Source organism: Apteryx mantelli, unplaced genomic scaffold (genome assembly GCF_036417845.1).
Source record: "Apteryx mantelli isolate bAptMan1 unplaced genomic scaffold, bAptMan1.hap1 HAP1_SCAFFOLD_72, whole genome shotgun sequence".
Taxonomy (NCBI): domain Eukaryota; kingdom Metazoa; phylum Chordata; class Aves; order Apterygiformes; family Apterygidae; genus Apteryx; species Apteryx mantelli.
The window spans coordinates 818,029-890,117 of record NW_027118798.1 but is presented as its reverse complement, the minus strand read 5'-3'; the positions used below and the strand labels follow the sequence as shown (position 1 = coordinate 890,117).

Here is a 72,089-nt window from a genome sequence, read left to right as displayed (position 1 = left end):
TGTGATGTTGAACTGAGTAATTCCTGCTGTCCCATATCTGAGGGTGGAGTCAGAAGTTCCATTTTGATTCAGAGATACAGTAGGTTTCCTGGAAAGTTGCTCTGGTGATTGACTCCCTAGAAAAAATTAATCTATACAGTGTAGAACTATCTTGCTTTGACTCCTTGTCTGCACTTCTAGCTGCTGTTCAGAAGCTAAATTTTGAAGGCAGAGGACTATTGTAACCTGTATTGCTGCTGTACACACAGGTGTTCAGAACTTTAACCCAGAAACACTCTGTGTAGTACCTGATGCAGATGTTCAGTGTGAATAGCCAGAGGATTGCTGGAATTTATAATTGACACCCCATGAAAGCAAAGTGCGTGAAGTGACATGTCAGATCAATTGGTATATGATTCTCAACTGGTATGATCCAAGCCTTCTCAGTGCTGGTTCAGCATCTGATGCCTTGGACCATTTTGCCTGAGTAGAATCTCTTGCCCTTCCCTCTCCAGGATAAGCTACAAGCTTGCGTGGAGCATCTGGGCAGAAAAGCAGAGGATTTGAAGGAACATTTATCCATGGAGGAGAAAAAGCCCAAGGAGCTGAGAGTAAGTGGAAGAAGGGGCAGAGCTGGGAGGAGTGGGGTAGGGGCCTTCTCTTTAGGCCCACCCAGCTGGAGTGAACTGGAGTGGTGTGGTGAGCTCAGAAGAGTTGACAAGAGGGGCTCTTCCCTTCCCTGGGGGTGTTGCCTCAGGTCAGTCCCCAGCTGGGAGATGCTCTCTAATCTCCTGGTGACTTCTCTGTCCCACAGGAGTTAGTGTGGAACTGTCATAAGCGCATTACCTGTGACTCTGAGGAGCTGCACTCCTTCCCAGAGCAAGAGGAGGACCAGCAGTTGCATTGCCTGAGAGCAGAAGAGATTGAGATGCTGGGGGGGCTGAAGACCACCACAGCACACCTCTCGGAGCAGTGCTGCTCTCTCAACACCCTCATGGTGGACATGGAAAGATGCCTGGAGTCCAGAGCAGGGGTGCTCAAGGTTTGTATGCTGGGGCTTTTCCTGCCACCAATGTGTGGATCACAGCCTTTCAAAGAAGCTCTTGTGGCAGTCCCTTTCTCTGGGGCAGGGGTGAAGCTCTGCCTTGCATTTTTAGAGGTCACTATTAATCTGTATGGCCCTCTGCAACCAGGAGCCCTGGATCTCCCTGTTTAATCTCTTCCATGTGGTCTAGCTGATAGCAACGTGACTTTGATCTTTCTTGGTGAGGTGAGGAAAAGGCTGAGCTTTAAACTTAGTCATGGTAGGTCTCCACCTTTGGAAAGCAAGACTTTATACTCAAAGGATAAAAATGGGGTGTGACTCATCCAGATGTCATGAGCCAGACCTTACAAGTGCTGCCTTTCTTTCCATTTCCCCCAAATAATTAGCAGAATTAATAACACCTGGGTTAGATAAAGCCCAGCACTAACAGGCAAAAGGATTGCTGGGCATGCAGACACACCCTACAATATTTATGCTGATGGGGGTGTTTTTGGTGGGATCTGACTTACTGTCTTCCCTCTTCTTTTCTAGGACATGCAGAGTGTCCTGCAGAGGTGATGTACCCTATTCCTCTTCCTATTTGGGGGGAGGGGAGGGAGGGGATAGGGAAGGAGCCGTTAGTAGTTGAAGATGCAATTGCTTGGTAGGAGTGCTCCTTTCCTCTGGGATTAATGCCATGCCAGTGTTTCAGTGCAGTGCTAGGAGACTGGCTGCATTGCACTGTAATAGAATGATCCCCCTGGAAGATAAAACCTGATATATTGGTGGTCAGTTCCATCCTTTGCCTTTTCTCAGACCAGGATAGTTATACTGACTCTGGGCCAAATCCCAACATATATGAACTGTCAGCTTCTTCCCCTTCATTTTTTCCTGTCATGGTTTCTAAGTGGGAATATAGACTTTTGGTAAGCTTCCAGCATTTCAACCTTAGCATAGCAATAATTCCTAGAAACAGCTGCTGTGTTTTGTACTAGGGAATGGCATCTTCTAGACACTGTGATTGATTTGATTGCTAGATGAGGTCACTTCTTTCCTTAGGCATGAAACACTTAAGAACCTGGAGCTACCTTCTGTCCCTCTTGAGCTGAAGAAGGCAATGGCCTGTTTCCCTAGGCCGTTATTTCAGCTTAAGAAGATGCTGAAGAAGTACACTGGCAGTCAAGCTATATAGAGACCTAGGTCTGGGACTTGAGTCCAGTCCTTGGCTCTGAAAAGTGTCTTCTGTTTGGCATTCTGAATTCACCTGTATGTCTAGGCCTGGTTTAAAATGCTGAAGTGACTAGACTTGACTCTTCTCATTTAAATGGTTATCTTGTTGGTGAACCCAATGAACGGGCTTGAGGGCTCATTTGTGGGCCCCTTTGTGGAGAAAGCCCATTATATCAGTGCATGTGCTCAACAGCACCCCTGTCACTCTGCCAAAGTGCAGAAGTGACCCCTGGTCCCAGTATTGTTGGTGCCTGCCTGAATAAGGGGTCTAGAGTGGGGCGCTTGAGAGATGAAACAGATGATAGTGCAGACTATCAGAGGAAGGTAAGCAACTTCAGGAGAAAGGTGGCATAGCATAGAGCTAAGACAGTTTGAGGTAGGGACTCAGAGAAGGCAATTCAAGCGTGCGGTATGGTGAGGAGATGGGGCGTGGAGGGTTGACAGATGCCCAGCTGCCTTGTGGTCAATGGGCAAATGGCTGTGTAATTGCTCTTCTCTAGCTGATTCTTCTGGGGTGAGGTGTGTGAATCCATTGCTCCCTCCCCCTTGGTTTTCCCTGCTTTCTCATAGTCTCTGCTCTGCCAAAGGAGATGTGTCTCTGGACCCTCAGACAGCTCATGCCAGTGTGGTGCTCTTGGAGAATCTCAAGAGTGTTTATTTCACTGACATCCCCCAGGAGCTGCCACACAGCTCTCAGCGTTTCACCGCTTACCCCTGTGTGCTGGGATCATCTGCCTATTCATCAGGCTGCCACTGCTGGGAGGCTGAAGTAGGAGACAAAACCCACTGGGCCCTGGGTGTCTGTTATGTGTCTGCCAGCTGCCATGCAGAGGACCCCAAGCAGGAGATGGGCTACTGGAGGGTGCGTCGATGGAATGAAAAATACGTGGCCATGACCACCCCCTTCACCCCACTGCTGCTTGGTGTCTGTGAGTGTCTCTTAGAACTGAGTCCCACCCTTACTGTCGGTCAGGACACTGAACTCTGTGGGAGGCTCTGTAGCATCATGGTTTTGATATGGAAGAACCATTGCTTTCCTGGAGAAAGTCTTATGTAGGCTGTTTGAACAGTGGTCACCAGCTGACTTGTGGAACGGTCACCTGCCAGACTTTTCTGCTGTGACAGCTTAGTACACTATTGTTCAGACTCGTGGGAAGAGCAAAATAGTCTTTTGAATTTGTCCCTAATGGCACAAACTGTTGGTAAGTACAGACATGGTCCCTTCAACAGCGGGGATGTAATATCTCTGAATATTGATTTCAGTCTTCTTTCTCTATATTGTCAGGAGGCAGACACCTGTGGTGCAGGATGAGCACAGGAATAGTGTGCCCCTCTCTACAATCAACTTAGATGTTGCAGATGAAGTTGAATGGGTATGATGTACAAGGCAGCAGCTGAAGCACTTCCTTGAAGCCATCAAGTTAAATTTGACAAAATTTAGGCTCTTGCTTAAAATGCAATCTGTTTCAAGTGTGAAGAGAAATACTTGAATGAGCAGCTGGAATGCATGGAGCTCTCCGTGGGGACAGGTGAGGGACCAGCTGAGAGCTCATGGGTCAGGACTGGGGGGCAGACCAGCATGGGTGACCATGTAATGGGTGTCTGCTGTAGACAATCTCTTCAGGAAGAAGAAACAGGTGAGGCGATGCAGTCATATCAGATACTGTAGATAATTCAACACGAAAAATTGTAATATCTATAAGCATGTCCATTTTTGAGGGGGTTAAATATTAACCCAGGGGACTAATGACAATATAACTACTGGCTCTTAATTATTTCACTTGTTGATATCAGCATGCAAGAGGAAAGACTTGTTTACTAATTTGTTGGGAGGCGTCTTGTTCTGGTGCCCCTGGAGGGTAAATGCTTTTTTTTTTTTTTTTTTTTTTTTTTTTGCGCCAAAACGTGAGAGAGAACCATCAACGGTTATTCTGTATGCGACCATTTATAACAGTTATATACGAAAGAACTGGAAGAGAAAAAAAAAACATTTCTGAATTAGCATCTTATGCTCAAACTGTTTTGTGAAGAGAAATACATTTATCAAAAGTAGCACTGAAGGAAATAATCTTGGTTAGACGTTTTTTCCCAAATTAAACAGTTTTGAAGACTAGATTCAATAGTCCCTTGCCCATGTCCCTTACACTGAAGTACAACAGAAGTGTTTAAAAATGGAAATCAAAACTGATCAATCTATTTCCCTTGTTCATACTGAATAAAATAAAATGAGTAAACAAACAGCATTTACCATGGTCAGCACAGCACTGTTTGTAGGCCCACTGCTTTTGCCAGTGATCAAGGTTTTGGTTACTTTTTAAGAGATGGAAAATAAGGGAAGAATTTTCTTAAGACTAGATGAAAATTTCAGCACTTAGTAGAACTCAGCTTGGGGTACCAAAGCCATCCTAACAACAGAAAAAACATGGAAAATGAGAGAGAGAGAGAGAGAGAAAATATGTAGGTACATTTCTGCAGAATTATCTAGGTTATAGAATCAATTTTCCTAATTTTTGAAAGGAAAGTACATTTGATTTAATTCCCGGGTTCCAAGGAGCACAGCAGGAAGACCAGGTGCAAAGTGGAAAGAATTAGGATGTCACTAGAAAGCCAAAGACACTCCAGCTTCTATTTTTTACAGAAACAAGCCTTCTGGCTTACAGGCCTAAGCAGTAGAAAAGTTGTTGCTTTCTGCGGGCATGACTTGAATACATTCATGCCCCAAGTCTGTTAACTACCGGCACTGTGGCTATTCCAAGTCTCATTCTGACTGCTCAAAGCATACTCCAGACGGCAATACTGTGCCAAATACCATCCTTCAGACAAGAAATGACAAGCTAAAGGGGAGTCTCAACCCAGCTTCCATTTTAAGCATATATGAATGATAAATTTGCTGCCGAGTCTAACTCTGACTCCATATGCACCTCCAAAGATCATCAGACCATCAAAGATCCTGCACATAATGTTTATGTTCTTTTAATAAAAATCCCTCTAAATAAACAGCAGTACTTTAATAGGCATCTGATCACAACTTTTTGCAAAACTTGTCCTCATTACTGCTTTTTCTTTCAATCCAGCTGCACTCTTTCCTTCCTATCTCAGTTAAGCAATTCCCCTTTCTTTCTGAGTATCTATGTTTGTACCAGTAGGAATTCAAAACTCCTCACTATTCAGATCAAGCACATGAAACTACAAAAATGCTAAGTTCCAAGCTGAGGGAACAAAACAAACCTTTGTCTCCAGTGCATGGTCAATGTTGCAAGACTGTAACACTCACGGCTGACCAAGAAATGCTTATTAAAGGTGGGAGAAGAACAGGCAAAGGAAGAGTGGAGAAAATGAAACAGAGTTACTGATACAATGAAGTGGGAAGGTTTTTTGGTTCAGTTAGAACTCCTGATTGCCACAGGCTTCTTATATGAACTTAGAACTATAAGACACAATCGCATTGCACTTCATGTCTCTTTCGTCAAATAGGAATAAATACCACCTTTTTTACGAGGCTTTGAAGAGATGCATCAGCTCCAATATAATGGATTGGTATCAGTGGACAGCAAGGCCTGGCTGCTCTGCAAGGGATGGAGAGCCAGGACCTGAGCGTGCTAACAAGGTAGGCAGCAGTGACCTCATCTCTAAGGAGTTCGGTGCTGAGCCAGCAAGTTCAGGTCAGGATCAGCTCTGGAGACAGTGACCAGGGTCAGTCGTAGCCCAGCAATCACCCAGCAAGTCACAGACGAGACGGGTCTGAGGTCAAGCCAGGAAGCCAAGCCAGTGAGTTCGGATCAGGGCCAGAACCAAGGAGGTAAGAGACTGGGCACAGACATAGCTGCTGCACAGCTAGGATGTAGCACAGCCGAGGGCCAGTGATAAAGCTTCAGCTTAAACAGCAGCTCACAAAAGAAAGACGGTGCAGGCCCCTGCATCTAGCTTTCTTCACAACAGCTCTTAGCAGTGAAGGAGCAGCTAGCTAAACTCCTCAACTCGGCCAACAAAACTGGAAGGGAGGAATGTGCTCAGAGCCCTGTCAGTTGGGGCCAGCTCCAACCATTACGAAAATGGCAGTCCCTCTCAGATTATTGTTTTTAAAAGTCTTAACATTAGTACACACAATTTAATGGATTTTTTCCTAAAGCTGTGGTCATCTGTTTTTCCATTTTGTATGAGACATCATGGATTATATATAAAGGATTAAACATTCATCCTGACACTTCAAATAATCTAGTTTCCCATCAGCTCAAAGAATCTAATAAACAACTAAACATCAGAATTTTATTACATTGTGCAAAAAACTTTCATGGTAAATTATAGATTCACTGTTAATGTAACTTTGCTGATGTATTCATGTTAGAGAATATTGAACTGAAGCTGTCTAGAATTAATTGCTTAGCATAACTTGCTTAGCATTAGTAGCTAAATTTGCTGAAGCCTTAGGCCTCAGGCTGTGAACTTGCTGTGAACTTTTACTTAGATAAGTAAAAGGGGGCCCCAGAGCCGGTTCAAGCTGGAGGGATAAAGAAGTTACACGGACAGCAGGAGTAGCCAACCTTGAAGATAAGCAGCGGCCTGCCTAGAGACAATAAAGGGGCCCAAGGAAGAAGGGGAAGAACCGAGACCTAACTATTACTATTGGTCCAAACTATCGCTTAAGGGGTGGGGAATTTAGATTGTAAGGGTATAATTGCCCAGGGATTTCTTTGTTCGGGGTCCCTCTTCGGAGGCACCCAGCTCGAGCTGTAATTACCACACGTATGTCATTAAATTTTATTTTTCTTCAATCTGACTTCAAACTTCTGCCTCAGCAGGAACCTAGGGTCGGACCCTGTTATGGAGGCCGGCGAGCCTGATTTTCCATAACATTCACCTATAACTGTAAGTATAATTATTCCCAAGGAACATTACTCCTCACCATTTCAAGGCTTAAAATATTATTTTATTTTGTTGGGTTTAAAAAAAAAAATTTTTTTTTACATGACAAGAAGGATGCACAGTTTCTAGTAAACCTATAGGTGTAACTACATACTGATGTATAGAATCAAATTTCTAAAGTATAGAAACATAGCTAGATGTTGACAGAGGAAAGCTCTTAACTTATGTACTTAAATTCAGAGAATTTAAGGACAGACTGAAAATAAGTCTGTGCTTAAATGCTCTACTGAATAAGAATTAAGGAAAATATCCGTTAGCCTTTCAGTTCTTCTGCTTTGAAGTTCAACTTCTGATGGTTATTGACTGTTATCTACCATGTGCAAGACTTCAGGCTTTGCCTTTACCTCTGTACTTAGGAAAGTTAGTGGGAATTTGCAAGTGATGTATTAGGAATAGAAAAGAACATACAGCTTTATTTTGGAGTGGAAGCAATTTCACATAAATTGACTTTTAATCTTTTTATTGTCAGCAAGAGTGGGGCTGCTCTACGACGGGAAGCAATCCAGGAGCCAAGGGTGACCATGCACAGAGAGGGGCAGTGACCTTGCCAACAGGGGTGCAGTCCCACAGCACCGAGGCAGGCAAGCAGAACAGGGCTGGCGACAGTGACAGGTTCTGTTGACAGTCCAGTGATCATCAGAGAAATGAGAGGTGACAAGTCAGGTCCATGGTCAGTCAGGGAAGTCCAGTCAACAACTGCGGGACAGGGCTGAGCATGGGTTCAGGGCTGCCCACAACGTAGGTGAGGACTGGGGGCACAGGCCAGAGCTTAAATAGAGCTCCCTGGTAGAGGTCCCAGACAAAGCTGCTCAGGGTAGTTAAGGCCTACTGGTGCACACAGGGCCCTGGCATTTCTTGATGGATTAACATTAGATTTCACTACTTTGATATTTTAAGAATTCACAGAAAGAAAAATAAATCTCATGTTAGATACAAGAACAAGCCTCAGGCTCTTGTGCAAACATCCTAGTCACAGGAATTTATTGCTTTTAGACAACCATTTCTATTGACATATGCGATATATATGTTTACAAAGGATCTTAGAAAGAACGTAAATTACTTAGTGAAAGGAAGAGAAGAAATGGTTAACAAACAGGAAAGAGCAATGGCTTAGTGTTCTGTCAACAATTCTTTTTCACAGATTTCAAAGTGCTTCTCAAAGAAGCTGAAGAAACTGAAACAGAGCAAATCAAGGAACTGTGACTAAGCCACCCAGTAGATCAAGATCAGAGAACACAGATCTCTTGAATTTACAGTGGATCACAATCTGAACAAGAATCAACAATATTGTGCTGTTGCCAAAAAAAAAAAAATCATATTGGTATGTCAATTTTATATCAAATATACCCCTTCTTTTTAATGAGGGGATAATCACAGAAAAACAGGGCTGTTAAGACATCTAGCAAGGTCACCTCATCCATCGCCGTAACCCAAAGTAGGATCAAATAGATCAGGTAAGTGCTCCAGATTACAGTTAACTCCGAGATGATAATTGTAGTGTGAATCAGTTTTCTCATACAGACAACCACATAGCCCCAGAAAAGCTTATGCTAGCATAAGGTGGTGTGAGAGAAAATGAGTAGCAAGGGGAAGAGGAAAGGCAGTGATGGTTTATACCAGCTGACTTATACGAGTATGAAGTGCTGAACTAGGATGCAACTTGTTCTTATTGAATATGTTCCTTGTTATTTTCTTAAACAGCATTTTTCAAAATTGTAAAGACTATTTTAAAATTTAATTCTGTTACCCTCAGCTTTGTGTCACCTACAAGATTAATAACCATATTCTCGATTCCATCATCTACATTGTTAATAAAAAATACCAACCAGAACCAGACTAAACACAAACTCTAGGAATCCAGCAATATAGTCTTCCTTTCTGAGGGTGAACTACTGCTGGCTATCCAGCCAGTTCTGTATAGCCCTTATAATAGATTTATCTAGACCATATTTCTTTAATGTTTTAATGAAAATGTCAGTTTAATTAGTTTTTTGACACTCACATGGACAACAGGTCATCTGCTTCTGTCCTTTCCCTAAATTCTCTTCTTTATTGGAGGAAAAAAATCAAGTTATCTGGCACGATTTATGACATGTCCACGCTGATTGCTCTCGTTCCCTGGTTATCACCTAGGTGCTAATAATAGTTTCTATGATTAATTGTTCCAGAATTTTTCTGGGGATTGAAGTTAATTAAATTGACCAATCTGTATTTCTCAGCTCCTGCCTCCCTCTTTAATAAGAGCAATTTACAGCTGCTTCTTCTGTTTTTCAGCATCTCATTCATCCTACTAGAGCTATTAGATATAATTGTTTATGCTTCTGATATTAATTCAGTCAATTCTTTAATTATCCTTGGATCATATTGATCAGACTCAGAAAAATCAGATGTTTTCAAATGGTCTGAGTGCTCCTAATCTGTTCTTTCCCCATTCTGGGCTAAGATTTTGGCATCACCTGTCCTAACTATCTGCTTGCAGGTGATCTTTTTATGAGGTCTGATAAAACAAAGGCAACAATTACTTAGCTTTCTTTATCATTTGTTGACAGATTTTCTTCTCTATTGAGTAGGGTATTAATCCTCTCCTCTGTCTTTCTCTTACTACTAATACAGAATAATTCTTGTTATCTTTGATGTCTCCTGACAGTTTAATCCTCTCATGACATCTTTTTAGTCTTTTAGTCTTTATACTTAGTAGTCTGACCCATCTTGATTTATATTTTCTTCTCATGCTTAATGTCAATAGTGAGCTCATGTCATGGTCAAGCTAACCTTACTATTATCCCTATTCTACTCAAAATTGGGATAAATGTGCCCTTAGAATTATTTTTCTGAGGAACTGTCCCTCTTCTTAGCTCCTTATTTCCTAAGACTTCCTTCCTATGAGATCTTAGCCATTAATTCCCTAAGTTTTTTGAAGCTTTCCTGAAGTCTAACTGGTTTTTTTTTAGCTGTCATCTTTCCTTCCTTTTCTATGGACAACAAACTCTCTCATTTGCAAATGCTCTCACACAAAACACTGCCCACTTTCACATTCTCAGCCGGTTCTTCCTCACTGGTTAGAACTGAACTAAGAGCCTTATTTCTAGTTGTTTTCTGCATTCTCTGTAACAAAACCAAACAAATTGACCAATTCGCCGTATTCTTGTGGCTAGTCCATGCTCTTTTCCCAATAGATGTCCAAGTAGTTAAAATGCCTTATTACTACTAAGTTTTTCATTTCAGCTAGTTGATCTTAAAATAACCATCCACCTTGTTATCTTGGGTTTCATGGTCTGACTGTAAGCTCACCTTGCTGTGATGTGCTTCTCTCCTTTCATTATTATCATGTATATTGTCGCAAGTCTAATTTACGACATATTCTGCACCCCAAAACAATGTATGTTTTCTTGCTATACAAAGCAAAACAAAACATCCTCCCTTTTCCTATCCTTATTTGAATAAGGATATATTAATATCCTCATATTAATATTCTAGTTTTCGGTTAAATTATACATTAATTATATGGAACTATTCATGCTAATGAAGTCATCATTTTGATCTTATTTTAAGACTTCCAATGTCTCTTATTCTCCCTGAATTAGTACACCAATATCTAAAAGAATTAGTTCCTTGTCTTGCCTATTATTCTATTATTAATAACTATTTTTTTAGTTTTTATGCCTTGTTACATAAGAATGTGCATTCATCCACAGAACAAAATCCTCTGGTTTGTTAACAAAGCATCATGCATATCAATGGTAGAGAGATTCAAAGCTCCTTTGAAGCTGAGGAAGCAGAATAGAGCTATCATACTCTAAGATTCTGAAACTTGACAATGTTTGTGTGCTTTCAAAGGAGGCCATGTTCAGTTAACTAGTGAACTTACTACATTATATTTTTAAATGTTAATATTTATTTTGGGAGACCATCAACTTGCTGACTACACACTTTAACTGAAACCCAACTGGTGTTTCTGTGTATTCAGGTAGAAATAATCCATACAGTGATAAATCCTTCTGGCAACACACTTGCTGAAATCATCTATGTCTAGAAAAGACTCTTGGTTTTAGGAAGCCTCTTATGTATCCTTATGGATACAGTGTAAGACAAGCCCTTAGCAAACTCAAAGTTTGGCTGATAGAACTAAATTCATTATTATTATAAAATCCTCTTTATACCTGTTAAGAAACATAGGCTATTTTGCCACTGCTGTTAAATTTTCACTTATTAAATTTTGAAAGAGGCTATAGCAGTCTCTTGTAGTTTCACTTTCCTGTTCTAATGGATTCCTCATTAATCCACTGGTAAGATTAAGATCTAAGCTATTCTCATCTAAATGACAATAACAAATTGAGTGATCAATAATTAAGTGGATCGGTCTTGAACATTTGAATGTGTTTCAGCTGCTTCTTATGTGCTGTGATTGTAATTTGTTTCCTTTCTTTACTTTATGATTTTGAATATTATATAAATAACATTTTTACTTTTATATATTAAATATATATTCTTTCTCCAAAGATTTATTGCAACCTTTATTGCAAAGTTTCTATATTTAACAATAGTAACAAGATCCCCCCCCCGCAAGAAATAGCACTAACACCAATAGTTCGGCAGTTCTTTTCTTTCCCTATTTCTAAAACATAACAATACTGCTCATAAAGACAAGCACAGATTATTTTCCCTCGTGGGGTCTACCAACTGGATCATCTGCTGCTCTGGACAACCTGGAACAGATCCATCTCTTTCCACTTCCTTAACCCCATACAGTAGAACAGCTACTGCTGCTAAAAGCCATGGCAGACAGACTTGTATCTTGCGTCTGTGTGTCATCTTGTCTCTCACCTTTTGCAGCCTCTGAGGTCTGCTTCTGGGAATTCTCATCTCCTGAACTCCTCTTCTGTGAGGTGAAAGTGACCTGTAACCAGAAGAGCAATACATTGTCAGGTAGTCTTACCTCAGATGCAGCAATTTCCTTAGATTGCTTTCACAAGGAAATGAGTCCTATGCACTCAGGCTCTACCAACCCTGTTCCTCATAACTGGGTATATGCAAGAGATCTAAATGTGTGAGCAAGTGAGGAAAAGGCCAGAACATGAGCACAACAATGATCTGTTTTGATGGGCTAGTGACAAGCCCATGGGTGCATTTGTATTTTTGAACTAGCCTGAGCTGGAATGCTGGTTTGGAGTAGCCAGTAGTTTCTCAAAACACACAGAAGTATGAGGTGTTGTTATCCCCTACACTGCTGAGCTACTAGACCTCTTCACTTTTGAGAGGGGTCTGGTAAGAAAACTTAAAATTTAGAAAGCCCCTGCAGACAGGAAGGAAGCTTGGAGGCAGGGGATTGTTGGGACATTCCTTAGGCTTTGAGGCCTCCGATGCTGATAACGTTTAGAGGTACAAAAAGGAATCAGGCAGGAGTTGGGGTTGTGTGGGGAGAAGTGTGGATAAGGTGGGAGTTGGGGCTGTGTGGGGAGAATCAGGGAACTGCGAATATTGAGGTAGGAGAATGTAGAATATATATCTGTAGGAAAAAATGAGTTTTGCTGCTCATAAACGTTCTTTTCCTTCAGACACGAATTTCACTTCTCATATCATCCTTGCAACATAGGCATTATTATCACCATTTGACAATTGTGACATTTTGGCAAGAAATTGGATTACTTGCCTACACGCAATAAAAATCATAGTCAGTGCTGAAATTCAAGAGTCCGTATAATATAAATGTCTCTGGAATAGAAACTGTTCCAGAAGATATATCAGTGTAGTATCAGTGTAGTTAGTGTAGACAGTCCTCAGAATATCCTTGACAACTGATAGTATAACAATAACCGGAAACATACAATAGCTATAGTCTTTGAAACATGGTCTATTTTTTCATTAAATCTATGTAAAGAAGTCTGTCTGATTTCCCCACTTGTAATAATGCAAGCTCCCAAAATAAAATGCATGCGCTTCTGATAAACTGAGCACTCTAGATTCACTGTTGCACTATAATAATTGTCACGCACAGGCTGTAATGAAACAGTAATACAAACTGTTCCCAGTACAACACGCATTATACAGTACCCTACCGAACATGAAATGACTAGTTGCACCCAGGCAATGGGCAGACTCTCTGAAGCAAAATCTATAAAGTGAGACAGCTGTCAGGGTGTATTCACTTACAGTTCTAACTACCTTGACAATATCTCTTTTATCCACTATTCTACCTACATCTCCATCTGCCTTTGTCCTTCAGATAGAAACAGAACTGCATATTTGCAGTATAATTACTTCACAAAACCATAAACCAGTCGACTCTAAGAACCAAACCTGGCCTCTGTTTGCAAAGACTCAGTTTTGCAGGTATGTGTGTAAATCACTTATGCATGCATATAAGCGGTGTCTCTACTGTACATATTGCATGACCACAATTTCCACATATAACTGACTGCATATACTTACCATGCGTGCAGGCAGGGACTAAGCTGAGGCGCCTCTGAAGTTTGCCCTTCCATGGTGTGCCGGAAGGAAGCAGACCACTGCAATTTCTTGGCTGACTAATGCTGCAATGGCACTTACAAAACTTGTTTATCAAGTTAATGCTGCTTGTTGAATCAGTTCAGCAAACAGCACTGTGATGATGAGCACCCAGCTCCACAAAAGGCAGCAGAGCCCGAGGAGCACAGAAAGAACTATTCTTGGCTCCTTTACTTCCTCTCTGCCGAGTGTAGAGGGGAGCCGGGTCGAGGGAGGACCCAGAACAACCCTCGGGTGTCTCATGGAGGCTGGTTTCGAGAGGGAGGAGGAGGAAAGGGAGGCAGCTAAGGGAGAGCAGAGGAAGGAGAAAAGAAGAGAGAAAGGCGAGCGAGAGGCACCTAGCAGAGGACGAAGAGGAAGAAGCAGCAGCGAAGGAGAGCGGCGGGGGAGGCAGCCGCGAGAGGCGGGAGCAGCCGCGGCGGAGGGAGGAGCGGGCGGGCGAGCGCAGCCAATCCAGGGGGCTCGTCCATTTTTCGGTGCGAGTCAGGCACGTCAGCGGGGTGATGCTACGGCACTGGGAAGGGGCTGGGAGAGCCGCGGGACGCGGTAGCGGTGGGCACAGCCCGCCCGCTCGGGCTTGTAGGCGCCGCCGCTGAGGGGAACACTGCTTCCTCCTTCCCCGCCCGCCAGGGCCAGCCCCGTGGCGGGGGGCGCCGGGCCCGCCTCTGAGCCGCGCTCGCTAACGGAGCCGCTATCCGCCCCCGCTGCCGCTGCCCTGAGGGCGCCGACCGCGGCGCGCGGGCAAGGGGCCGTTGGGCGCGCGGGCAGCGGCCGTTGGGCGCGCGGGCGAGGGGCCGCTCGGCGTCCAATCAGCGGGCGCTCGGCGGACAATCGCGGGCGCTCGGCGTCCAGTCAGCGGCCGCCGCTGGCCGCGCAGGGCTGCCGAGGGGCGGGGGGCGCAGGTGGGGGAGGCCGAGGCCAAGGGGAGCGAGCCGAGCAGGACGGCGTTGGGGCCGGGTAAGGGGAGAGAGGCGGCCGCGGGGCGGGGCGCGTGGTGGTGCCGGCCGGGGAGAAGGGCAGTCCTGTAACGTTCAGGCGGGGGAGAGCGAGGGGCGTTAGCGGGGGTGGGAGGGTAATGGGTCTGGGGGCGAGGGGCTGGCGGCGCCGTTCAGTGACCCCCTTCATCTGTAACTCCTCTCCCCTTGCAGGCTGTTGCTTGCAGTTACCGTCCTGGCGTCAAGAGGAAACCCCCAAATTTAGCCCTGCTCTGAGCTGGGCTGCTGGCTTCTGAAGCTCGGGAGGGAAGGAGTTTACAGAGGGGACGTCCTTACCTTTCATGTTTCGTCAGCCCGACAGCATTTTGGCTTTGATTCCATCTTGCTCCTACCTGTTGCCAGATAGTGACGGGGAGGAGAAGAGGCGCTATCCCACCATGTCCCGTTACAGCCTCCGTAACCTCCCGGGCTGGCTGTACGGGGGGGTGGACCCCAACTTTGCTGGCAATGGAGGGCCAGAGTGTGCTGCCTTTCTCTCCGGGCAGCAGCGTCTGCTGGAGAGCTTGGTCTTCCTCAGTGTGGGTTTTGTGGAGATCCTTCTGTCCTTGTGGAAGCTGAGGCAGCTGCATTTCAGGGAGCTGGAGGGTCATCTGCTACAGCAGCCCCAGGCTAAGCAGGAGAGCTTGGGCAAAAGCCTGCTACTGGTGGCTCTCTGTCTTGTCTTTGGGCTGGAGGTGGGGTTCAGGTTTGCTACCAAGACTGTCATTTACCTGCTGAATCCATGTCACGTGGTCACTATGATGCAGGTAAGGCCCATGTGTGATTACCAGGAAGTTTGCTTTAGCTTTATACTTGCAAAGCAGTATTTTTATGTAGTTAGTTGTGGACCAAAAGTGCATAGCAAGGGTACAAATGTCAAGAATTGATATAAACATTTTAATACTGATTTAGTTTTTAACTGGCTGAACTGAAATCTCTGAAGAAACAAAAGTCAAATGAAAATACTAATGTCAGACTTCCTGCTTGGAAAGGCAAAAGATAAAAACTCTCATTAGTTACCTTTACCTGATTATTGCTTCAAAAATAGAAAATGCTGTTTCCAGTGACAGTAGTGGTAAAATTTACCAATTTACCAATTCACCAAACTTAATGAAAGCAGGCTATTGCTAAAGGACCTATGTAGTTCACAGGTAAGTTTTTCAGGTAAGCTTTTTTCAGGGATGCAAATGTGTTTTGTGAAGTTGTTGAAGAAATGAATTACTGCTTGTGCAGAATTTTGATTTTGACTTTCTAATTTTAAAAGCCGAATGGTAAGGAAATCAGTGTTACCTGTGTCACATTTGTCTGTGGGATGAAATAACCGGGCTGGCTGAGTACCTGTGGATACACTGTGTAACTTAATGACTTGTGTCTAGCTTGCAGATGCACTTTAATATACAGTTTGTGTAGCTGTTGGAATAATGGAAATACTCATAAACAATTATTGAACTGTGATATCTGTGATACGAGCTATATTTTCCAATAGTCCTGTACATGTATCTAGAAGTCACCTTCACTGAGACTAATTATTTTTGACATCTCCCAAACTCCTTTATTATTCTATTTAATTTCTCTACTGCTCTAGCCTCAACACTGGACAATTTACAAAATTTAAGCTCAAAAATTAATAAAAGAATGTCAAAAAGACTTTCATAAAAGCTGCCATAATAAAAACATCTGTCTAATAGCAATAACAAATAAAAATCAAACCAATGTAGTTCTTACTCTCAGTCTCCCTTTGCAGAAGGCAAAGGATCTGAGGCAACTGATCTAGGCTATATCAGATCAAGCCAGTTCTTACTTTCACTCCTGGAGAGTATTTCCTGAAAAAGGAACGGTAACATTTTTTCTTGTTGTACCAGAGGTCTAAGGAAGACGGGTATCCTTTTAAGAGGGGAAAACCAAGCTCCTTACAGAAATATTCAAGACATTTACAGCGATTAACTTGCTGTTCCAGAACTTAATTAGTAGGGTATGTAAATTCCTTAGCAGTGATGCAACGTTAGCTCATAGGACTATAGGACGCTTGCTGCCCATAAAGTGGTAACAAGAGCTGTGCAATCAATTAGTCAGTATTGGTAATGAAGTGGATGTTAGAGAATATTGGACTGAAGCTGTCTAGAATTAATTGCTTAGCATAACTTGCTTAGCATTAGTAGCTAAATTTGCTGAAGCCTTAGGCCTCGGGCTGTGAATTTTTACCTAGATAAGTAAAAGGGGGCCCCAGAGCCGGTTCAAGCTGGAGGGATAAAGAAGTTACATGGACAGCAGGAGTAGCCAACCTTGAAGATAAGAAAAGAAACAGCCTGCCTAGAGACAATGAAGGGGCCCAAGGAAGAAGGGGAAGAACCCAGACCTAACTATTACTATTGGTCCAAACTATCTCTTAAGGGGTGGGGAATTTAGATTGTAAGGGTATAATTGCCCAGAGATTTCTTTGTTCGGGGTCCCTCTTCAGAGGCCCCCAGCTCGAGCTGTAATTACCGCACGTGTATCACTAAATTTTATTTCTCTCCAGTCTGACTTCGAACTTCTGCCTCAGCAGGAACCTAGGGTCGGACCCTGTTATGGAGGCCAGCGAGCCTAATAGTTTCCATAACATGGAAAACATAAGTTATGCAAGAGCTGCAGAAATAAAGTAGTAAATTTTAGCTACTCTAGGTAGTAGCCCAGCAACATATTGGGACATTTACATCTTGAAGTTTGAGTTTCTCTCAACATCTGAGTATGCTGGGGTTGTAATAATGCTGATTTAGGGAAATCTGCTTGCATCATGGCCTTTTTTTTCCCCCTCCACCAAAAGTGATTCATAGCAAATGTACTAAAGAGGCACCGCTGGATTAAAAAACAAACAAACAAACAAATAACCTCCCCCCCCGCCCCCCAATTCCTTTCCTTTCTTACCATGTCCAATCTGGCAATACAGTTAAATGGAAAATAGAAAACTAGGTGTGTCTGACTGTGTTCTTCACCTCTTTCCAACTCATACTGGCGCGCTTGCGCATTGCTGAAGTCTAGATTTGCAAACTGTGAAAGATTGTTTGAATAAAATTATTTCTGTATGAACTGGAAAAATCAAATAATGGAAACCTCTGATATCTCAAAATTGATCTGATAATTGCAGCATAAGTAATGCTTTAAAGTGCAAGAAGTGAAAATACTATTAGGGGTTACCATAGTGCATGCAGATTAGAAAATTAGTTCGTATTAAGTGAGCTGTCAGGTTAATGTTAACATAGTTCATTGTGGTTTCATAAAGTTGCAGTCTTCTGTGAATTTTAGGTGTTTGTTCCAATATTAGATTTTTTTTCACACTTCTGAGATGTGGATGCATTTTAATATTTTTGCCCCTAGGAAAACTGATAGAATCAATCAAAGCCCCTAAACCTGCTGCAAGATACCACTTTATTTCAGTGGATATCTAGCCTTTTTTCCATGAATGTTATTTTTGACTTCTACCTAGAGATATTATTGCAATGTCAAGGAGTAATTTTTTTGTAAATTCTGACTTCTAAAAATGAATTTATAAAAGAAAATACCTGTTTTTCCCAGTTCCTTATTTCCTTTGAGTGGTTATGCTTGCTTCCAGTGATTAAAAGGGAAGGAACTTAACAGGAATTTGTGGAGGGCAAATGTAATACTTTGTGATAGCTACATATCGCTATCTTGTCAATGCTGCCAGGAAATTAAAGGTAGGGAAGGCATACTTTGCAAAATATTCCTTTTGGATTAGTTGACAAATGAAGAGTTGAAAGTAATTTTGAAGTCCTACAGAATGCCTCCTCTCATACATTACCATAGGAATAGTGAAGACTGCCTTTCATCTCTCTGTGCTTTTTGCATGGGAGGAGAGGATTGATACACAAGGGAAAGAAATGTTCCATTGACCTCACTTAACAGTGGTGTGAATCCTTATAGACTTTGTTCTGTTTACTTCGTAGAGAGAACAGTGCATCTAAGTCCAAAGGAAGAAACGTTTTGCTCTAGGTCATGATGTTTCTGTCTTTTGATCCCTGTGCAGCTCTGTAGTCTCTCACGTGATCCTGTTTGTGATTACAGGAGTTTTCCTGAATGAACTCATGCAATATTATCTTGATATGGTCTTCAGAATAGTCCTTTTACGTACAGGCTCTACTACCTACCACAGTAATGCAGATGACTAATAAATTAGATTTAAGAAAATAATGATCTCTGATGTTTAAGGAACGCAGACATGGTATTTCTTGGAAACTCCATCAAATACTGAGCGACTGGATCACGTACATGTTCACTCTAGAAAATTTTTAAGCATATTAGTGCAGGGGGGAAAATATCCTTTTCCTTCTTTGCAGTGTGTCCCAGACCTACAGCTATCACTTGGAGCTTTCTCCTCTTTCTTGGTGCATGGCTCAAGAAATGGAATGTAGAATAGGCTGATTCTTGGGTTGGTTCAATGCAACCATGAGTTTAGTCTCTTTCAGGTCTCCTCTCAGTAGACGAATAGTTAGGCAGTGCAATCTGCCTCTTCCTTACAGTCTACAACTTATAACAGCCCTGCTAACCCATCATGTGTTCTGGTGTGACCTTTGTATTTGGGCTTGTGCAGAGGGAGTGCTGGTCGTGCAGTTCTTCATGCCAGAAATATTTCCCATGGGGATGGACGATATTTATGGCCTTGCAGAGCAACTAGGAATTTGACTGGCTTTCTGACTTCTGTTTTATTCTGGGTCCTCAGGCTTGAAGTGAACTTCAGTTTGCAGATTTACCAGTGTTTTGAATTTCTTTGTAGTTTATTACTTGAAAAGAATCTCAGAATCTCCTGATCCTGTGCTGGTGAAAGATTGAAACGCTGCTTTCTGTCTCTCAAGCATCCTGACTCGCAGTGCTGTGCCCGCATTAAGGAAACGCGCGGATAACAAGTCCTAAGACCACACACGATTTTGTATCTTCTCTTTCTCTCACTCCCATCACCCAAAATCTTTTTCAGGTTGAAGATTCTTGATGTGTTAAGTTGATCCATGTATAGAAGCTATTCAATATATTTTGATCGTTCTTGTTGACTTCTGTAACCCTTTCCCAAATCTGCTGTATTTTCAGTGGTGTGTGTATAGAAGTGAGAGGGAAGGGAATGACTAGAACTGTGCCCAGAATTCAGCATGTCAAACAATGGATGTTTTATAGCTTATTTTTCCTCTCTAAAATGTTACTTTGTACATTTTGGGCTTCCAGTTAATTCTTTTGTCCTTCTTTTCCTTTGTAACATGCGAAAATGTAATGGGTAACACATCTGGCAAAATGAGGAGGGATATTGAGGTTGTTTCTTTAGCTTTTTTCTAAATTGAAAATTTAGCTATTCTGCCTTGAATGTATGCAATGATGATCAGATAAAAACGTGTGTGGAAGAGCCTCCTTCAGTGTACTTTAAAATAGATGTTGTCTTGTGTCTGCAACGTATCAGCTAGGATGGGGGCTATTGTCTCTGCTAGTCTGAGCAAGTAAAACCTTCAGAGTTTCACCAGGAAAACAGAAGCTGGGTACTCTTCACAGCCATGTCACTAACTTAATATGATATTGTTCAGTTTATAAGACTTGGCTGTTTTCTACCTAAAGGCTAAGGATGGTGTTTCCAGTATGAAAGTGAAACGTAATATTATTACGGGATGAGTATGTGAACACTCAATATGTTAGAGCTTATGAGTGTCTGCTGTGAACGAGATATTTTCAGGCTGCTAATTACTATGTGAGCTGAATGATAATGCTCTCTAATGTTTAAATGTACTCTGTGAAATAATCTTTTGTAAATCTGATACAAGGGGTCTGTAAAGCGTTCCTTTTAAGAGGTGGTGAGGTTTATTTATCATGGAAAGTAGGTATTTAGAGAGAGAGTGCTTGATATTAAATTGCTAAAGCTGAAACATTTGACGATCTATTCCACTGTCTTTAAGTTTTAACATAAACATTCTAGTTAAATTCCCTGCTATCCTTTCCAAAAATGGAAGTCAAACACATTTTTCTGAAAGATCCCTCATAACAGAGGGACTTGCATGCTCAAAATAGTAAATATTTCTTTTGCCATCACAAATCCTGAAACTGTGTGTGTTGCTGTAGAGCTGACCTGAAAATGAGCAGCTGTGAATCCTTTTCTCTTTTTTGCCTGTCTCTGAGGCAGTAAAGTATTTTTGATTAGGTTGATGTGTTCGTCTCAATCTTTGTAACTATTACGACCATACTTTTTAAATACTTGCTATTGTTTCACCACAATGGTGAGATTCAGCTGGTACATTAAGATTCAGCTGGTACATAGAGTTGTACTCTAGTTTTTCCTCTGCTGTTCAGTAATTGGAGTGCTCTGCAGTCAGAAAAATAAATGACTGGTGTGATTAAGACACATTTCTGTTTTGATTATTTTGTGTACACAGAGAAAAAAATATATATATTTTTTAAGATGTAGGAGATAAAAAGAAAAAATAAAATATGTACTGGAGGAGTAGAATTTTCTTCATTTAAGTATGAACAATGCTTCTAATGTAACACCTCTCTTCTGTCATACTTATGAATGTAAGGAAATCATAAGATACCTGAATTTAAAGCTTCAAATAAACTAGTAGGACTCTAAGTGCCTTATCTCATGGAATGTTTAAAAAGTTTGACTAATATATACAAAGAGCATGGGAAGAACTAGGTATTATAAAAGACCTGCAGAAAACTTTTATGGTCCCCACAGAAGGGAAAATTTTATGGTCCACCACAGAAGGGATATACTCCACAGCTGAAGGAACTTTAGTCTAGTTAGTAGACAGTCTGTTGCAAAAATATCAAATGATGGAATAATGAAATGTAATTAGTAAGCGTTGGACACTTTTCCCAGAAGCCATATGGGCCTTAATGTGTAAGGTGATATATAGACCTCACATAAGATTTTGTGGTATATACTTTTTTTTTTTTTGCCTTTGCAAAGAAAGCCTCAACTAGCAGATTGTCATCATGCATCCATTGTGTTCGCTTACTCTTTAACCTTCCTTGATGAGTTGAAATGCCTTGCTTTTTAAATAGAAGACTGTAGAGTTCTGTACGACTAAGGAAAAAGATTTTTTTTTTCCTGTGAGTGTGTGTACATTCTAAACTGTTATTGAGACTGATGGACTTGAATTAAAACATACAAGTTGATTAGAGAAATAAATGGCTGTATATTAGGAACCTGCACTGGAAATAAAATATTTGAAATGTGCACATTTATTCATATGGTAATAACAGGCCCTTTTAGACACAAGGGCTGAATAGAATGATCCAGGCTTCAACCTTTCTATTGTTGCTGTAGCAAGTACATGACCTGATAGTAATTAATTTGAACATCTATCAGTTACCTGGCCAGGTAGGCCCTGTAGCACTTCAAAGAAATATGTTTGTTGAATTTATCCAACTTGTCCCCAAAGCAGATATGTTCTTCAGATATTCTCACTTGAAGGGATTTAATGATTTGACTAGTAGCTTGACAATGAAATAATCTATTGTGCACTTCTTTTAGAAACAAAGAAAAAAGCATGATCCATTTTTCACTGAAATACTTTCTCTCACAGAGCAGACTAAACTAGGCAGGATTTTCCCCCCCCACCCCTTCCTCCCAGTAGTGGGCAATATTAAAGAAAAATGGTGGGGGGAGGGGGGGGAGGATTTAGCACTGAACACTTGCACATTTTTTTTTTTGTATTCTGAGTAAAACTTGCTGATATGAAGTGTTTTAAGTTGCTGTGAGAGGTTTGGACAACAGTATCAAAGGATGACGGTTATCCTTGAAAGTTGGATGGGAGACTGTTGCTAATCAACAATATTTTATTACATAAAGATTTAAACCAGGTTGTATTTATGACAGGAGTCTGGCCTATAAAAAGAAACAGATATATGCTGCTCACACTGCATTATGTTACTTTTCATCTTAGGAAATAGCTAGTTAATTACTGGTGAAATTTAAACAGTACTTCAAAAATACTCTATGGAAATAAGGCAACAGGCGTATTTAAAGATGACTACTAAGGTTATCCATAGAACGGATACTGAGATATCCTCCGGTCATGATAAGGTCCCTGCTGTGCTGAATACCAAGCATTTATGATGACAAAGCTCTCCTTTGCCTCAGCAGTGCAGGACCCAGCTCTTGAAGATCTAAGTGATTGGTAATACTGTAATCTGCTTTACAAAAAGCCCTGAGAGAGAGTTAGATATATCTATATCTAAATATATATATATATATATATATTTAATAATGACAGAATTTCAAATGGACTAGAGTTTGACTTGCTTCTTAGGAACTGGCAGAAGCTGAATCCTAGATGCTGCTCATACTGCTTAAATCCTTGTATATGTAGGTAATGTTAGACCTTTTAATTTGTTCATGATTTTTAGTCTTTTGCAGCTCTGCTGTAAAACAGTCCTTCTAGTTAGAAATGATCTGTGACATACAAAACTGGGGAAGAAAGATGTACAAAATAGAGTTTAAATAAGATTGTATCATTAATTTCTTTCTTTTTTTTTTTTTCCTAATGTTTCAGATTTTTCTTCTTGCCTGTCCTCCGTGCCGGGTTGCAATGATTCTTCTCAGGTAATGCCTTGTCCTTGCTACATTTCTGTCTGCTTGCATGATGTGCTTTAGAAGTTGATCATGGCTTAAGTCATAAAATATTAAGATATGCATCCAGCCCTTAGTTAGAAAGACATACTGGTTGGACTGAAAGATGAGACCTTGAAAAGGATCATGGCTTCAATTGTGGGTGCTGAGTCCACTTACCCTTGTTTCTTTTGTACTGGTGGTGGCTTTGGTCTCACTAACAACATCCATTAGTTGATGAGAGCACAGGTGTCCTTCTGCAGATTAACCTATGGGCTTGTTTAATTTATGTCATGTGCCTTGTACTTTCTGATTATCTTCACTGAAAACTAGTAGCTGATCTTCATGGAAGGCCATATGTACAGTATGGGTCTATTTTTTAAAATGTGGAGATAAGTTAAATAGTTAAAGCAAATTCTTACTGATTTGGCTATTTCTCAAATGTGTGCAATCTTTTCTATAATATTGCTTATCGTTACTAATTTTAGGAAGTGGTCTAATGGACTAGTGCAGTAGAGTCCAGTAAACAGCCCATACTTTTAACAGGTTTGTGCCTATAGGGTCTTAGAGTTCTTGTTCTCAAAGGCGCTCTCTCACGTGCATTGCGTGATAGGGGTACCACTAGTCATGTTGTGGGGAGGGTCATGGGACTTCCCAGACAGAATGATAATCAGGAATGGCTGTAGTTGCCACCATGACAGTTCACTCGTCTCTTTCTTGTCTTGGTCTAGGCAGTGCCTGGAAAATATGATGCTGGGGGCATGCCTCATGAATTGTTTTGGAGGTGCTACTGTCTGGCTGCAACTTTTCCCTGCTGCTCCTTATTTGGGCAGGGAGTAGGCTGAATACAGAGATACAGTACTAGTGCCTCTTCATCTCAGAGAGCGTGCAAAGTAAGTCTGGTGTCTAGGAAATCCTGGAGTTACTATGCATTTGCAAAGGACTGGTTGCAGGGCAGAGGCTGCAGTATTTGTTCTTCTTCAGAATGAGCCTTTCTGTTTTCTGAGGTCCTGACATATAAATGACATTTGAAGAACTGTTTTGGAATTGTAATACCTTTTTTCTTTTCTTCCCCCCCCCCCTCAAGTTACTTACAAACTTTGTAATTTTTAATAGAGTTTATGACAGGCAGTGGTTGTATAATGAATTTTATGCCTTACTTTCTCTCTTATATAAAGTAAACTTAAACAGTTCTGACCTTACTTCTGTGTGCACCTGATGCAACAGTGGTTCAGGGAGAGAGGACTGAAAGCTGTACGAAATACAGCACTGTAAGTTAAATACTACTTTCTTTCCCTATTCTTCTCTTGGGATTCACTGTTGCATCTTGACAAATATAATTCTTCTTTTATTTAAGTGACTCAAAAATCAGACTTCTTCCAAATTCCTGAAGCTTTAGTTTGATGTCACGTACGTTTATGGAGTTGGATGGAAGTAAAAACTTCATCAAATATCTATTTTAAGCTCTGAAAGCAAAATGAACAGCACAATTTCAACCATTTAGCAGCCTGGACCATGAACAGGATTAATATGAACAGGCAGTCCAAACCTTCTAGGAATCCAAAGTTCATTCTAGAAAGCAGTCCTACTTCAGGAAATTATTTAAATGTTTATTTAAAGAGAGTTTTTATCCTGGTTATTGCAGTTAACAGTGGCTTTATTCAAATTCAAGCCAGCAGAATTTTCTCAAATCTCTTGCTACCGTTTATGAAAGACATACTACATAAAATACTACATAACTATACATAACATATACATATGACATACTACATAAAAAAATTTGCATTTCATTTCCAATCTGTGAAAATAATGTCTCATCTCTCTTCTAAGGTTACAGATGCATATGTTAAATGGGGCCCTCTTGGCATTGCTGTTTCCTGTTGTTAACACGCGTCTGGTGAGTGTACTATACCTTTCCTTCTCTTGTGTGTGTTTCTACAACGCTTTCTCTAGAAACGTGCTTGACCCTTGCTTGAGCTGTCTTTAGAGGTGGCTAAATGACACAGATTTGGTTTAGGAGGTATACTTCTAAAATACTAAGCAAGTTCTGACAGTTAAAATTTCTTGCTGCATGTAAATTCACTGGCCATGGAAAACTTCTTTATTCCCATATCTTTGTTTCTGCAAATATTTCCTCCCTCTTAATTAAATTCAGCAGGATACATACTGTTTGCATAATGAATCTGAGTGATCTATAAATACCTGCTGGATTTGTGTATTGAAGAGATATCTAAGACACTGAGAAAACGATGGGATGAGAGTGTTTCACTCAAAGCAGGTAAGTTAGCTCTTTTGCTACGATCTTTCTGAAGTACTAGATTATCACTGAGTTGCTTCTTTTACTATGAAGAACTTGCCACTTTGAATATGGTAGTCAGATTACTAACACTTGCAAGTAGCTGCCTTTCTTCATCCCAGTCCTTTTTGTAAAGCTATCTAAAAGGTGTTTCTTCTACATTGCTGGAGCAAACAAACTGCTTTCTGAAATGCAGTTTTTTCTTTGTAAGTATTTTGACGGTGTTTGAGACAACGGTATTGAATGCTTGAAACTGAAGAACTAGTTTCTTTTCAAGCAGGTGCATGTAAAACTATAAATAAAATTTAAGTGTAAAAAGAAGGTTAGACTGTAGAATGGCTAAGTTGTGAGATGGAGCTGTCGAGCGTGACTTCTTTTGGAGGTCGGTTGCTACACTGCCCTACCTTTTGTGCTTGTGTTTTACAGGGTAAATTGATTATGGGGGAAAAAAAGTTAATGAAAAAAAGTAGTTTATATCTTTCACATGATTAGGTTAATTCAAAAGTCTAAGCTCTTTTGTAGGGTGGCAGCAGTGCATTCAGGAATGTAGCCGTGGCATCGTATCGTAACCAGGGTAGGTTTAATCTAGGAAACTTTGGCAAGCAAGACCAGTGAAGATGTGGCAATGCAGTTTGTGTAGGCTGCTAATACAAGGGCATATTCAGGGTTCGAGTTGTATAGTTGGTGCTGAAATCTCTGCTGCCAAAGTTTTGATATTATTGGTACTGAAGCAGGCTAGATTGTTAGTAGATGTATGCCTGTCAGCATCATTTAAGCCTTGGAATGTGCTATAGATATGGTCTTTATTTCAGCCTGGTGGGAGCTATTAGTCCTACAGATTATAGTTTGAATTAGATTTTTTGCTTCAAGTTATTTACCTCAATCAATAAGCTTTTTTCCTGAGTGAAGTCACATAACAGCCCTCCTACGATCAAAGTGAATGCTAAGTAAATATATTTGGTTTTAGGAAAATTCACAGTCCACTTTACCAGCCTGTAAATTCCTGGTACAGGTCACTAGAATGGATCCAAAATACTAGTCTTGGAATTTTTTGTGATTGTGCTTATAAATCCATGTGGAGAGTTAATAACGTGGAGAGTGGAAGTGTGGAACAAAGTTCTTTGTCGGTTCCACCTTGATCTTTAAACTGACAGTGAACATGATGGCTTTGAAAGCAGCTTCAAGGAAAGCATGTGGCCCATGGTTAAAATGCTGTAGTGGGAGACTAAAACAACTAGAAATGGGTACACGTGAGTATGGGAGATTCCTCAGGCCTGGAAAATGCCCAGTGTTGTTGGTGTCTGTCACCTGCTCTCCCCCCAAATTAGGCACAGCAGGGTTTCTTCCTCCAAGTTTTCAAAACTGCCACAAAATTCCTGTCTTCTGGAAGAAAAATTAGCCTGTTGGTGTCCTTAGTAATACTCAAACCTATCAAGAATTAATGCTAAGAGAAGTTGTCCTGAATCTGAGCCAGATAAAATATTTCTAAGGATTATTTTTAAGAGCTGTTATGCATGCACATATGGGTACGTATGTATGTATGTACACATGCTTGCTCATTTTTTTTCAAGTAAAGATACCTTTGACTTCTTTGCAAGAATTTTTTTTGTTGCAGTTATTTAAATGTTTCTTCTAAGATAGTGTTCACTCTTAACTTTACCTGCTTACATATATATGGTGTCTGGATAAAATGTTCATATCTGTATCTGTATAGCATATGAATTAATTATATTATTAGCAAGATTATTACTTATCTATATTACTGGAGTCTGAAGTTGCCATTGCAGATCTTACAAGTGGTTGTCCATTTGCAAATCTTGACAGTCTTAGTAGGATTAAGTATAAAAGTCTGCTTCCATATTGAATTTTATGGATGATATGTTGATTGGCCACACTGGTAGCTAGGAGACCTGAAAACTGAAGATTTTATTATGGATTTGTACATGGTCTCTTCCTTCCCTTCTTTAAGACTATGAAACTTTGCACTGAGACAGGGTTTAGTTACCAGAGAAAGGATATTAATGGCATTCATCTGTAGGCTTTTGCACGTTAGAAATAATCTTCCATACAGCATAAGACACACATGCACAGAAGGCTTGATCATCATTCTCAGATTTCAGTGTATTCAGTAGCGTAAGCCTAGAGTTTCTTCAAGATTTAGGTTGTCCTTCCTAATCTGGTAACTACACATATTCTTTTTCATACTAGAAATGCTTATTTTCAGTTTGCAATTGTTTTTACTAAAACTAGTTACTGCTGAATAGAAAGGGCATTAAATGAAAAATTCAAATATGATTTCTTGATAATTGAATACTTCTCATTTCATATTTCAAATTAGGTAGCTTTCTGATTTCTATCGGATTTTTAGGAGTAACCTTTTAAGGTTAAAATACTAATGTTGAAATGTTTTAATAAATCATTAGCTTGTATTTTCTCTGATATTATGGTAGATCTCATTTATATTTGGGCAGTAGTGACTGAACAGGAAAAATACAGACTACTTATATAAAATTCTGCCCTTAACTAGAGGTAGAGGAGCCAAAGGACTATGTCCAAGAGAAAATATTTTTGGAATAAATACAGCTCTAAGATATTTTTGGCTTAACAGCTGCTTGCTAGGCCGGTCTCTTTTCTGTGTGTCTTCTGGCACAAGATAATATGGGTGATGTTTTATAGCACTGCAGCTTTGGCCCAAATTATCTCTTGGTAGACACGCATTCTGCTCTATAACTGTCATTGCAATTGTCTACAATGACATTTTCCTGAAAGCACTGAATAACTCTTAACACTTAGTCGGAAGTTCAAAAAAAAGTGCAATAAATTTGTCCATGCTCTCTGCTCCTCTGCTCTGATTTGTAATGCCTTCCTGAAAAGCTTTTGACTCAGTCAGGAATGGTCATCATTTTATGCCTCAACTTTTTATTTCAGTTTTGTGATATTTTAAGACATATATTTTACTGTATACATGGTTGATATAAAAACTTTGTATAGCTAGTTACATCTGTAAAGAGTTGTAATAGATAGTGTCTGGCAGAAAGTAAGAGCATGAGAAGCTGGACACCTGACCCAACTACTCATTTAAAAGTGGGGGAGGGAGATCATGCTTCTGGGCAGGTAGGTGGGAGAGAGTTCTGAGATCAGTGAGATCAAGGAAACAGGAGACTGTTGCTTCCCATCACCTTGAGAGATTGTACCAAACTGACATCTTCTATCTTGGACTCAGTTCTACAGATGCCTGATTGTGTCCCTAGAGTCATTACATGTAAGCTGGTTTGTACGATCAGATTGAGTGACCAGGAGACTGGGATGCCTTTTTATGAGATACAATAAACATCAAATCTAGCACTGGTCAAATAAGGAAAACACTAATAAAAGTTAAAATAAACGCATACTGTTGAGCTCAGCAGTGCATTGAACAACTGCATTTTCCTAACCTTCTTGGTCAGCTTCATCCTCTGTAGTGACAGGCCAAGAAAAAAATTCCCTCTCAAGTTAGCAGCGTTTGGGTATGTCATGAGTTGGAATCCTGGGGGTTTGCCCTAGCTGGATTTTCTGGCATTTGTATACTGGTAAAAATATAGTTGTTGTTCTTGTTTTGTTATGTTTCTGATCCCCTCCATCCCTGTAGCAAGGTGTTATTCCTAGTCCTGTGTTCCACCATGTCTTAACTCTACTAATCTTCAGCACAAACAGATTCTCTTTATAAATCTCATGACTGTGCTTGTGCATGCTAACACTTCCCTTTGGTAGCAGATGCAGATTCTGATTCTCTCCCTCTGTGTATATATGCCCACCCTCATAGGATTAATTGAAAATGAGAACTAGATAAAACTGGATAGAACTGATCAATTAATGCTACCTTAAGGGATTATATTATAATTCTCTCTACTGACTGGATTGTGTAGACGATGGCAGATGCCTACTTGAAATTGAGATTAGGGTTTTTTGGGTGGGGGGGATGACACTCGTCAATATGTATTTGTATCAGTTACAGACAAGCAGGTGTATGGCAGGAAATCTGAATGCAACAAGCTGCCCCTAAAATATCAGAAAAGGAATTGTTGCAAATAAAATCTGGGGAAACTGGTTGAGACCTTAGCACAGATGTCACACGGATGGGTGCCTGATACTTAGCTACAGCCCTGTTACTCACTTATTTTAAGTGGCTTTGCTGTTGACATTAATGCCAACATTAGCATATCTTTATTTTTGCCTCACTCAGGTATGTGGGAATCCCTTATCTGATCTATGCCAGGTGGACAAACTGGTGCCTGAGCTGTAAATTGGCTGAATAGTGTAACAGTAACTTGAGCCCTGGTCAACTTCTTGGCTACTTGCCAGTTTGGATGTCTGCTTGAGAAATGAGTCCTAGCAAGACTGGAAATAATCTGTTTTCTGAAGGCCACTTGTGTTTTTGTTTTGGATTTTTTTTTTCTTTTTAAAGACTTCCATGTCTGTCCTTAGACCATTCTCCTAAACTTCTCTGGCAGCTGTCTCTCCTCTGCCAAGTAAGTTATTTGCTATCCTGAGTATGTTGAGAAGTAACCAACATCTGTTACATGGGCCTAGTAGCTGTTTGCCCCATGATTTCTGCATTGTACAGCTATATACACACACACACACACACACACACACACACACACACACACACACAGCCCCTATCTCCCATTTCCCATATACTGTGGTTTGCTTTTCAGGTTAAATTAAAAAATCTGCTTGTGGTTTATTTGTGGATTACTGACCCTGTCTAGGAAACTAGTCCTTAATTATAAGTTATGAATCTGGGTTACTGACTGTGTCTAGGAAAGCTACTGGTACAGAATGCCAGTTGATGTTTCCTGCAGACACCTAGCCTTCCTGCTGGGTGTGCTATAGAAAAGGGCAGAGTTGAATGACTTTTGTCCCTTTTTCTGTCATATCCTGCAGTCTTTGTAGGGGATGGTGGAGGGAGAGTTCTTGCACAACACGGTGCTTGAGCTGTTGTTGCAAATATAAAACCAAGGAATAAATAATTAAAAGAGGGAGGAGTACTGCTTTCAGAAAATAGAGCAAAGTAGCAACCTCCTATTCCACTGAAAACCAACTGCTGAGTTGAAGTGGGTTTACACTAGTTGCCACACTTTGCAGGGCAGGGAGGAACTCGCATCTAAATATCAGCACTTCGAATAGAGTTCAGCCCAGAAGCCTATAGTTTTGAAGAGCTTTTTCTAAATCTTAGTGCAGTCAATGGAAAGACCTAATTGTTTCCTTAGGGCAATAGCTGGTTTAAGTTAGGGCATCCGTTACGTGCTCAGAGGACTGCTGTTGATGGCTGTGACTTTTCTTGCTCAGAGGCGAGTTCTAATCCTTCATCACATAGTTTCTCTTTTCTGCAGTCTCACAAGCAGTAGAAGTGGCTGCTAAGAGTTTAGCTAGACCACTGAACGTAACTTACCTGTTCCTGGGATGAAAACTTACTGCCTGCTCACTATTTATTCTTGGTACGTCTCCAGTGAGCCCTTAGCAAGTCTCCTGGGAATGTGGCACTTTTGAATCTGCACCATGCTGGGCTGATGTGGGGGCAAGCAGCAGATGTGGCTACTTTGAGCTGAACTCTTCCTGGAAAAACAAAACACCGTATATATCTTCTAACAAAAATTTCATCAGAAAATGTAAAAACTGAATAGTCTGAATGTTTATTTCAAAATATGCTAACATAGTACTCTGGATATGGTATGCCTGTTTGAAGAATTGTGTATGTCAGTATTAGGTTGTGTTTTGAACATAGCACGATTTTATACCAATGTTAAAACCAGTGACTGGACAATGAACAGATTTTTCTTCGAGTAGGAACCTTTAAAGGAAGAGAACCTATTATCTTGAGTAACAGGGCAGCCTGTACTCTGTGTTCATTTAGACTGTTAAGAGCCTAGAATATGAGTTAGTAGAAGAAATGGATAATTTGTCATTTTGTCTTGTACCTTTATTAGTTTTAATGCCCTGAGAAGGGAAACAAGGTGAAATGCAGGAAGAGTGATGCTAGCAGCCTGCAAGGGAGAGAGGAGTTTAGGGCAAACAGTCAGCAAACAGATTGAAAATTAATATACAGATTTCAGAGTGGTCCATCTTGGTAATGAACATTCAGTGTTTCTGAATGTGGGGACAGGTGTGGATAAAGAAATACACCATCAAGACATTGGTCTGTTACTAGGGAATTCCTTGTTGCTCTTGAGAGTGGCTGCTGTGTTCCACCAAAGGCATCTGATGGGAGAAGACACGTCTGTTGGGGCCTGTGGCAAGGGTCTACTTTAGTTTGTTGGAGTCTGGATTTAGATACTCATGGCCTTTGCAGCTGCATACCATCAAATGAATTGATGATGAATTAACTCAGGAGGCAATATTCTGAGCTCCTTTGTGTTCTGTGAATAAGTGTTGCTTTGATTTTTGGATATCTCAAACTTGATCACATTCTAAACTGCTGATTTGTTTTCATGAAGAGGTTTTTAAAATCCTGGATTGATGGGTGATCCTTTCTGTGTTGTCTCCACTTGCAGATTCTTGTTGCACATTCAAGATACCTATCTGCTATCTGTGAATGAGTGTTTATTGATAAAACAATTTACACACCAGACCTTTAGAGCCGGATGAGTCAGTTGTTCTGTACCACTTTACAGTTAATCTTTTGTGTTTGTTCTTTTCTCTTTATTGTAGCCTGGCTGTACAGCTTGAGTGCCTGGCTGTACAGAGAAGTCTGCGTTGTCAGTTCCATACCAGGAAATGCACTTGCATAATTAGCCGGGCTTCAGAACAATCAATCTTTCACAGCAAAAAAATGTAGTTTTGTTTTACACAAAAAGTTACTGTCCACACTACTGCGGCAAAATAACTGTTACTCTGTTCTCAGAAGTGTCCTGAGTGTGATGTTTGTGTAACTGACCCTCACAACTCGGCGAGTGCAGAAGCCCTTATGAAACCACAGGATACTAGAGAAGGCTCCTTGGCAGGGACCGAGTGCCTCGTGTTGTATTGTTTCTATTAGGAGCTATTGTTTCTGAAGTGTGCGTATTCCAGCTGGGAGAGGTACAGGGATTTTTTTCCATTACTAAAGCTGCGTTAGCCTCTTTTCAAATCTTCTTGTTTGATTTCCTTATTTTGCCCTAGGTGTCTTTCAACAGGTAATACAGGAGACAAAAGGAAGATTAATATTGAAGAAACTTCAGAATCTCTGTGAAGTTCTTGCTTTTGCATACTATTATCTTGGTTGGTTTTATGTTTTGATACAGAATACTTGGAGCAAGTTAACCCAACAGCTTGTATGGAAGATCCTTTCAGCCAACTCTTGGGAGAGTAAGCTAACATGTTGGAGTTTGCAATCAGGACACTGATAGTGTTTAAAGTATTCAGCTGGGGGATGCCAGGACTAATGGAATCCAGCTGTTGGGTTTAACAGCTTTTACATTCAAAATTGGATTAAAAAAAATTGTAGACTTTAAAACATCACTGTAGTATTTACCTGCTCTTTATTGACTTATTTAGGAAGAAAATTGGACTGTTTCCATCTCTGACTTCTGCTGATGCAGATTTTTTTTTTTGTGGGTTTTTTTTTTTTGAACAGACAAGCCATGATAGTAATACTTGCATCCGGAGTCACTTTAGCATTTTAGCATTTAAAATGAGCCTGCGTTTAAGCCAAAGCTAATGATTTGGCTTTGCATTATTCCTGTGAGATTTCAGACTCAAGTAAGGGTATTGTCCAATTTTCACATCTGAAATATATTAGAAAAGTATGTCTTTTCAGCCTTTTAAGTGAACTGCAACAACAACTTGGATTCTGAAGTTTGAATTTGAATTTTTCCTGCCATTGTTCAATTTTAAATGTGTTATGGTCTAGTTTGAGCCTTTTTTTTTTTTTTTTGTAACAAATGGATATAGACAAAAACACTTACAGGAGATGGGAATAACTTTCAGATATAGTGTATTACTTTTTCTAACTCGTACAGAGCTAGAATTAGAATTAGTTGGGCTCTGGTTCAGGTTAATTTTAGAACAGTATTATTTTAGCACAGTCTGTCTGACCTCTCCTGTGAGAGGAAACATGAATTCAACTAAACAGACAAATGTCTAACAGTAATTTCTCAAAAGTTGTTAGTGGTAAATCAGGTATTGCTCATCTGCTAACAGGTAACTTGTTTATATGCATTCTTCTGCAGCTTGAAGATTGACTGGTATTCGTCTATTTTGAATTTTGTTGGTTTTAAGAGAAGCGCAGTAGTTTTGCACATGTGTGCAGTTTGCTAAATCAGGTCTTTTGAAAATTTTTGCACAGGCTCTCCCAGCAATAACTTATTTTTCATTACAATGATTTTAAAATATCTGCTTTATAGCCTTCTATCACTTGCAAGCTAGCAGTTAACTTTTTTTGTAAATAGGCTGCTGCCATGTGGGGGGGTGTTTGATTACTTTGCTTTTTTGCATTGTTGTTGGTAATTTATGCTAACTAGGAAAAGGAAGAGAGCAAGCTTATGTTATCTTATGTTATTCCTCCTTTATTGTGCTGCTGGCTAATTTTGCGAATTCTCTGCTAGAAGCACTGTATTGTGTTAGCGGCAAGGAGGATGGGACGGGTACAGATAGCTGCGTTTTCAAAGCACTGACCATTAATGTCTGTCATCACTTTGTTAATATACACAGGTGACAGAAGAACTTAAATGAAGGGATTCTTGTGGGGCATGAGGAGCAGTTTTCCTTCTTAAAAATGGTTCCTTGTGACTCAGGTGTTAATAATGAAAAATATTTACAAATGTTTTCCTTATTCCTCAGCTCCCATTTGAAATGGAAATTTACTACATCCAGCATGTGATGCTCTATGTTGTGCCCATCTATCTGCTGCGGAAAGGAGGTAGGTTGGCACTTTGCCCTTTGTATGTTGAATTCGTCCCACCCAATGGAACAAGATGTGCCTAATGGCTACCACAAATTTTGCTCTTTTTCTTAAAGTATATATTACTCTTTTGTATGTTGTTACTTAATAGCTTCTGGTGATATGTTGGAGTTCCATCCTGGATAACAGCATCAGGCCCTGAATTAGGGGAACAAAAAGATGGTCTTTTGCCCAAAGGCTTATGTTGTTTTCAAGACTTTTGCCTTCTTGGATGTTTCTTGGGAAGTACTGCACCTTAAACTGAGCTGAAAAGATCTCTTTTTATCATTAGATCCCAGGTAAATATTAATCAGCTAGTTAGATAATTTCTTGGAATTCTGAAGCTCTAATGAATTGTAGTGGCGCACATTAGTAAAATAGGCTAGCTTGCTTGTTGTCTGCTCAAACAGGATTACTATCTTGCATTCACTTTACTGCACTGTTGCAGTAAGTGTGGGAATCCTAAACCATTGCGCCGACAGGGGGTTTTCTAATCATCACCCCTGAGAAGGTAATGTAGAACATGTTCCTCAAGCGCGATGCTTTGTCCCCCTCTAGTGTTGATGTGCCCTCAGCCGCATTGTCCAGCAGAGCTGCATTGTTTCATTTAGGAAACAGAAGCTCATAATGCATGGTCTGGATGTTCAGTAGCTTCAATTGACAACCTAGGGATGTGATGCCAAGCAGTGGGATACAATTTAGCACATGCTCAGAACAAACTCAGCCTGTTTCATTCTGGTGAATCTCTTGTGTTTTACAGCAGCAGCCGCCACTTATAATCCTTTGCACTTACTATACTATAAGTTTGTAACCTTCTTTTTGTTCTTGACTATTGAGTGAAGTGAAGTAAAAAATGATCCAAAGAAAAAGTGAAGTACGGTAATTCAGAGATCATTCTGTTTGTCTCTTGTTAGTGAAATATGCCAGCCACATATTTGTGCTGTGAGCAAATGGTATCATTCCACAATGGTATGGAATAAGAGTTAATATGTGGCTACTCCTTAGCAGTAGAGTTCAGGTGATAATCCTTCTTACAGTTTGAGATCTCCAGCATATGGAGCAATCTGATGTGTGAACAGATGTACCTGAAGTTCCAGGAATATCCTTTATGCTTAATCAGAGGCCTCTGTATCAGTGTCACTTCAGTGTCAAGCAGCGTCGTTGTATGGTTCGGACATATTAGACTGCAGGGGGAGCTAAGTCTCCAGCATCCTCTTTGTTAAAATGGGTGTGCAAAATTCACAATTCAAACCCAGGTTGTCCACACTGTGGAGAGAGTAAACTGATTTGGTTGTATTTTGGGCAGGGGAAAAAAATAAATCTCCGCTTGCAATCAAAAGAAGAGTAATTTTCTACTACCTTATGCTTAGATGGAAATACAAAAGAGTATTAGTTTCTGTTAAATTCTGTAAAGATTTTCACAAGCCTATTTTTTGAGAAGTTTGAATAAAAATAAATAATTAGTAAGGACACTAGAACTAGCACAAGACTTCATGGGGGAAAAAGTATAAAAGAAATGTAGTCTCTGTTCCTTGTTGATCTTTAGATTTTAAAGCCACACTTCCATTGCCTAGATGACAGAATTAACTATTTGACTTGTCCAAGGTCACATGAGTTCTTATTGCAGAAGCAGATGATGAACCCAAATCTCCTGAATCCATATTAAGTCCTTCCCAACAGCGCTACTGAAATAATAAAGTTTAAACTGAAATATCCATTACCATGCTATTTCAACACAAGAGCAAATATACAGCCTACTTGGATGCCCCTGATCTGGAATGGTCTCAACTGTCTGGGGCATGAGCGTTTCTGAGAATGAGATTAGTGCCAGACTGGCAGTCGGATTAAACTTTTTTGAATGTGCTTAACATACCGTATAAGAACTGCCTGTGATTCGTAGTGAATAGAGAGATAGTGAAGCTCACCGCTACATATCGAAATTGATTTCCCATGTGAGCAGCAAATAGCTTGTGACAAACCCACCGCAGGCCGTTCAAACAACCTCTCAGTTGGATCTCAGTTTTCCTTTTTGTATGCCGTTGTTAACAGACTGTGTGCTAAGGAAAGTAGATCACCCTGGCCTGTTAAACAGTCATCTGTTGAATAGCACTGTTGCAGAGAGGTAGAATCTGTAGCGATTATTTATCTAATGAGAAATGTTCACAAAATATCCCAGATATGAATTTAAAATTAGTATCCCAAAACACATGTGGGAATCCAGATCGCTCTGAAATGTTTCTGTGTGGAGGTCGTTGTTTCCTTTTTGTCCCTCGATGTCTGGATAATGACACTACTGAATATCATACTGTTGTTTTCAGGATTGTGAAGTCTAGCAAGCGAGGGGGATTTTCTATTATTTGGTGAGATCAGAAGTCTGTGGAGTGTGAGAGTAACTATTTTTTTTTTTAATTTTGCAAGGAAAAAAAAGAGGATGTAGTAGTGCAAAATTCTTAGCTGGAAGAACCTGAACAGCTCTCCTAAGTGTCTGCTGAAACATGATTCTCTGACTAGATTGTTCGAGCTGGATACGAGAAACATGGGTTCAAAGCCAAACTATGCCATTGCTCTGCTTTGTAATCTTGGGCAATTTACTTAATCTCTTAAAGACTGCATTCTTCCTCCAAGCCTGTTTCATAGCTAGGACCACTTGTCTATTTTAGAGTTTTACACATTGCCTAGTGAAACAATGTAGGCCCCTAAGTTGTCCCCCAAATATCAAGGTCTCTGAACCCTAGCTTTTCTGAATGTTTACCTCTTTAGTCTAGTACCATCTGTTCTCAGGCTTTATAGAATACTTCTGAAATAACATAAGTAAATGTCAACCAGGTGAGTTCATGTGAAAACAAATATGGTATAGCACTACTCTGCCAGTTCCTGGGAGCTGTTTTAGATAGCTTAACTTATTTAAGTATTATTTTGTATATTGCATCTAGGTTAAAAATGCACCTAAAACTGCAAAGACAACACTAAAAACTTTGCAAGTCAAATGACGTTTTCTTTACAGCTGGGGAGGCAGCACAAAAGTTTATGTATAGCTTGACCAGGTCACTTAAAGTTGGTACTTTGGTAATAGAGCTGTGGTCGCTTAAGCTCTGACACCAAAGCTACTTGCTTCCTCTCTCACTATCTATCATGAAAAACCATACGTCAGGTGGTATCATGTATCTGCCATCTTACCGACGTTTTCAGGTAGCAGAGTTTAATTAATATCATTGCTATTTAAGTAAAGCTTTCTGTACTGGTTTGTAAACAGGATACCCCCCAGCTCTTAGATCATACTTGCTAAGTATGTTAGAAGTATTAGACGAGTCTGAATTTTCTGCCTTTAACTACAGAGGACTCCGTTATTCATATCAAGTTCACTTTTAACTTTGGATTTTGCTTGTAGTTCAGACACTTCCTCTGACCTTCATCCGCCCGCTGGAAAAGAACTCTTATAAGCTGCCTTACGCTTTCAAAGTAGCTTCCCTGCTCCTCTTTGTCATGGCTGCATCAAATCACAGGTTGGTTACTAACACATGGTATACAATTGTATTTTGGGTAAAATTACAGCAATGTTGTTGTTTATTAAAGTCACAGTGAGAGCGATTGATATATGGGGTGCATACGTGTGCTGTCATTCAAGTATACAACCAACTTCTTGCTCTTTCCTGACTAGGAACGGAGCCGCTATGTTATTTTCAGTGGACAATGGATAGCTCTACTGCTTTAGAATGTAAAGTGTAGGTAATTTTGGGAAGGATATCGTAACTTTCAGAAATTTCTCTTTAAATTACATTGATTTTGCTGTAGCTACCTGGCATGACAGCCAAAATTACAGAAAAATAAATGCAGGAAAGGATTGTAAAAGGGCAATAAGGATGGAGAAAGCAGTCCTCTGGTGGTTTTAAAACAGAGAGCATGCATGACTGAATGGTGGTGTGGTGAAGCAGGGAAAAGGAGTTATTTGCCTTTTTCTTCATAAGATACCGTACATAGGCATACTCATACCAGCTTTAGTGTAGTGAGTAGTCATAGCTACCTACACATGTGCATAGTTATTCTCAGTCTCCAGTAGGCTTGTACAGCCTATGCTGAAGTCTATTGAATCTTTATGGTTATTGCTGAATGTGCTAGCTAGTGAAGGGTAATATGAATATGCCCGTCTCTGCCACAAGGCATCCTTTGAGTGATGAATATACGTGTCAACATTTGATAATATCTAACAGGGCAGAGAGCAGGCAAAGGCAGATAAAAATGACAGTGTATTTTTATAGTTGTCTGAAAGTCTACAACTTTTTACAGAGTCTGAACAGCATGACAGTGTGCATCTTTTTTGTGTGTGTGTCCCTAGGTTATTAAAGTCATAAGGAAAGTAATATTTTCCCCACATCTTATTAACGTGTCTGTTAGTAAGACTGACAACTCTGTAAGCTGTTTCTGTTCTCGCTATATGTGTGACTATTTAATTCTAAAAATAGTCTTGCATCTGAAGGTACTTTTATTAGAGTATTCTTACTTCTTTGGTAAACTCTAGATCATGTGACATTGTGTTTTTTTCACTAAATTGCCAAAGCTCATTTTCAGGAGGAGAGGCCCAAAATACTGTGGTACCTGCTGCTTCATTTGAGGGGGACAAATACTTTACAGCATCTGTGATATCTACTGAACATAAAATTGTTTATAGGGTATATTTGAGAGTATCTCCACAGCAATTTTCACTTAAGAGCATGGTCTATCACTAATGGATTGACTACTTTATAAAGGTTTTCTGTTCCTGTGCATTATTGGTGCAAATTACTTGAATAGATGTCAACCAACAATAAAATAGGAAATGGCTATCAAGCCACACTCCAGTACAGGACTGCGCAGTAATTGCCACTACCTGGGTTAGTTCTGTGCATGCTAAAGTCATAGCTCCCATAACGAGCAGGTGTCTGAGTACGATTAACAACCTGCTTTTAGATACATTTAGTACTTCTGTGTTAGAAGGAAAAATTAGGTAAATGAGGTGAAAATCACTGGTGTTGGTGGAAAATAGGCAAGCTTAATGAGCTAATACACTGTAAATTTTAATGTTGGAGCAGAAGGAGGGAAGAAACTGATCCAGATGCTCCAGGTAGGAAGTAAGGCTCTCAAATATTAATTACTATAACAGTAGTCACTAGGTTATCAGCTAAAACCAGATACCCCAACATCTAGAGGAGAAAAGAGGATTTTCCATGAGTGTTTGGACACAGTAATTCAGCTGAATACTAATGTATTCCTTTCTTTTCAAGGCATCGACACTCCAGAACCACTCTCCAGTTTCTGGTGGGCTCTTCTGTCTACTGGGCTTATGTTCATATATCATTTTAGCATCTTGCAGATTCTGGGATTGGTAAGTAAATGTGCGTTAGTACATGGATAGTTTGCAGGTACATTCAAAGTAAAAACACTCACTAGTTTTTCAAAGTGTTCAGATTCACATGGATAAAATTACTTGAATACAAACTTTTAATTGCACATCCTAATGGCCATTTGTATCTCATGTTTCACAAGTAGTGGCAAAACCTTGTATAAATCAGCTATGCACGTGTATAAATCCATCTCTTAAATGCACAACTGCCTTCAGATCTGCTTTCCTTCTGAAAGCTGGCCTACTGATGGTGAGCAAAGGATTGCCAGCTAAACACTTTTGATTACTCTGGTAATTTGAAAATTACCATTTTAGGTGTCTGAATCAGCGCAACACAAAATGTTACTAATTTATAAATCTGTTGTCCATTTCCTAGGTCACAGAAGTGAATTTGAACGACATGTTATGCCCAGCCATCTCGGACCCTTTTTATGGGCGCTGGTATCGAATCTGGGCATCTGGACATCAGACTGTCATGACTATGACTCATGGGAAACTTATAATCCTACTGTTTTACAGTGCCGTCCCCATCTTTAAATGTAGCGTGGGCTTGTTTAGATTCCCCACTAAGAAAACAGACTGAAATTTCTCCTCAGGGAATAGGTACATACAGGAAGCAGAGATACCTATACTCATACTGGAAAAGAAAGAGGAGGGATGAGAGGACTGTGTGTTTATACTTCTTCCCACAGTTTATTGCCTCAAAAACACCTCTGTAATCAAGTGAGTGTTTTAACTGCTGTTTCTCACTGTTAATTGCCAATGGCAAAATTAGTGGCCTTATTCTGGAAATGGTCCGTGTTTTATACATTTTGTGTAGATTACAGTAGAATCTTGCGAAGCCACCCTTTAAAATTAGGCCCAGGATCTGTCCACATTCCAGCAAAGAGAGTGTCAGTGCTGCCTCGTTTTATGACTTTTTTTCTACTAAATATCAGTACACTTACATCCCAGAATAGGAGATAAAGCTGAATTATAACTCATCACTGATAAGAACAGAGCATATCTTGAAGTGCATCATTCTAGCTTAACTCTTAGTGCTTGGATGTTGTCAAATGGTCACAGTGAAGAAATGTACACTGAATCTCCCAGTGACAAGTGTGAAACAATGAGGTTCTACTGTATTTTCATTAAGCTGGTTGAAAATATGGGAGAATAGCAACAATAACTTGTTGCAACAATATTTGTAACAACAAAAATTGTTGCAAACAAAAACTATGTTTTAATCGGCTACTTTATTTATAAGCTGCTGTAGATTAATATCCAACTAGGTCCCATTTGTCTTAAAGCTTTGGAGATGTTTTTGAGTGACTGGAAAAACACCAGGTTGAAACTATTTCAAAAAGCCGTGTAACATCTAGGCTAAAATAGGTATTTCATCTACTGTTCTGACCTGCCTTTGAACAAGATGGTTATTGACATTTAGCTTAGATTGGAGCGGGAGTAGAGATACAAAGTCCAATGCGAACATCCAATTTTTTTTTTTAAACTTACTAGCTTTTGAAACATTCCTGCTCTGTGCTCTGCACTGACCTCAGTAGAGTGGTTAGTGTGGGAACAAAATTAAATTATTTTCTCTCTACAGCTCTAATATGCTCTGTATACAGATTTAGAAGTATAGGTATAAAAAGCAGAGTTAAATCAGTCCACCCTCTACTGGAGAGGCAGTGTTCCAGTTTACTAGTATGATTGCATTTATATGAAGAGATAGCACTAAATTTCTTGTTGACACATTTTGGAGTAGAATGGGATGCAAGTAGAGAGCATTATAAACAGTCAGCTGGTGAACCTCTTCAGCTCTGCCACGTCCGGAGGGGGAAAGGGCTGCACGGCAAGATGGGAACTCGTGACCTGTAGCTATTCCGATAGTTAGTTTTAAGGCCATTGTTTGTGCAGACTGTTGTATTTCAGGGCTGCAGGAATTTTGTTGTACAGAAGTTTGTTGCAATTTATAGATTCTTTTCATTGCATTGTCATGGCTGTGACTTGTAAGATAAAACAAAACCACCATACCTCCTCCTTCAGCTCAGTCACCTGAAGATATATTCTGGAGTTAAGGTACAGTCACGCATACCTCAAGAAGAAAAGTAAGAATGATAAGCGTGGTGTTTTTTTTTTTCTTTCCTGTTTTAAAAGAGCAAAATTTTCATTGGAGAGAGAGCAAATGGCTTCTCCAAATATTTTAACTCCACTTGATTTAAAAAAAAACAAAAAAAAACCAAACTTGAATCGGGAGTGCTTTGCCCCATGTTCTAATTTACAAACTGCTTTCTGGCTTGCTTCCGTGCCTGGCTGTAAAATACAGGCACACACACACACACACACACACTCTGCCCTCCCCCCAGCTACTGTTAAGTTTATCTTGTTTTATTTATTTACTTAAGAAATTTGCAAAATGCCTTGAATTGGATTAAATCCGGTTTAGGAAGAATGTTTGGCGTTGCATCAAATTTTGCAGCATTGGCATTTATTGATTTTTTTTTTTTTTTTTTAATTTTAGTTACTATTATTTGAAGAACCATTCCTGTTTCCTCATCTGTTCTAAAAAATACTGTAGCTACTGGAAAAATTTGAGCAACAAAAAGAGAAGCGGCCTCCCCCCCTTGGCCTCTCCCCCCCTCTACTCCCTCCCCCCTTCCCTCCTTTCTTCCCTTTCTTCCCTTTCTTCCCTTTCTTCCCTTTCTTCCCTTTCTTCCCTTTCTTCCCTTTCTTCCCTTTCTTCCCTTTCTTCCCTTTCTTCCCTTCTTCCCTTTCTTCCCTTCTTCCCTTTCTTCCCCTCCCCCTTCCCTTCTTCCTTTCATTGTTTCTTTCTTTTCTTTCTTTCGCACACACGCACGCACACACACCCTCTTTCTCGCGCGCGGGCCCTTGCTCTCTCTCACGCGCGCGCCCCGGCTCTTGCCCCCCCTCTCTCTCTCGTGCGCGCCCCGGCTCTTGCCCCCTCTCTCTCTTTCTCTCGCGCCCCGGCTCTTGCCCCCTCTCTCTCTCGCGCGCGCACCGGCTCTTGCCCCCTCTCTCTCTCGTGCGCACCGGCTCTTGCCCCCCCTCTCTCTCTCTCTCTCTCGCGCCGGCTCTTGCCCCCTCTCTCTCGCGCGCACACCGGCTCTTGCCCCCTCTCTCTCTCTCGCGCGCACCGGCTCTTGCCCCCTCTCTCTCTCTCTCTCGTGCGCGCCCCGGCTCTTGCCCCCTCTCTCTCGCGCGCGCCCCAGCTCTTGCCCCTCTCTCTCTCGCGCGCGCACCGGCTCTTGCCCCCTCTCTCTCTTTCTCTCGCGCCCCGGCTCTTGCCCCCTCTCTCTCTCTCTCTCGCACGCCCTGGCTCTTGCCCTCTCTCTCGCGCGCCCCGGCTCTTGCCCCCTCTCTCTCTCTCGCGCGCCCCGGCTCTTGCCCCCTCTCTCTCTCTCGTGCCCCGGCTCTTGCCCTCTCTCTCTCTCGCACGCGCCCCGGCTCTTGCCCCCTCTCTCTCTCTCATGCGCGCCAGCTCTTGCCCCCTCTCTCTCTCGCACATGCACTGGCTCTTGCCCCCTCTCTCTCTCGCACGTGCCCCGGCTCTTGCCCCCTCTCTCTCTGTCGCGCGCCCCGGCTCTTGCCCCTCTCTCTCTCTCGCGCCCCGGCTCTTGCCCCCTCTCTCTCTCTCTCTCGTGCGCGCCCCGGCTCTTGCCCCCTCTCTCTTGCGCGCGCCCTGGCTCTTGCCCCCTCTCTCTCTCTCGCGCGCGCCCCGGCTCTTCCCCCTCTCTCTCTCACGCGCACCGGCTCTTGCCCCCCCTCTCTCTCACGCGCGCACCGGCTCTTGCCCCTCTCTCTCTCTCTCGTGCGCACCGGCTCTTGCCCCTCTCTCTCTCTCTCTCTCGCGCGCCCCGGCTCTTGCCCCCTCTCTCTCTCGCGCGTGCCCCGGCTCTTGCCCCCTCTCTCTCTCTCGCGCGCACCGGCTCTTGCCCCTCTCTCTCTCTCTCTCGCGCGCCCCGGCTCTTGCCCCCTCTCTCTCTCGCGCGTGCCCCGGCTCTTGCCCCCTCTCTCTCTCTCGCGCGCACCGGCTCTTGCCCCTCTCTCTCTCGCGCGCGCCGGCTCTTGCCCCCTCTCTCTCTCGCGCGCACACCAGCTCTTGCCCCCTCTCTCTCGCGCGCACACCGGCTCTTGCCCCCTCTCTCTCTCGCGCGCGCACCGGCTCTTGCCCCCCTCTCTCTCTTTCTCGCGCGCCCCGGCTCTTGCCCCCTCTCTCTCTCTTGCGCGCCCCGGCTCTTGCCCCCCTCTCTCTCTCTCGCGCGCCCCGGCTCTTGCCCCCTCTCTCTCTCTCGCGCGCCCCGGCTCTTGCCCCCTCTCTCTCTCTCGTGCCCCGGCTCTTGCCCCCTCTCTCTCTCGCACGCGCCCCGGCTCTTGCCCCCTCTCTCTCTCTCACGCGCGCCAGCTCTTGCCCCCTCTCTCTCTCGCACATGCACTGGCTCTTGCCCCTCTCTCTCTCTCGCGCCCCGGCTCTTGCCCCCTCTCTCTCTCTCTCTCGTGCGCGCCCCGGCTCTTGCCCCTCTCTCTCTCGCACGCGCACCGGCTCTTGCCCCCTCTCTCGCGCACCCCGTCTCTTGCCCCTCTCTCTCGCGCGCGCGCACCGGCTCTTGCCCCCTCTCTCTCTCTCGCGCGCCCCGGCTCTTGCCCCCTCTCTCTCTCTCTCTTGCGCGCCCTGGCTCTTGCCCTCTCTCTCGCGCGCCCCGGCTCTTGCCCTCTCTCTCGCGCGCCCCGGCTCTTGCCCCTCTCTCTCTTGCGCGCGCACCGGCTCTTGCCCCCTCTCTCTGTCTCGCGCACCGGCTCTTGCCCCTCTCTCTCTCTCGCGCGCGCCCCGGCTCTTGCCCCTCTCTCTCTCTCGCGCTCCCTGGCTCTTGCCCCCTCTCTCTCTCTCGTGCGCACCGGCTCTTGCCCCCTCTCTCTCTCTCTCTCTCTCGTGCGCGCCCCGGCTCTTGCCCCCTCTCTCTCTTTCTCTCGCGCCCCGGCTCTTGCCCCCTCTCTCTCTCTCGTGCGCACTGGCTCTTGCCCCCTCTCTCTCTCTCTCTCTCGCGCGCGCCCCGGCTCTTGCCCCCTCTCTCTCTCTCGCGCGCCCTGGCTCTTGCCCCTCTCTCTCTCTCGCGCGCCCCGGCTCTTGCCCCCTCTCTCGCGCGCGCCCCGGCTCTTGCCCCCCCTCTCTCTCTCGCGCGCCCCGGCTCTTGCCCCCTCTCTCTCTCTCGCGCGCCCCGGCTCTTGCCCCCTCTCTCTCTCGTGCCACGGCTCTTGCCCCCTCTCTCTCTCGCGCGCGCACCGGCTCTTGCCCCCCCTCTCTCTCGCGCGCGCCAGCTCTTGCCCCCTCTCTCTCTCGCGCGCCCCGGCTCTTGCCCCCTCTCTCTCTCTCGCGCGCCCCGGCTCTTGCCCCCTCTCTCTCTCTCGCGCGCCCCGGCTCTTGCCCCCTCTCTCTCTCTCGCGCGCCCCGGCTCTTGCCCCCCCTCTCTCTCGCGCGCGCCCCGGCTCTTGCCCCCTCTCTCTCTCTCGCGCGCCCCGGCTCTTGCCCCCTCTCTCTCTCGTGCCACGGCTCTTGCCCCCCCTCTCTCTCGCGCGCGCCCCGGCTCTTGCCCCCCCTCTCTCTCGCGCGCGCCAGCTCTTGCCCCCTCTCTCTCTCGCGCGCCCCGGCTCTTGTCCCCTCTCTCTCTCTCGCGCGCGCCCCGGCTCTTGCCCCCTCTCTCTCGCGCGCGCACCAGCTCTTGCCCCCCCTCTCTCTCGCCCGCGCCCCGGCTCTTGCCCCCTCTCTCTCTCTCTCTCTCGTGTGCCCCGGCTCTTGCCCCCTCTCTCTCTCTCTCTCTCTCGTGTGCCCCGGCTCTTGCCCCCCCTCTCTCTTGCGCGCGTGACGGCTCTTCCCCTTCTCTCTCTCTCTCACGCCCCGGCTCTTGCCCCCTCTCTCTCGTGCGCCCCGGCTCTTGCCCCCCTCTCTCTCCCACACATGCCCTTTCTTGCCCCCTCACCCTCTCGCATGCGCCCTCTCTTGTGCGCTCACTTTCTCGCATGCGTTCTCTCTCGTGCACTCACTCTCTCTCCATCTCTCTCTCTTCCTCTCTCTCTGTCCCTCCCCCTTTCTCCCTCCCCTTTTCTCCCTCTCCCCCCTCTCCCTCCCCTTTTCTCCCTCTCCCTTCTCCCTCCCCATTTTTCCCTCCCCCCTCCCCCTTCTCCCCCTTGTCCCCCTTTTCCCCCTTGTCCCCCTTCTTGCCCTCCCCCCTCTCCTCTCCCCCTCTCCTCTCTCCTCTCTCCCCTCTCCCCCTCCCCCTTTCCCTCCTTTCCCCTCCTTTCCCCTCCTTTCCCCTCCCCCTTTCCCCTCCCCCTTTCCCCTCCCCCTTTCCCCTCCCCGCTCTCCGCTCCCCACTCTCCCCTCCCCTTCTCCCCTCCCCCTCTCCCCTTCCCCCTCTCTCCCCTCCCCCCTCCCACCTTTCCCCTCCCACCTTTCCCCTCCCACTTCCCCTCCCCCCTCTGCCGTCTGCCCTCCCCCTTTCCCCTCCCCCCTTCCCCTCCTCCTCTCCCCTCCCCCTTTCTCCTCCCCCTCTCTCCTCTCCCCTCTCCCCTCTCCCCTCTCCTCTCTCCTTTTCTTTCCTTCTTTCCTTCTTTCCTTTCTTTCCTTTCTCCTTTTTCTCTCTCTCCCTTCCACTACCCCATTTCCCCCTCTGCACTTGTGCTTCCAGGCACTGCAAACCTCTCGACAACAGCCGCTGTCTCTCTGACCCCGTTGCCTTCCTCCGGCCTCCTGGCCCGCCCTGCCTCCCTCTGCGGGAGCTGCAGTATCTCCCCCCCCCCTCTTTGAAGGGTAGTTTTCAACTTCCAAGTTAAAGCCAAGGTGGTTTTAAAATTGATTTTATTTTTCTTCAGGGTCAATTTTGTACTTTTTTTAAAGATCATTTCTGCATTTACCATGTCATTATCTCAGTGCTGCAGAGGACGTAGCAGGCAGAGCAGTGAGCGTGCCCCCACCGCTCTCGCCAACCGGCCTGTGCCAGGGAGCTGGCGCTGCTCGTGCACTGGGCTGAGGCACAACGCTGTCTTCGGAAACTGGCAGTTCCGCTTGCCCAGCTCTCTCGTTCAAGCATCACGTTATGCAGGCACAGGATGGAATGGCAGCGACAAGGGTTGGTGTGGGGAGGCTGAACTGCCGCATGTGCTGTTAGTTCTGAATAATCTGTAAGAGTGTTCTACATTTAGTAAACTTTGTAATGTGCTAAAACTTGGTTATGAGGTAACATTTGCAAAGAAGGGGTAATCTGTGTATTTGTTTTTGTAATTATTTGGTCCAATTGTTTTTTGTTGCGCCCTAAGTCCAGCTCACTGGGCAAATAATTGTTAAATCTTTATATTAAAACAAATAAATGCATTTTAAGGGATACTGTACAGTTTGTTTCATTCTGGACATACCAGACACTGTGTCTTGCTTATGACTTTTTAAAACTAGGTAGGAAAACTGAACTTGGCTTTCCACTTCAAGTTGTAATACTAACAGATTCCTAGAGGGCCTTGAATATTTGACAGCTAATCATCAATCCAAAAGATGGATTTGGATTTGGTACCGCTACCAAATCTGTAAAATGCTAAAATGACAAGGTAAGCTATTTACTTGAGGAGCTTTTCCCTGCAGAGTTAATTTTTATTTTCCACATCGAGGCTTCAAGCAAGCGGAGTAATGTCTGTATCAGTCCTCGACATCTAAAGGTTACGTGGATTTTTTAGTTATTTATTTTTTAGGAATTTGCATCTATGGACAGGAGACACGAGTCTTAGATTAGTCAAAGACAAAAACACTTGCAGAGGCATGTTAAAAATTTCTTGCTTTGTCTCAATAATTATCCTACAGAGGGAGCATGTTCCCTTTCACTCCTACACAATAGAAAATGCCTCTCAGCACAATAGGCATTTAATTCAGGAAACACGGCTTTAAAAGTCAGTTTTACCTCTGTCTGGGACTGTGTTTTGTCATCAGCACAGCGGGATGGGGGCTTTGTTGCCTCGCAGGGACACACGCCTTCCTCGCTCCTCAAACGAACATCCCTTCCCTTCCCTTCCCTTCCCTTCCCTTCCCTTCCCTTCCCTTCCCTTCCCTTCCCTTCGGCAGGAGCCCAGCCGCCCGCCCGCACCCCCGGGGGAAGGTGCGCCCAGCCTTCCTCCCCTCCTGCCGGGCGCCCCAGCAAGCTCTGCCCCCAAGCCCCTTGCTGCTGCGGGGACACCGAGAGCCCCTGCTGAGAGTTACAGCTGTTGAACTCTAGTGGTTCTGGTACGCTGTTCTCACTGGCTCTCCTTCCCAGGTTAAAACTTAAAAAGGGCCATACTGCCTTAGACTAAAAGTTTTGGGGTGAAATAAACCACTCATGGCAATGCAAACCTTGATATTCTTTAAAATTACACCTTCTACTGTGAGAGTAATATAAAGAAAGTATACTGAAATTATTTACTTGAAGATATTATTTGATATAAGTTTTGCTGCATGAATTCATTTTTCAACTTAACACTATTTATCCTGTTGAATAATGTTCCTGTTGTACTGCAGGGAAGCGTGTTGGTCACACCAGTATAACTGGTTCTGCAGCCAAGCCGTGTTTTAAAAAAGTTCCGAGAGAGTAAAAGGCCCAATGCTGGACACAATTCAGTGCTTAAAGTTAGACATAAAAAGTACAGAACTGGACCTGAAATGCTGATATAAGTTGGAGTGTTCAGTGACTCACTTCTGAATTAGACTGCAAGCTGCACCTGTCCAATTTGTTCCTACAGTAGGCAAAATGAAGACTGAGTTAATCACAGGGAAATATTTCCTAACATCATTAGCATCTAGAATTAGCATTAATTTTAAATGTTCCAATAAAAAAAAACAAAAAAAACCCTGACCAAGCCACACAATTAAGGAAACATAAAAAGAAATGGTGATTCTTCTTCCATATTTTATTGGATAAATGATTTAAAAGGTAATAACAATAGTGTTAAAACTACTACAATGTCTTTCCACAGCCATATCTCACAGACCCACAGATAACCTTCTATATAATTTTTTTTGCTTTTCCTCATTTTTATCTTTTTAAGCCATACTTATATTAAAATGCCCATTTCAACAGTTTCTTCACACTAATAGCAATTAAATGTGGAAGGAAGGAGGATCTAGTTATAAAGGAAGGGGTTTCGGGTAATCTGTGATATTACTGTAATCAGTCAAGTTACTAAGGAAGGAAGGAAAAGAGAGAGGCCTTACAAGCTACTCCAGGTAGCTTTGAGCCTACTGTGTCACCATTGCATTACAGATAACTCAAGATGCTGGTGAACAATTCAAAGTAATTTTCTGAAACATATAAAACACTCTAACTTAGAAACTAGATCCAAATATTTTGAAAGAATCAACTTTGATATACAAAAACAGTCATAAGTTGTTACAAAAGTTTCAAACAAAAGTTTGTTTTCTCAGTGCGTTTATGTACCAGCGCAATTACTGGGTCCAGAGCAAAGAAAGAGGTTTTTATCCTTTATTTTTTTCTTTAACAGTAATAAAAAAAGAGGAAAACATATCTTTGTATATAAAGAATCATTGCTGGTCTTAAGAATAAATGTAACCAGAAACCCTTAAATCTGAGAGGCACACTTTGGGTTTCCTTTTCTTTTTTTTTTTTTTCCCCCCCAACATAAAAGGAAAGTCACCAGTTTATTTAAATGGAGTAGATACTCAGACCTCCCCAAATAAACTTAATTCAATTAACATCACTAGCAAAAATCAGTTAGAAACTGCACAAAAATAAAAAAGTTAATACATTTAATCCTGCAGGGATTTTGCAAGGACTGGAAGGCAGGCTTTAGGAGCAGCATTTGGGCACAGCTGGAGGCTTCTTTGGTTCGATCTAACACACGCAAGAGATGTAACCTACTCCAGACAACAATTTTAAAAACCCGCACATTTGAAGACAAGTAAGGAGGTCCATATACAAACGCCAGGGTGTGCCAGTGGATTTGACTCTTGGTTAAATAGTAGCATATCCGAGGTCGGAGCGCGAGCGGGCCCTCGCCCCGCCACGAGCAGCGCTGGGGTGAGGTGGTGAAGCGGCCGTGCTGCAGCAGCCTGGGCGGCAGGAAGGCCGCTCGAAGCACGACCGAGCAAGAGCTGCACGTCAGCTCTAGGGGTCTGCCGTCTAACTCGGTTTATAGAACGTGGGTTTTAGGAACGTTAAGCAAAAGAACTGAAAGAAAACCCTTTCAATAGAATAAGGCAAACTGATTAGTTCTCAGTGGAAGTTAGCGTTCCAGCGTAAAAACAGTGAAACAGGCTACTTGGTTGTACCTTAACTACTCATAAAGTACCCCAAATAATAAAAAAAAGTCTGCATCTAAAACCAGCAATATATCTGAAAGGGCAATAAACATAATTACGAGGGAATGACATTTATGAAAGTGTTTCTTGATCAGCTTTAAGCAAACAGACCTATTCTGTCCCAGTGCATGTCACAGTGAACTGCGCATTTTGTACAAATAAACCCACAATTACACAGAAACAATCTGTAGCATTCTCAGCACTTGCATGCTGAGGAGGTAGGTGCCCTAGAAACACTGTAGATAGACTGATTATTCTAAGCATTTTTATAAAATATCATACAAATCTGATTGACCATAGACTTTGTAACAGTTTTTTAATTAGTGATACAAAACTCTGGTCCAGAAGGGTCTGGCATTAACTCATTTTAAAAGCACACCTTTACAGTTTGTATAACACCCTTTGAACTATATTTTTAAGCAGCAGCTACTGAGAGATAGACAAAAATGCGTTGTGCATGATGCTGTATACAAAAAGGAGACAAAACTATCCTTTTTTCCCCCCAAGCCATGGTGGGAAGTATTGCTGACCTTGTCCTTAAAACCTGCAGGATTGTTTATTCATCAGTATATCATTATTACACTGGTAAGAAATTCTGTATAACATCTGCATATATCGAAGATTTTTTAAAAAATCTGATATGATTTTAGATCCGCATGACCAGTCATGTGACCTGCTTGAGGTTGATTAGCACCTTTCAATACATATATATTTTTATATATAATAGATCTTTTTAAAAAACTTCTAACAATGAGCTCATACAGAAGCATGAGCTTGCTGTAACGAGATGACAGATAAAGATGGGGTTGGATGACTTTTTTTGCAGCAGACAATATGATTCAGTTTGTGCTCTGTTTCCCTAGAAGGGCAAGGAAAAAAAAACAACAAAAAACAAACAAACCTCTGTCAGGTAGCCACTTGTTCACAATTTCCACTTGAAGACTAATCCATTTAAAAATGTTCCCCAAGTAGAAACACAACAGTATCATCCAAAATAGCCTCTATATAAACATCTATTAATTTTTGCAGCGTCTGCCTGGCACCTCTTGGCTCCTGAATTTTCAGGCCCTCTGTTTACTTATAAATTAAGGCATCACAACTGAAAATGTTAATATTTGGACATCAAATGCTGTGGATGAAGGAATACCGAAGACCTTCTATAAGAACCTCTATAAAAATTAAGTAGCAAAGCTAATCTCACATAAGGGATGAGCATAATTTATCCAAATCTTTTTGAAACATTGAAACATTTTACAGTTAGTCTGACATTTGTTACATCTTAACTCAATTTATCTATTTGAATTATATATATATATTTATATTTTTTTTTAACAAACATTTGTTATTTGAAATATCTGTAATTTCTGCTTACTGTAGTTTACTCATCCATATTAGAAAGGTCTTTTCTATAATAGATGTGATGTGTTGTCCCTTAGAATACGCACTGAACTATATCAGGTATTAGTGGTAGTTCTGCAGGCACACGAGCAAGGAGCTAGCTCCCAGCATGTCCTGGGCTTGCGGCTATACCACACATACCTCTTACTAAATCCTATTTTTACAGCTGTAAAAAGTTCCAATTGGTTTTCTTTCTTCTAACTTGTGGAGAGTTATCAGAATTACCACACAGTACTTAGAGCTCTCAAGTACTATTCCTGCAATACATGAAGACATGTAAAATTATGGCATACTTGTCCTGTGCTCTTTCATAACACAATCATATATTTTTTAAAAGACAGTAGTTAACTTTTATCTAACTATGACTTGATATAACTCAGTAAGTCCAAAAGAAAAATGAACAAAATGGGGGGGAGGGGGGGAAGGAGAGGGGAGGTGTCTTTTCCAAAACAGGCTTGCTCAAAACAAACAAACTAAATATCCCCCACCACTTAAAAAAAAAAAAAAAGAAAAAGAAAGAAAAAAGAAACCTGATGCCAGATCAGCAGAGAACTCAATATATTTTGCTAGAACATCTGGCGCATTTGCTATATTTTTTCTATGAATTTTATATATAAGTATATAGTTATGTCATAGTCAAAGGCACCAAAATCTAAATCCATTTTCTTCCTAATATGACATCTGCTACTCACCAACCTGTTTTTACAAACCAAAGTGACTCCTAATTTGAGATCATGAGAAAGGCATCGTCCCATTATAAATGCATTACTATGACTAGTCCTGACAGGGCTAAAGCGCCCTCGGCTCCCAGAGTGGAACGGGAGACAAAGGCGTCTAGCAGCCTGATGGATTTTGTCATGCCTTAGCAGTTAGACCACTTGATTCTGAAAATGCTTCCATATTAACATTACCTCTCGCTGTAGATACAACAGCTTCTCTTCATCCAAAATAAAGCTTTTTATATGTCATCCTTCAAATTTTGGCTGTATGTGCTGGGTCTGAAGATCATGTATATAGCTACATGAAATCTTTACCGCAGGGGTGAGATAGCATACACATGACACTATTAAGAAGGTAATGAAGATGCAATTCATTGTCTAGTTTAATACCTGAATCTGATATGTTTCATTCCCTGCTACAGCTATTAATGTAAAAGCCATAAATGCCTTTTTTTCTGAACAAAGAATGCCTAACTGTAACCCTTAAACTCTTTCCTTCCATCCACAGTCACAGAAAGTCTTGACTGATATAATTCAATGTTAATGAAGTAGAAATTTAAAATTTCATAAAAAACCCAAGGGCTATATATGCTGCAAAAAAATCTGCAGTGACTCAATAAAAAAAAGGTATGGGATCTTTGTAACAATGCAGTTTTCCCACCCGTTGCCACGATGAGCTTAACCGACTAAGGAGAAGCCTCAACATGGCAACGGAAACTATCATCATAAAATGGGACAGTAATAGAGATAGCTAGACCAAGAAGGGGCAGGGTCTCCTGGGAAGAGGTCTGCAGAGAGGTCCAGTGACTGATCATGCGGCTCAGTGTCAGGAATAATGGTTGCACGGTGGAAGGGGGTGCCCAATGCCATTTTGGAAGTGATGATGCTGACGATGGGCAAGGTACTCTGTGTAGCTCATGGTCATCTTCTCACTACGGTACCTAGAAAGGAGCAAAGAAGCGAATTCAACAAGTTTTACCAGGAAGCTACGAGTAGCAGTAGAAGTATAGCACTAGTTGTATGTTTAACAATGATAACAACTTTGTACTTCTCATGTTAGGGATAAGACTAACCTCAGTTGCACAAGGGTGGGGAGATCACCACTGGTTTTCAGGGTAGTTATTCTTGAATCATACTTAGACAAATCATAACCTAAGTGCTCATATAAAGATATTTAAAAATACAGAACTCTTATAAATGGTTACCTACAACATTACTTGAGGTAGAAGGAATAGAAACTGATGGTGACTTATTGAGAATGTCCCATAACCTCAGCCAACTCTCTACACAAAGCCTAGGAGAAAAAGCCCTGGAAAAAAACACCACAAATCTCTGGATTCTTAAAATAATAAATATCAATTGTCTACCAAATTCTGCTTTTAAAATAATCACAGCTACATCAAGTGGACTTGCATCCTCTTTAGACTATATGCGACTAAATCAGAAACCCGGTCCCAACAACAAATATTTTGGTTAAACTTAGCATCAGTACTTTCAACAGCGTGGAACATATTGCCACATCTACACTCATCTGTAAAACTGTAAATCATGTATCTACACAAAACAATGCTATTCTGTATTTCCACAAATATCACCTAGAAAGACCTTGCATAAGAGATTTGACAGATGTGGTGAATCCAGCTACAGCGGTTCAAAATGTTGCCACCTCCCGTTTATTGTATGTCTTTTCTGGAGTCGTTCCCATCGTCTCCTCCCCTTTCAGGGCTGAAAAAATACAACAGATGCCTCCGCCACTTGCACTCGCAACCCAACACAAAAGTTTAAACTACTGTTGGGTTACCAGTTGCAGCAGCTGAGGTGGCAAACACATTTGCTTCCGCTGCCTCTGCTAGGGGAAACCATCTTTGTCAGCAGAACAGAGCAAAGCACCTTAGGCAGATGCAGCCTTTTGCTTTGGTGCATGAGTTCCCGAGCACCAGGGAGCCTACGCTTACTTGATACAACAATGTTTGTTCATAAGGTACTAATTTAACAAATGGCCAGTGGCTCTGGCTGAGAGTTTAGCTTCAGCTCCTCTTGAGCTGATATGAATGGAGCGGGGCACTCGCTGCACTCGATGCGTAAGCTGGTCTGTGCATGAAATCCCCTGCCACTATCAAACTAAACCGTAAGCTTGGCAGTTAATGAAGCTGGGTGTAAATGGGTCAAAGCAGGCCAAGGGCAGCCTGACCAGAATCACAGCTGCTCACTTAAGGAGATGGGAAAGAAAATGCAGTTATCCTAGACCTTAGATATTCTGCACATTTCTTTCAGCTCTGTTATTTGCATTTATTTTAGCTCTATTCTTCAAAACATGGCCAGAACTACTGGCCATCAACTTGAAGTGAGGAAAATTAGCAATAGAGTAGTTTTCATCAACTGAAAGCTTTGTTCATACACAGGACAGTTCTTGACAAGTGAAGGAGCTAGAAAGAACCAAAAATCTCAGATCTTTGCCCTATAACAGTGAGCAAACAATCAGGAGAATGCAAATATTTTTAAATCTCTAAAGTGAATTGGATTGGGTTTTAATTATGGACCAGGAAGTCAAGTCTGACTTACACCTAGCTGCACTGAGAAGGAAAGAATTCCCAAGGAAATCAGGACACAGAAGAAAAGGCAATATATATAAAAAAAATTAAAAATAATCTTGTGATCCTATGAGCCCCTAAAAACTGATGGAACATAGAACAAAGCATTCTAACTACTAAGTTTGTTATCTGTATTAATAGTACGTCAAGTGCGGCCTCCCTGAAGAGATAAAAGGAACACGATGGGTGAAGAGTTAATACTTCCTTATGACATAAGATTTATAAAATTCTTAGTTCTCCAAGAATGGAATAGATTACAGTATAAAATGTCTGAGCTCTAGTTTTCTCATAAAAATACGTATTTTTAGAGGCTTTCTTATAGGCACCTACTCCTCCATCCTTCACCACAACTTTATGGGCAGGGTATCTGCCAGTAATTCTAAAATATTTTAGCCCTCACCCACCAAGAAGCCTTCAAGAACATATTTGATTAAACCAACACTACAACCAGCACTGCAAATCAAAGCACGCTAGTGTGCGAGAGCGAGAGTATGAAAGCAAGTACTGGATCCATGGCTTTGCTACTGAGAATACGCTGCCACAGCCAAACGGGCCCCCTGACTGTCAGATGGGGCACCTCGCCGGCGCACCTAGCGCTGGTATAGCAGCCAGGTATAGCTCTATAGAGGCATACCTATAGGTGTAGCTGTTCTAGCTGGGACAGCAGGGGAAGCCGCTGCGACACAAGAGCTAAAAAGAGGCGATGCTTTCTCAGGGACCAGACTGCTGGTACCGAGGGGCCGCCGGGACCTCACAGCAGCGGGCCCACAGTGCACCGTACGCTCAGATACGGGCTGACAACAGCAAGGGATCCCTGTTAACCACAGCCCGCGGAGATCCATCGCAGCCAACAGACAAACTGGAAAAACCAAGATCTAAGGCACTGCTAAGATTTTTCAAAGTTGTGATGTTAAAGCGATAGTATGAAACGAAACATGCAGGCAGCCTGACACATCTGCAGCCTGATATTTAATGGCAGCCTGTTCTCTTCCTTGTTTAGCGCCAGTAACCCCTGTTAGGCTTAATGCAAGACACAGATATTCTCAGAAATCCACACTGCTATTGCGGAAAGAAAGAAATTAATATAAACAAGAATGCTTACCGTTAATGTCCGAAACAGCCACCTACCACAAATGAACATATCACGGTATTACAAAAACAATTTATCTGTAGTACCCCGTGATACATACCTGGTTAGCTTTATGGTTTTCCTGAATTCATTAGTAACTGGAGCTTTGTAGCCTCCTTTTCTCAGTAAGGAATCTATGGTCTGAATGTGGTCCCATCCTGTTGAATTTTATAGCAATAAAAGTTAGTGAAAAATATAGTGATAAAAGTAGGTGCTGCAAAAATACAGTACAGCATGTAAGTGCTTGGTTGAAGTTCACTATAAAACATCTCCATTTAAGAAAAGACAGTTGAAGGAAATATGATGCATAGGATTTCTTTCTACATTAAGTTTGCTGTACAAACACACACCTTTCTTTTGCAGTTGAAATATTTTAAAAATGGACCCGCTATAACCCAGGTTTCCTGGATTGGGGGTTACATACAAAATTACACTCTTCTGAAATGTTAAGTTATGATCATGTATCACTATCACTTTATTATACATTATAAATGGATACAACAGTATGAAAAGTTAAATTTCTATCTGAAATACAATTTAAAAGATTAGCTAAACATGTGCAAAGGACTTAGAGATTGGACTCCGCCATAAATATTGCTGTCAACTTTGCAATGATACTTCTCATTTCAGAACTACTAGATCATGTTATGGGTGTCTGGTTAATAAAAATTATAGATTAAAAATCCAGATAGAATTTAGGTTCATTATTGCTCTCAAAGTCTTTTTGCTATTCAAAATTCTTATGTATTGATTTAAGAAAGCCTAATATTTCAAGGGAGCGGTTAGACATGTTATTTCCAAAGGCATGCTATGCTTAGATTAGTCATATCATTGCAATAGAAAGAAAGAAAAGGAAAAAACAGAAGAGTTTTGGGTGCCATGAAGAATCAGATCATTATGCATGGTCTATTAAGAATATTTAAAAATTTTTACCTAAATAAACTCCTGAATTTTATGAAACCTCCTGTAAGTGATCATCAAGGGTCTTGAAAAAACACTTCTCTAACTGGCAGATCTTTAATTACCAAAAAAAAAAAAAAAAAAAAAAAGCCTTGGCAATCTAAACTTTTAAGTGACTGGTTAGAGACAGAATTATTTATTAAAGATGATCTTTAGTGAAGGTTTCATTGTATTCTTTAGTACACCAAATCTGAACATAAAGAGGTGAAATTAAAAAAAAAAAAAAAACCCACCAAACACCAACAATGCAAAATTTAAAAGACTGAGACATCCTGTCAAGCCTGGAAGAGAAAAACCATTAGTGAGTAGTCCGAGTTAGCTGCTTAGCACAACAGACTGCTATCCAACAAAACTACCGTACGTAGTTCTTTCAATTCACAGGCTTCAGTCTGTGCCTCTGTTATAAGGGACACTTTTATAATGACATTATTTGGGCTTTCATTATGAAACCAATTCCCTTCTGTCTATCCAAAAAACCCCAGGAAGCCAGTGCTTTTAAAAGGGATTAAATACCAGCAGTGAGTAGTACATAACTGAAGAAAACTTTAGCACTGCAAGTTTAGGGATAAATCAGCTGTTAAAATCTCTGACCAGACATCCCATCGCTTAATTAGGAGAGTTTCTGCAAGCCACCGATAGCACAACATGACAAACGTGAAAGTCGGTAGCTTTTACAAGCTGTAAAGATGGTCAATAGCACTGTACCACCCACTCCATATTTCATTCCACATATAGCTATACTGCATTTAGGACTTGCTTTAAAAACAAAACAGAAACAAAACACTGCTACAATTTACTGAAATCCCTATAAGGGGATCAATTTTATACAGACATGTAATTTGCATTTTATAGAAGAGTCTTTTCTTACAATTAAATATTGCTCCATCATCTGACATCAGTGCAAGGTCAAATATTGCATTTTAGATTTATACGTATGTTTAAATTCTTCACCAGATCATATGAAATAAAGTGCAACAATGACCTTGCTCCTTTGCAACCTCCGGTAAGTAGGTAGCGGTGCGTTTTGATCCTTTTTCATTGATGAATTCTATTCTAATGCCATGTACACCCACCTGCAAGAAATTGGCAGTTTTATTAGTACATTAAAAGGAAGGAAAAAAAAAAAAAAAGAAAAGAAAAGAAAAAGAAATTTCTAATGCAATAAAGCCCAGAACGCGAACCTTTCAGTGGTTAATCCCCTCTTAGGATAATAGTTTCAAAGGACAGTACGGAGGTGAATTTAGTCCAACCGACAGCTTTCAAGGTCGCCCGCCGCACAAGCCTCCTCGCCACCCGCCCCAGGGAGCCCCAGTTCTGGCCCGAGGGGGGCGGCCGCGGGGCTCCTGCGTCCCCCACCCTGGCAGCAGCACTGCTGCTCACAAGACCCCCCCGGCCACCAGAGTGACTTGAGACCACCAGCTGTCTCGCAGGCCGCCCAACAGCCGGCAAATCTAACGATGCTTCAATTACGAGCCACAGTCTCATCCGAAGCGAAAGACCGGTCACGCCGCCAGCCCGACCTGGAGCCCTCAAAATTTCTGCACACGTGCAAAGAGGAGCAGGAGGTGTTCCAAAGCATCAGCAAGATGGTCAGCTTCAAATTCCTGCTGCCGTAGCAGTAAGTACTTGAGAATGACACAAACCGTCAATACGGGACCCAAAGTACCTGATCCCACGGAGTGAAATGGATGCGAAGCCTAACTGCCAAAAGGAAAGAGGCCGGGCACCCCTTCCAGGCAGCGTTCAAGGGCTCCAGTGCCAAGGCACAAGGAGGCTGCTGCGAGCACCCGTGCGGGCTTCAAGCACGCCATGGAAGATCTTCCACTGACAGGCAATCTGCAACTGCTTTCGAGTTATGTGCATAAATACATTAGTAGACTCACATTTTTTATTCTCAAGGCCACCTAACTCAGATTTTATTTCTATTTAAATCCTGAAGTTCCCAAGTGTATGTGGAAATGAATCACTTATGTTTAAAAGAGTATAATGTTATTTAGTTATGGCACTTGTTTTTGAGCACAAAATTAATTGATTGCCTCAAAAATGCTGTAATAATTTTTCCATTGACAGCCTGTTTTACCATAACTGCATGACAGTCGGAAAGCAGGTAAGGCATGTTTACAAAGCTCTACACAACCACTTGCTCAGTTGTCATAATTGTTTATATTAAGATTTTTTTTTTTTTTAATTAAAACTTCGCAATCTTCCAAATGATGAGAGCATGGTGAAACGGGAGGAAGTCTCTCTGGTGGCCATGACCTTGACAGTTCTCCCCAGGAACCTAATATTTCTCAAAGAGAAAAAGTTACTTAGAGACTGAGATATTTGATTCACTGCTAATATTCCTAATAATACTCACCTAATACTGCTAAATCTAACTGTCAAGACATGAATATATAACCACTATAGAGATCAAATCTATACGCTCAGATGATGTGCTTACAAACCTAAAGGGCCTGAAACTAGAAAAAAAATAGTGTTAGAAGCTGCAATGAGCCTGCCTAGTTTATTCCTAGAATAAGGACAGGATGCTTTTGGAGCTCAAAGAACACTGCAAATGAAGATCAGAACTTAAGACCCAAATATCTCACATTAACAATATTCCTTTGCACGTGTTTGCTCATGTGAATTTTACAAGGCTTTATCAGAACACAGAAAAAGAAGTACAGACGGAATTAAAGGAACATTGTAACTTCAGACTGCCCTAAAATATAGCTTCCCTCCAACTTACCTACGTATATGAAGTACATTCTGTTTTTATTTTCCTAAAAAGTATCAGTCAGTCAGTCTTCCAAAGCTCACCAGCTTCTGGGTCTGGCATACTGTGAAGTATGAATAGGTGAGAGCTGGGGCGTCCTGATGTATAAGATCGGTACTGCTGGGAATAGCTCAGAGACTAATTTAAGCAGCAAGCACTAAGCAGCAGAAAGGGGAAAGATCCAGTAGTGGTTACGAAGGTAAGACATAGTTAAATAGGCTAGCTAATGTATGCTTTATTATTCTATTCTATTTTAGATCTCACCAAAAAAACAAAAAAAACCAACAAAAACCAACAACATAAAAACTGTGTCTACTTACAAATTCTAGAAATAATTTAATGTAGCCTTTTCATAGGATCATTTTCAGGCTATTAAACTTTTATAGATTTCCAATCTGCTTCTATTAAGTAATTCTCAGAAAGCCACCCATTTTTGTTAAGGCAACATCCTATGAGAATACTGACATTTTGGTTTGCAAACTGTCAGAATGACAACACTTCATTGATTTTACCCCCTTCCCTGAACAAAAGAAGATGTAGAAGAAAAAGATTCATCAATAAGTCCAGCAATTTGGTGGTGGACCAAAACACTTTCCATCAACACTGAAACTCATTTTTCTATTACCATGCACCGGGGGGGGGGGGGAGATCTGACAGGGTGTAATTGAAACCTATCAACTAATGCACAAATCACTAAGTTTATATATAAATTTTGTAGGTAAAGTAGGTTATGCTGCACTGAAAAAAATATTACTGTAGGTAACGGTTGGAAAATTGGATTTACTTGGAAAAATGAAAAACTGAATTTGTTATTCTTGTGACAGCAACATCACATCGGGTTGTTATGTATTTGCTAATTTTGTAACTATGTACATTCAACTACCTAAGCACTAAAACTGAATACTTAGTCCTTGCACATCTTCAAGTCCTGTGAAGTATTAAAGATTCTAACTTCCTGCACAAGATTTTTGCATAATAGCGCCCACATAGTATTCATGAGAAATTAAGCAGGGGCACCACTCATGTATTAAACATGATGCAGCTGTCGGGCTGTAGGTAACTGCATTGCACTAGATGTTTCCCATTCACCATTTTAACAGCCTTGTCCATGCAAGAAAAAGATTTAGAGCAGAACAAGTAAGGCAGCACGATCGCACCCACAATTTCTCTGTGTTGGGGAAGTTTCACAGCATTCTGCAGAGCACAAATTCCAGCGGCTTAGCTAAGCACGACTCTTAGTCCAGTCCAAATGGCTTTTCCTTGTTTAGCTCCAGTTAAACAAAAACAGGCCTAAATTAAACTAAAGGGAGCCACAGATAAGCAAAATAAGAATGGTCCACACTAGGATTGGCATGGGCTCAGTTACAGCAATTTAAATGTACTTATTTGGACTTCCTCAAGAGCCCCGCTTTCCTGCATAGACTCCTGTGAAATTCCCGACAATATTCCCCTCTCCGGCAGGAAGTGCGGGGTGGTGACATGTTCAAAAGGCATCACCTGGACTGGAACTGGCCTGCCTGCCAGGCTTCGCCCAGAACTTAACCTATGCAAAGCCTGTGGCGTGCTTCTCAAATTAAATAAAATTATTGATTTAGTATGTACTGCACATCAGACAAGTCTGTGTGGAATAACAACGTCTGTGCAGGGCAGCAAAACAAGCCAGACAATATTCCTCTGCAGACGGAGTTTCAGTTCTACCTTGTCCATTACCATCTAGCGGGGAAACGACCACTCGGAGACCCTGCTGCACTGCAGGGTACAGTACAGCTGTAAGAGCCGTATACGTTTTCTGGTATCCACCTCCCAAACGAACAGGGCATCTGTTTCCAGGAGCTGGCTATCGGGAGAGGGAAGTCAAACAAGGAGAGTGACCTGAAAAGGCATCAGCCAGCCTGTTCCGACAGAAATATCTCTGCACGGTTTTATAGTATGGAGTAATACTGTTGGATATAAACTTCTTGTCCTGGTGCGTAAGTAGCCAGAGTCTACTTAAAACTAGGGCCAGAGACTACAGTGAATTCGAACACACAGACCTTTCACTAAATCTGAGGATTGTATGAAACTATGTTTTTTATTTTACTTCTGAAGTGACCTCAACAGAACTTCAGATTTTGCTTTGTATTAAAACAGATAAAGTTCAGGATAATACAGGACTGAAAATTTCCATACTGATCAAGTATTTAGCATTTTTACTTAGCCATTTCTTAAAACTGTTTACAAAAACATTAACACAGACAATTTGATATCAAACACAAAGTTAGCTATTGGCACAGCATGAGGACAGGACCTAAAAATCTAGCGTGTACTATTTTGCCTCAGGATGAGGAAAAGAAACATGCCACATATTTACTGTTTTGCCAACAGCTGATGGATTATTGCTGATAATACGTATCGGGTGGGCCAATAGCAAATTATTCCAAAATCCACGCTGGGACCAAAGTTCAGAAACGCTCCAGCTGTCGAGTGCCTGGTTCTGACTCAAAGCTCCAAGCAGAGTTTACAAACCGGCTCCCCAGCTGGACCCGGAGGAAGAAATCACACCGGTCTCACTAGACTGTCACCTAGGAATTTGAATAAGCATCTAAAACATCAAGCCTTGCTGAAATTTAAGCTTCCAATCCACTGCGAAGTAAATTACTATCAAATAAACATGCTGTTCAGTTTTATCTACTGCACTGAGATCTTTTAAGACACTGGCATATAATTATCACTAATGAGCTTGTAGGACAAATTAATTGTAAACACTCTTTCAGAAATACCCGAAGGCAGACAACAACGGGTCCGTTACAAAGGCCCCGATGTGGAATACCAGCCCAGCGCTCCCTGCACTTCCAAATACGTGTCTTCCTGCTCTAAGCTCACTGGGGATTTGCCTTCGCTCGAGCCCAGCAACGCGGCCCAACTCGCGGTGCCGGCACGCTGCTCATGCGGCTTCGCCTGCGCAGGCGGGGGGTAGACGCACCGTGAACCAGCCCCGCGTGCTCTGGGTTAAAGCTAATCCTTTTGCTGACTTACCATTTACAAGCTCAGTTTTTGAACAGCAGCAAGCTGTAAAGATTTTCAAGCAAATAAATTAGTCTGTAACATGTACAGGATTCCTCATGATAACACATGAAATATTATCCTTCCCTTTTATTTACTTCCACTAGTACTATGGAAATAGTGGTACAGAAACTTATCTGGAAATGGAACATTTCAGATTACATGAATATTACTACACATTAGAAGCTGATCCCACTTTTTATTAGCTGAAGTCTGCAGCTTTTTAGCATCGAATTTGTAACAAGGATGCTGGCTTCATTCTGATCATCTTTAAGAGAGCTTAAATACTTGATTTAATAATGGATGCAAATGGCTGCTCAAGAAAGATGCTCTCCAATTCATGACACCTGGTTTTTTTTCTTAAATGAATCATTTATTTACATATATGGAACCACAGAATACTGCCCAAAGAGTATAAAATACTGAGATCAAGACTATTTCTTCTCTATAAAAGAGAAGAAGCAGTAAAAGTTGCTGCTGCCATTGCACTCATTTTTGGGAGTGGAAGAAGGAAACAAAGTCCCACAACTCTTAAATGTCAACCGTTGTCTGCAACAAAAACAAAAAGCCACCTTTCAGTCAACGTTATTGGCTACAACTATCTAAGCTAATGTTTAAACCAGTGCATACAGGCTAAGGGCCTTTCGTACCACCAGAGTAAGCATGTACAATTTGGTAGATTTATTTTACTGAAGAAAAGCAACTTCAGGGCAAACAGCTCTTTCGAGGTATTTTAAGAAGCAGCAGCTGATCAATTCTAGTTATTTATTACCCCACTGGAATTACAATCATGTTTTCTGAAATGTTTCCTCTTACACTGCCATACAATTGTAATGTTTTATGACACTGTAATAAGAAAATTGGGGGGGCGGGGGGGGGGGGTGTCTGAATCAGCAAGGCAGGCTTTACCTGGTAGCGAAAAAGCATAGGTTCTTAGTGAAATGAGGGAGAAAAGCGATAAAATAGTAACAGGCGCTCATTTACGATAATATGAGCTCAAGCTAGACAGAGAAATCAAAGCAGCACTTTGCTTCGCTTCGGTATTTCTAGAAAAGCGACCAGCAGAGGTACAACGGCACGAATTTGCCCCGCGAGGGTAGGAGCCTCCCGCCGCCCACCCTCTCGCTCGCCGGGCCTGGAGCCCCGAGGCGGCGCCGCGCCGCCCAGCGGCACGTCAGCACGGCGCCTGCGCCCTTCCGGGAGGCCCGGCCGCTTCTGGCACCCGCATGCGCAGCCCGGCGCTCCTGCTTACCGCCTCGGCCGCCCGCGCTGCGGACCCGAGCTTCGCTAACCAGGCCCAAGTTGGCCTAAAGGACCCGGAGCCATCAAACTTCGCAGCGGCCTACGCGAACGTTTCCACACGCCTTCCTTCTCCGGGTGCCGCTAACCACCCGCGCGGCAACCGCCGCGACACGGGCTGCAAGCGTACCCGCGCGGGGAACCGACGGTGAAGCCGGAGGGCCCTGGAGGAAGGAATCCTAATTTGTGCAGGAAAGGGAAGGCTTGGTGGAAGGGTGGAGACCGAGCGAGGAGCTTAAGGAGCCTGTGAGGGCGGCTGAGGCCGCGCTCGCGCGGGAACGGACGGCCGCAGGATCGCCACGGCGGGACACGCGGAGCCTCGGCCCCGACCCGGACACGTGGCGGCTCGTAACGGAGCAGTCCTGTCAAAGCCACACGCCAGCCCGTCTCCGTGTGGCGGGAAGGCTGTGACACCCCGCACCAGCCGCAGCCAGAGTGCGGCAAAACGACGTTGCGGTTGTGTTTGGCAGCGACGAGCAAACGGCTCGTTCGCCCCCGGGCCGTCTCCCACGGGGCAGCGGCTGCAGCACGGAGCAAGCCATACACAGGCACAGGCAAATCCGGATCCTCGGTTGCGTTTTAGGAAGCGTCTTCCTGAACCACTGCACTGAAACGGTCTTTTGAAAGCAACTAGGAGAAAATACAAACCTTTATAAAAGGTGAAAACAGCAGCAATTTGAAAAATCGTATGGGAGCTAATGGCAGTCAGTTCACTCATGCCCCCTTCTACCTGGCTGCTGTGTCTGCTGCAAAGGATCCCTCACTGCTGGGTACAGCTGAAATACCCATTTCTTCGGTTTGGGCAAACAGTTAATCAGAGAAAGGAAGATCTCAGTGCCGCAGGACACAGGAGCCACTCCTGAGCCATGCCCTCAAACGATCTTGTCTCTAAGCCGCCAGAGCGCTACCTGTTGTCTGAATCCGTAATTTTGAATTATTCTGACCTCCGTCAGCAAATTGCTGAATTAGCTCCCACAAGATCATCAGCAGCATACCTACAGAAGTAAGGTCCCCTAACCAGGCTGATGTTTTTCAGGATGATCTGGAAATTAGTATTATACCAGACGGCAGACGAAGAATCTCTCTTTACGCCATATTCTAGCCATCCTGAAATGTCTTTTTGCCATTAACATTGCATAACTGCAGCTCCCTCAAAAGAAACGTGGGTGACATAAGCTCTCTCACTGAGAGGGGCACATCCAGTGGTGAATCATTCTTTTAAGGACTAACAATGACAAATTCTCTCTCTCATATTTACTTATTCCCCCACCTCCCCCTTTTGCGTGGAAACCCTGCGCATTATCTATATATGATACAATCTATATATGATACAATCACTTCAGAAGCATCTTTAATCTGTAGGAAGAAAAAAGAAAGAAGGAAAAATAACCATGAAAAAGCAACCTCTGCCCCCAACATGGGACGTATATTGCAATCACTTCTTAAAATTCCTAGCAATTTGCTAAAGGCTTTAAAAGCCTAGTAATAAAAAGCTTTAAATGAAATAGGAGAGAGTGACCAAGCAAATGGATAACACCGACTATTTTTGATCCCTCCATTCTCCCCCAGTAAGTTTGGCCTCTCCAGTAAGAACAATCATGAGATACCAGAAGGTGACTTTTGCAGAAGTTAACTGAGCAAAACTACGCTTCTGTATTAAGCTCCAGAGACTAAAGTTTCAATTTTTATAAAAACTTGTTTCCTCTGTTGTTGAATTCTGAAGAATTCTGCCATAAGATATAGAAGGTAAAATCCTCTGTTTCCTACAAACATTAAAGTTATGAACTAGGAGAAGGTCTCCAAGGAGCAAAGCTAAGGTCCAGTCTTTTCAAGTGAGAGAGGATTTTCTGAGCTCAGATTTTGGTTTCAGATTTTTAAGGATGAATATTTTGGTCATCTTAAAAGTTTGTTATTGAGAGAATAAAATAGCATCTAATAATAATTTTAGTCCATAGCATGGAAATAGCTAGATGGCACATCACACTTCTACAGAGACATTTTCTGAGTGTATGCATAGCCTAATTTTTAATAAATTTAATTAAATGGTTACATCCAAAACATCACTAGGATAAGTACCAAAAGTTAACCTAGTAAACCAGGAAAAATTCTACCAGTTAAAATTTTGACTTCTAGTCTTTAAGTTTAATATTAAAGTCAAACCGTGTTTTGAAGTATTCAAAACTGTAATAAAACATAAAGATACTTTTAGGACCCAGAGACAAGATAAATTACTCCCCTGAAGAAAAGCTACTTCTTGTTTAGAACGCACACAAAGTTTCAGCTAAGACTTATGCTTTTGTCTGACATTAAGTAAAGAGTAATTTTGTTTATGGTGAAAATGCTGATTAATCGCAAAGCAAACATATATTCATCGTATTCTGCAGGAGGCATCAGAAGATAGGAAGCCTCTGTCATGAGTTGAACAGGAAATGCATTTTTATTAGATTTTTCAACTACCGTAGAATTTATACTGCTGAGGTTACGGCTTGAGACCACCACAGTAGGGTCCCTTACCATTTTAACAGTGAACAAAATTTCTATTCAATATGCTTTTGTTGTTGTGTATGCTCAACACCCTAAATATTTAGTAGGACTAAGTCATTATTAAAGGGGAATATTGGAACTTGTGTGGTGTCTCTGGTATTATAACATGCCCCTGCTGTCATATATGACAATTTCAAAAATTTTTTTTACATCTTCTCTAATATAGACTAAGAGTAACACAACAGTTATACTGGCTGAGATAAAAGGTTCATCCAAAGCCCAGTAACTTGTTTTTTTTGCAAGCATCTAAAAACAAATAATAGGGAAAGAGCATAAGAATAGAGAATAACACTTCAGTACACTTTCCCAGAAGTAAGTCTAAAAGCAGCATTTGCTTCTTCATCTGTGACTTTTATGCTGCTGTCCCAAGAGAACGCATGCAGGTTTCCTAGAACCAAGCAAGTAAAATAGATTCTGCTCCATGTGTAATTAGCAAACAAAAATTAAAGCAATGATTTATTGGCCTCGCTCTGTAAGGGGTTTGTGGGGGTCTGTGCAGGCCAGTCACTCTGAAAGCACAGGCTTTGGGAAGGATAAATAGCTCACTCCTACAAGCTAGATGAGATAGCTTGGTTAGGCATTTCTTTTCTTGCAGTGCACGTTTCCAGAAGCATACATCAGACTATCAGCTTTCATACCGGTATATCCTCTTTCCAGACTCAAGGGACTGAGCTCTGAGCTCTGAGCTACTTTCAGGGACCAAAAGGGATTATTCTCTGAGGTTCATTCTAACCTGGTGGTGCTAATTTACTTAAGCTCCTCATAGTGAATGGAGGAAAAAAGGGTTCTGCAAAGGACCCTAATTTAGTCATTCCGAATCAGCCTATAGAGAGACTTATACTGGCTGTTGAAGGAGTTTAGTTAGATTAGCTTCATTAAGCTAAGTTAACCCTTGAAAGCATCACGCAGAGCGTATCAAAAATCACACTAGGTAAAATCAGTACAATGCTGGGACAGAAGATCTCACAAGAGTTTTTCATTCTTCCTTCCTCTGATAGAAGCAATGCTGAGATTTAGAACAATGTGAAATACTACATTAAGTCATATGTGCAATTTTTTTCCCCTCCATGATAGATAACCTTCCCAGAACTCATTTTTCAGCCCGTGACATTTCATATTTACGTTTCAAAATGTATATACACAAGAGAGTTCTTTTCTCTGCATGTGGTTACATCTCCCTTCTAAACAAGAATTCAAAGATCATGTGTACTTATAAAAGAAATCATCATTCTGAGCAATATTTCCAGGTATTCTTAAAGACACCCATTTTACAAAGATTGCTGTCAGGGACTTTGTCTACCCTGAGGGCAAACATGCTGCATTATCTGCAGAAATGTGAAGATGGAAGATCAAATCATCTCAGAGGCAGCCAAAGCTGCCACAGGGAGGTTAGTTGTAGCAGCTAAGGTTCTCCACAAGGACGAAGGAGCCATGAGGAGCCACAGGACCCTGACTCCTACCTTGCCAGGAGGAAAAGAGCAAATCAGCTGCGTGAGGGAGAAAGACATCTGTGTAATGCACTCTGAAAGTAACTAAAGCACTTTCTTTTTTCTTCCTTCACTTCACGTTCCCTATAAACACTTGCTTGCACTTGTGTTGCACCTTAACACGGCTTAAGTGAGATTCAAGATAAGAACGTGTTCCCTGCACAGGAGAGCGGCAGATCTATCGACCAAACCCTGGGACAATGTCGGAAATGCTCTGCTTCCCCGAATGTCCTCTGCTCTATGCAGGGGGTGGCAGAGTGGGTTCCCATTTCACAGGCATGCACCAGTACACTGCGGACGTCTCAGTGTCTTCTCCTCACCGTGGTGGGTTATGTGGATGGCAGCCAGCAGGACGGAACTGGGATAAATCCTGATTCTCAAGGCTTAGAGGGATAGTGTCCCTCAGGCCTGGGCCAGCATGTCCCTCACCCAGCATTCACACTCTGTGGACACAGCTAAAGGTGGGACCATCCCCACCTATTTGTAGCAGTCTAAATTCTTCATGCAATGAAGGACAGTTGTCGAGCTCAGCACCATCGTCAACAGAGAGGGACAGGCGCCTTCAGAGGTTGGTCTGTCTCACCGTAGGTGGGGCAGGTAGAAAGGCAGATGGGGCCCACTGACCCCCTTCATACTGCAACTGCTGAGGGGTTAGGGCACACGGCCAGTTCAAGCTAAGGCTTATAATTTAAAAACTGTTTGTTTGGGGTTTTTTTTAAATATTTTTGGGAAGAACGCCATGATTTTTCTGATTTCTCTTCCGGGTGCTGGATGCTAGCAGGCAACAGTGGGACCATAGTTTATGGAAGGTGTCAACAGCAACAACAACATTTGATTCCTCTACACATTGGCCCAGATTCTTATAATGGCTTAATATGAGGACTAAACAGCTGCTTCTGTATTTTGCATTGTCTGAGTAAAAATACCTGGCAAGTAGTGAGGCCTGACCACAAACATTTTTAAAGTCTTGAAATAATTTCCTCGTTTACTTCTTGTTTCAAATGTGTACACATCAGATGTCTAAGTGATAACAGTCATATAGCACAGTTATGATATTTATTTATGCTGCAAACGTGCAATGGTAAGAGCAAGTTAATAAGAAATAAGAAAGCATATGTGAAATATTGGCTTGGAAGGGAAAAAATATCTGACACGTGTAAGAGTCATCTTTACTCAAAAAATGTTTGATTGCAAGGGCAATGTGAACACAAAATCTTGCAAATGGTCAGCCATGACATTGATTTTAAATAGAAATGTTTCCAAAAGAAGCACATAGCTAATACTAAACGAAGTCCATTTATCTGGACAGCATTGGAAAGCAAGCAAGAAAGCAAGCAAACCCCCACACAATGTGACATGCTCTAGGTGATCACGCTCCAGAGTCACCCTGTAGAGACTACTCTAATAGCTGTCCAAAATATATATTTTAGCTCCCCGTCCACTGATTCTTTCTGACAAAGAAAACGTCACATGCCTCTGGGATCTCATTGCTTCTGGTAAGCTTGTGCTTCTGCTGTGCAATTTACTTGAAATATTTCTGCCACAACTTCCCCATCTGGAGAGAGAGAGAGAGAGTTGTTCTTGCAGATGCTCTTGGAAGTTGTTTTTGCAGAATGAGAAATGGAGGTAGACATTCAGGCTGTCCGTTTCATCCTCTGCAGTTTTCAGCCCTGGCAGAGATGTGGACTGCTCTCGTGACACATAAGAAGCAGCTTGGAGCTGAGAGGCTTTGATGAAACTGCCTGAAGTGGTCCGAGAGGTCATCAGAGGAGAATAGCAGGCAAACTGTTGGAGACTAGCAAATATAAACTGTGTAAGTTTTCTGATCTTGCTTCTTTGTTTTGTTCAAGCATGACTATGAAATTCTGCCTTTGAAAAGAGGCATTACTGTTGAGTGACTTTTGTGAGGTACATTTTATGAAGTAGAAAGAACTCCATTTTTTTTACCCTTTGTTTTAATTGGTGTCTTCTTTGCTTATTTTTCAGTTATATGCCATTTCCAGAAATATCTGTCAAAAGGAAGTTTCTGGTGTTACAGAGTCAAGGAGTCAATAGGTAGCTGCAGCACTGCCTATGTGCTCAGTCTTAACTTGTCCCCTCTAGCTGTACACATCGTGGTAACGATGCTCTTAACACACACGCTTTGGGCCTCCCCACACTGCTTTCCCTCTGCCCATAGAGTGGCATGGAGATAGGGACGGAGACAGGAAAGAATATTTCCTCTGCTGCTAAAGTTGGAGGCTGGAAGAGGCAGAGATCTCGTGAGAAAGAACTGATTGACCTGTGATTGTGGAACAGGATTAAGGTCCCAAAAGACTTGCCAGTATTGTGGACACTGTTATGCAGCTCTTGCCGTCTATCTTTTCAATGTAGAAACTGAACACTAGTGATACTTGCGTACTGCACTAGAGTGCAGCAAAGGTAAATACAAGGGTGTTGGTGAGTAAAGAAGATTCAGCAGCGGTGTATTTATTACCTGGGGTGCATCAGGAAGAGTGTTGCTAGCAGGTCGAGGGAGGTGATCCTCCCCCTCTACTCAGCCCTGCTGAGGCCACATCTGGAGTACTGCGTCCAGTTCTGGGCTCCCCAGTACAAGAGGGATGTGGCACTACTGGAGCAAGTGCAGCGAAGGGCTACAAAGATGATTAGGGGACTGGAGCATCTCTCTTATGAGGAAAGGCTGAGAGAGCTGGGCCTGTTTAGCCTGGAGAAAAGAAGGCTGAGAGGAGATCTTATCAACGTGTACAAGTATCTGAAGGGAGGGTGTCGAGAGGATGGGACCAGACTCTTTTCAGTGGTGCCCAGCAACAGGACGCGAGGCAATGGGCACAAACTGAAACACAGACACTTCCATCTGAACATGAGGAAAAACTTCTTCACTGTGAGGGTGACAGAGCACTGGAACAGGTTGCCCAGAGAGGTTGTGGAGTCTCTATTTCTGGAGATATTCAAAACCCGCCTGGATGCAATCCTGTGCAAGGTGCTCTAGGTGACCTTGTTTGAGCAGGGGGTGTTGGACTAGATGATCTCCAGACGTCCCTTCCAACCTCAGCGATTCTGTGATTCTGTGATTACCCCAGTGGCATCACAGGTGTGTTTATGGGGATTTCCATAGTCCAGAACTTGGCTGAGGTGTACAAAAACCTTACTGACACATCGTTAATGCAGATTATCTCCAGTATTCACCCATGTACTGTAGGAAAGGTGGTCTGAGGAAATACAAGCCTGCTCTTTTGGAGACTGAGGTCGCAACCCAGAAATTCATGAGCAATAACTGGAACCAATCCACACAAGATGTAGCCCAGTACAGCACATACAGGACAATGACTCTCCTGCTTCAGGTTTCCTGGCATCCCTTGAACATGGTCTGATTTCACTTAGGGCGCCTTAAAGACAGTTTGTGCCTAAAGGCACATCTCTGCTAAACAGACGTGAGGTAGGTGTCCACTTTACCTCCTCCAGAAGGATCTACACTGATAGTTGAAGTGATGTTAATTAGCCAGCTGCCTTGTGTCATGATGTGAATACTGATGGTTGCACAAAAATGCATGGACATTCTACCAGAGTCAGAGAGCAATAGTAAGGACTAGTTCTGTTGAATTCCTTCAGAGGGTTGAAAAAGAAGGTACGTTCACTGCTTGAGCAGAATTCCTTAGGGCATGACTAGCGTGTTGAGACTCAAATGGTAACATGCACTATCCTTCTCAGTCAGTTTTTCATTTCCAAATCAACACTTCAAAAGTGGATGTTTAGGCAACCTAGTGACTAGTCTTCCTTTTTAAAAGGGGCAAAGATCAGAAATATGAATCTGGAGGATATTTCCACCAACTCCCTCAAGCAAATAAACGGAGCTCGCTATTACACACTTCAGTAATACATTCTGAGTTAGACATCAACTGTCACTCCTTGAGAGAAGCATTGACTTTGAAAGGAAACTTTCCCCAAAAGGCATAAAAGGGAATACATTGATATTGAACATACCAGTGATCGATATGGATGTGTACTGATAACACTGTGTTTCTAATGCCATCACAGGTGGCTTTATTCT

General features: G+C 42.2%; 1 protein-coding gene across 1 annotated transcript; it reads left to right on the top strand.

Annotated features, from left to right (window-relative positions):
* The first annotated feature begins 14,609 nt into the window (after positions 1-14,609).
* LOC136996720 (transmembrane protein 164-like) lies at positions 14,610-40,370 on the top strand. The gene is made up of 6 exons (XM_067317555.1): positions 14,610-15,401; positions 23,160-23,209; positions 25,046-25,112; positions 34,311-34,389; positions 39,669-39,769; positions 40,164-40,370. The coding sequence occupies exons 1-6, from the start codon at positions 14,937-14,939 to the stop codon at positions 40,368-40,370; spliced, it is 969 nt and encodes a 322-aa protein (XP_067173656.1). The 5' UTR covers positions 14,610-14,936.
* The last annotated feature ends 31,719 nt before the right edge of the window (positions 40,371-72,089 follow it).

What these genes read in the sequence shown, in the direction of transcription:
- LOC136996720 (XM_067317555.1), top strand. Translation starts at nt 14,937, where the DNA reads ATGTTTCGTCAGCCCGACAGCATTTTGGCTTTGATTCCATCTTGCTCC. An exon ending in CTATCTGCTGCGGAAAGGAG is followed by an intron (nt 34,390 to 39,668) that starts GTAGGTTGGCAC and finishes TTTCTTTTCAAG; the next exon opens with GCATCGACACTCCAGAACCA. An exon ending in TCTTGCAGATTCTGGGATTG is followed by an intron (nt 39,770 to 40,163) that starts GTAAGTAAATGT and finishes TCCATTTCCTAG; the next exon opens with GTCACAGAAGTGAATTTGAA.